This window comes from Barbus barbus (assembly GCF_936440315.1).
Source record: "Barbus barbus genome assembly, chromosome: 44".
In the NCBI taxonomy this organism is placed as follows: Eukaryota; Metazoa; Chordata; class Actinopteri; order Cypriniformes; family Cyprinidae; genus Barbus; species Barbus barbus.
Genome location: NC_136722.1, coordinates 18534002 through 18606090, shown reverse-complemented (window position 1 = coordinate 18606090; position 72089 = coordinate 18534002). Strand labels below are relative to the sequence as shown.

Here is a 72089-nt window from a genome sequence, read left to right as displayed (position 1 = left end):
ACTCATGCAGGAGGATCTACACAAGCAACTGACAGCTCATCAGTCACTAATGTCTAAAAATCAGCTAATAATGTAGTAAAGTATTTAGGTCTTTTAAAACTAGCTATGAAGTTTAAGAGATTTTGCTGTACTGTTTTGGAACTTTTTTGTAAATTATCCACATTTAAATTGAGTATTTAAAATATTATATGTTGTCGTCAAATACATGTAGGACAATTTAACAGTGACATTTCTTAATCTATTCAGAAACTAAATTACAGTGAAACTGTTTTATAACAATTGTGGTTTAAATATTATATTTTATGTTTCACATTGAAATATATTTCACTCAATGTACTAGTAATAGACTTGTATCATTAACTCAAGTGTCAAGAAGGCTGACACAAGTCTCAGTGAATTTTAGACTGATTTGTATGAGAACAAATCTGGATTTTTTTTTTCATTTATTTGCTGATGCAAATGAACAACTGCAATCTGAAACTACAAATAAACTGATCAGCATCTACTGGTTTCGCTTGTGGTTGTTGTTTCCAAATGTGTGCAAGAGGTCCTTCCTCAAACATGAAGACATCTTTTCTCTTTTCATTTTTATTCTTTTCTTTGTGGCTGGTTGCTGGCTATGCACTATTTTTTGTTATTTGTGCTATTGATTTTGTACATTTCCTCCATTGTATTTTTTTTTACGTATAATGAGTAAGTTGGAACAGTATAAACTGTAAAGTGCTGACCTTTTGAATTTAGTTTTTTTTTCCATATATTAATTTAATTAATGTCAATACCACAAAATCATCATAAACCACATTAGATATTAAATACACAATAGTTGAATGTTCCTTCAACTCCAGGCACTTTTATGTCCCAGGTGTTGATTTTTATTCAACAAATTACGTTTTTTATTATTATTATTTCCCTTACAGTATATGAAGGTGACATTAAAACTGTCCGTAAATGTTTAATTATGTACTCATTTATTAATTATCCTTTCTCAAATGTATTTTATGTATGTACAGTGTTAATATGAGGAAATATTCCGTATTGATTTTTCACAGGTGTTTTCCCCACATTTTGAATTACGCATTGCAGAGTGTTGTGTTTTACGGCTAAAGAAAATGTCCATAAACATAAAAAAAATCTTAGATTGTATTTTTACTGTAATATCCTGGACTCAGACTTTCAATCATCAAATATGAAATTCATAAAACATTATGAGTAACATTCAATTGTGTGTATTTTGGATACATAAATTCTAGCTATATGTAACTAAACTTACAAAGACAAAGCAGCTGGCCAATTTATTCCAAAACTGATTCAAATTAAATTTTTACCATCATAATTTATCCCACAGAATGATATTAAACACAATACATAATGAGAAATGTGAAAATAAGAATGTGGTGGAAATGTTTTTCAGAAAAAAAAAAGAATTCACAGAGCCAAAAGTGCTGATAGCTGAAGATGCAACCAGTCAAAATGTAAATATAAAAGCTTTTTTGATTAAAAAAAACAAATATTAAGGTAAAGAACACCCAATTACATCCAAATCAGAAACTCAACACTTCAACTATACTTCAACATAAGTTACGTTTTCAGCTAAACTTGTTTAACCCCTAAACTCATTTCATATATTGTGGCCTGTTTTGGTTTTTCTTACTAGGGGGGATATTAGTTTCTCATAAATTATGCTGATGGGTAAAACTGACTGTTTTGTGGGTGAGAGGTGTGAATGCTATGGTAACTTGCTGCAATGGTTGCAAAAGACTAGTGGTAAGTTTGTGACGCATTACTTCCATCTGACTGCTACTGCACTGTATCTCTTAAAAGACCTCCACATAATAACTCCCCCACTTAATCAACACCGACTAACTGACCAACACCAAATTACCTTTGATCTGGACACCAAGAGCAATGGCCTGGACTTCTAGATTAATCACCATTGCTGTTCTGATCGCTCTCATGGGATGTTTCACTGGTGCACAAGGCAACTGTAAGTAACTAAACATGCAACGCACAATATCTCAATATCAAAGTCAGTGTCACTGTCTCTTCATGTTGCACTGATAATGAGAAACCTTAGGAAGAGCCCTACATCTTCAGGATATAATACTGCTGTGATCATGAAATTGATTTTTGTCACATGGGGCCTGCGGGCTACCTCTTACTGGTTAGAGATGTAAAGGAAGTGAATATCCTGTCTTGAAGAATAGCTTATAAAAAGACAGTCTAGGTAGCATCTTCAAAACAGAAGCTAGCCTGCAAAAATCTTCTTCTTGTGGTTATCTGAATATTTCACACCAACATCATGCAGCTCTGCTGGAAATTAGCTCTGATGATGATGGTTCTTGTGTGTGTTACTGCACAAGCCAACTGTAAGTTTTGGGATTTTTTTATACTACATTTGTATTTCTATAACGCCTTTTGTTTGAATATTATGGATTTTTTTTTTTACATTTATACTCAGATTTTGCATTTTGGATTCATTCAATTCACACCAACTTGTTTTCAGACTAGTAGGCCTATTGATGTTTAAAGGCCTAATCTACCCAAAAATGCAGATTTGGTAATCATTCTGTGGAAGACAAAAGAAGATATTGAAGAATTTTGGTAGCTAAACAGTTTCGGTTCCCATTAACTTCCACTGTATGGACCAAAAATATTATAAAAGTCAATGGGAAACGAAACTGTTTAATTACCAAAATTCTTCAATATCTTCTTTTGTCTTCCACAGAAGAAATAAATGCATACAGGTTTGGAAAGATGTGAGGGTGAGTAAATGATGACAGAATCTCCATTTTTGTGTGGAAGATCCTTTTAATGATGGTGAATCCATTACTATACTGTATATTGCATTTAGCTGTAGCACAGTTTTGTTTTCTTTGAAGGAGCCCTTATCAAGATCACGAACATCTCATTTTCACACATATACAGTATGCACACAATATAAATAGCCTACAGTGGAGATTTCAATTTCAATCTCTCTTTCAGATCGTCGCCCCACTCGTGTTGGAGTGAGCTGCTGTAAAGAGGTGTCAAAAGGAAGAATCCCTGCCTCAGTTAAACTGGTTGGATACAAGCATCAGAATGCCCTGAGTCCATGTGTGGATGCTATAATGTAAGCTCTCTCTACAGTTAATAAGTTAATATGCACGATATTGTGTTCTGTTCATTTCATGTTTATGTATCTCTTGCAGATTCTACACAGAGAAGGGAAAGCTCTGCTCTGATCCAAAAGCGCCCTGGATGGAAAACCGTAAGAAAGGTATAACTCAAATAATAATATGACATGCTAATATGATGCTTATGTACTGATTAAAAGAAAATAAAAAAATCTCATAACATGTTAATCTTTCCTCCAGGTCTGAAGGAGATAGTGGACTGAGCTAATGGAGGCCTAGAGGATGCAGCAAATCTATCTATATATTAATAAATCTATCTATTAAAAGGAGACTATATAATATGCATGTTTATTTAAGCAAAAAAAAAAACTATTTGATCCTCTTTAGCTTAAGAAATTACTTGCTTTGTTTAAACTGCTTTAAATTTAAAATGCCATTTTTGAAAAATAACCATTCAAACTGTGCTTCTTTTCACAAAAACATTCAGACTTTTGGACTGTATTTAATCATATTTAAGCTGAATCATTAAAGAAATATTTCCCCAAGAAAGGGAAATTCTGTCATTATTTACTCATCCTCATGTCATGTCATTCCCAATATGTATGACTTTTTCTCTTGCGCAAGTTATTGTAATGATAATATAATGTTGCTTGTGAGCCCTTTTGAGGCTTTAAAGATTTAATCCACCTGTAACTGAAAGGAAGTCATTAATTTTGGGTGAAATATTACTCTGCCTATTGTGTTACAGTAATGGCATGTACGCTATCTCGTGGAGAACAGCACCTAATGCACAGAGTAGGTCATAACACATTTTATAAATCAAGTAAAGTGTCACCCCTGATTAGTTGACTAACAACTGGACAAATTATAGATTTTATGGGATTCATAAATAGAAATAAACATGAACAAAGTAAAAGCACACCCCAAAACAAAACGTTCAAAAACACCTACACTTATCAAAAAGACTTAATAACATGACACAGTTTCTCAAAATTACCTTTAAAAAAAGTAGCCTGCATAATAAAGTGGTGGTATCAGATGCTAATCACCTGGTACTTTATAATAAATAAATAAATAAGAAACATGTGATTTTGTGTGCTGTCCATGTTTTTTTGTTTTGTTTTGTTTTTAAGGGTGTTTTTGTTGTCTCTTTGAGAATATATTACTCAGTGGGTTCCCTGAATGAGCCTGCATTTGCAACTGAAAAATAGGCTATTTGGGGACGCCCAGTGTCGCTGCCATTCAAAATGTGAATAAATATTTAGTTTTTATTGATGAATGAATCTGCATTTCAGAATAAATCAATTGAGTCAATGATTCAATGACTCAGTCATTAAAGGGGTCACCGGATGCTAAATTCACTTTACAAGTAATTTGAACATAAATGTGTGTTGGAAGTATGTGTACACATCCATCCTATAATGATAAAAATCCCCCCAGTGTTTTTTTAAGTTTTAAAATCCCCTGTCTCAAATCAGGCTGTTCTGAAAGCCCTGCCAGAATGACGTAGTTCTGCACAGACCGCTCCCACGATAGTTGACTGACAGAGCCGTCTTACCTTAGACCCCCCCTGAGTGAGCTGAGAGCTGTCCGCCATAGGCCCTTTTCACAGTGACGTCAGAGAACTTCCGCCTTTCGGCAAAGCAGTGTATACATACTTCCGTTTTACATTGCAGGTGCTGGATATTGCCTGCAAACAACACCTAAGGTAAAATTTTGAATAATGATGCTTACGTACTTGAAGGTTCTTATTTTATTTAATTTTTTATTGAATGCCATAAAGAACATACAAAAAGAATAATAATAATCAATGCCAGGGGTGAGTGCAATTAGAAATGCAATTATTAGTTACAAAATCGTGAAAATATTATGAAAATGACACAATGAGACAGTTTTTAAGAGCTTTGGAATTGTTGGATGTAAGAATAGTGTCCAGGTGAGATTTAAGGTCCTTACAGAAAACAGGAAAGTAAGGTTTAGCACCTTGAAACTTACATTTGTGTAAAAAGAATTTTGCAAGAAAAATGAACAAATTTATCAGATAATATCGTTCCTTGTCTTCTTTAGTAAAGTTATGACAACCAAATAAGACATCCTTATACAGGTGCTGGTCATAAAATTAGAATATCATGAAAAAGTTGATTTATTTCAGTAATACCATTCAAAAAGTGAAACTTGGAGATTAGATTCATTCATTACACACAGACTGATATATTTCAAATGTTTATTTCCTTTCATTTTGATGATAATAACTGACAACTAATGAAAGTCCCAAATTCAGTATCCTTCACCTTATTAGTTATTAAATATTTAGATGGCAAAGTTCTTGAAGGTTCTTATATTTGGATCCTTTTTATAACGTTATTGTTAATTTTAACTTTACTGTTTTTAACGTGTGATTGACTGGATGGGAAATTAGGTTAGCAGTATCTTCAAAACATGCATCTCGGCCTGTGTTGCGGCAAGTTTACTAACTGGTGTTAACTTTATATATTAATGTATAATCACTCACTTCTTCCATGAGTTATATGCTTAGAGTAAGTATCTCAATATAAGATACATATCAGTTAATTTTCATATGCTGGTGTGATAAATCACTAATTTCTGTCTCCATCTTTCCACCAGGATTGAAAGCCACTGCTCTAAATCATCAGCAAATTTCAACTGCAACCTGAAGGCTTGGATATTAACCTTGTCCACTAGATGGAGCTATAATATAAGGAATCGTTTTAGTCTAATATTATTCATTTGTTTTCTATCCCTTTGAATGGAAATAGATACATTGATTTATGTAACTTGTGTATTGACAGTGTAGTTTTATATAGTCTATTTACATGTAAGTTTGTGAAATGTGAATCACTAATATTTGATGGTGGAAAAATAGAGAGTGCTGAAAGGTGTATGTCAGATAAGGGAGAGATACAAAATGTGCAGACTCCAAAACATGAAATGGAACCCCTCCTGCACTACAACACTGGGTGAAAGAAATAACCAAAAAGATCATAATTTGTAAAGACAAGGGGTCTCCGGCCCTGCTCCTGGAGAGTTACTACAGACTTCAGCTCCAACACACCTGTCTGTAATTATCATGCAACCCTGAACACCTTCATAACTGCCTCAACACCTAATTCAAGTATTAATAGTTAATTATCTATTTCATGTTCTGTTTGGCTCAGAACTGTCTAGAAATTGTATTAATGACTGTTTTATTAAAAGCAAATCGTTTTGTTTTACTGTAATGCAATCTCTTGAGTTAGTAAGGATATATTCATTGGCAGGTGAATGTGAAAAGGTAGCCAAAGGAAAGTTTTATATATATAGACATGAAAGTAAATTGGTAAGACTGAGATGAAGTTAATAAAACAATGTGAAAAGTAGATGGCAGAAACAATGGGAGGAAGAAAAAATGGTTTTATAACATCCAAAGAAATGCTGGTAAATAGAGTAACAAGCAGAAATAGAAAGGAAGATTCAATTATTTACTTAGATTTGATTATACATTTAGTACCTTTGGAAAAATTAGAAAACATGAGACAGGAAAATGGGTACACTGTGTTCAAGAAAAAACTGCAGGTTATGATGAAACTTCCATAGGCTAATAGCCAACATTGAATATCAATATCAAAAGGAGAATATCAATTTACAATAAATAAAAAAAAACCGTGGAAAAAACACAATATTTACAGTAAATATTACTGGTGAATGCATGAGAATGCATCAATATATTTATAAATAAATGTTTAAGGTTTCAAAATAAAACTTTAAACTGTTGGCTGTAGTATTTCTATCATAAATAAGTGGCCAAACATTACAGAGTAAATGCAATTAAACATTAGATAAACAATGGTTTGCTCGTGATGTAAAGTTTAACAACAATCGTCAGGCCGCTGACGCCGTCTGCTGGCATTTCTTATAATACATCAAATACGTAAGTTTATTGTTTATACATTTTGATACTTTATTTCAACCAATTATTATTGCCGCTTTATTACATGTATTTAATTGGTACTAAAAGCTATTGTTCACTTATCTTAATTACCAAAAATATATAAATACAATCTTCAGCAGATGATTAACAAAATAATCATTACTGATAGCCCTAGTTAAAACAATTGAAAATGAACCTGCATTGTTTTGAAATTTGTGATTAGAATAGTATTTTTCTGTCATATATTTTGCCATTGTTGATTTCTTGAAAATAATAGGCTATTAAAATGACTTAATCTCCTGAAAAGAATATTGCATATAGCCGTGAGCTAATGTAGGCAATTCACACATTGTATAGTCAGTTGTGTTAATTAAAATTCTTACCACCATCAAAAGTAAAAACTCTAGATTAGAATTATTAATTGTGTTTATATTTGAAGTTGTTGTAAATAGTTGTGAACATAACATAAAATTGCGACTTTGATGGTGTATAATTTGTCATTAATCTCCAAGATTAAAACATGTGGTATGTAAAAAAACATACCACATGAGGGTAAGATACTAATTTATTGTGGTGGCAAAGTACTCCTTCTCTGGCGTTGGTGTCCCGCGTCTGTGTTGTGACGTACTCCTTCTCCGGCGTTGGTGTCACGCGTCTGTGTTGTGACGTACTCCTTCTCTGGCGTTGGTGTCACGCGTCTGTGTTGCGACGTACTCCTTCTCCGGCGTTGGTGTCACGCGTTTGTGTTGCGATGCACTCCTTCTCTGGCGTTGGTGTCACGCGTCTGTGTTGCAACGTACTCCTTCTCACACGTAAAAACTACACGACTGCCTACTTTGGTTGGTAATCCATGGCACGAGGCACCCCTCATACTTTGGTTGGTAATCCATGGCACGATGCACCCCTCATACTCGAGACCGGTGAGTGGTGCAGGTGTCGCTCATTATCATCAACTCCACCGGCCTCGCTCTGTTCCCACGGCTCTCGGCCCCACCCCACTCACTACAAGCATGTTTAGCATTTTTACACAGCTTGCATTAGTCCGTACAAAGTATATTAAATAATCTTGTTGGCTTTAAAATTGTCATTAGGTGTTGTTGCATTTATGATGGTGTGTACATTTTCGGGACCCATGTGGATTACTTTTATAATAAATTTATACACTTTTTTGCTTTAAAATCGGCCTCCCTATTCACCTCCATTAAGAGCCAGGGCATTTTTTAATATAACTCAGATTGTATTAATCTCAAAGAAGAGAGGCATATAATCCTATAGGATGACTTGAGGAAGAGTAAATCATGGGGTACTTTTCAACCTCCACAGATATTACATTGACCACATAATCAACACCGACTAACTGACCAACACCAAATTACCTTTGATCTGGACACCAAGAAGTGAATATCCTGTCTTGAAGAATAGCTTATAAAAAGACAGTCTAGATGGCATCTTCAAAACAGAAGCTAGCCTGCAAACATCTTCTTGTGGTTATCTAAATATTTCACACCAACATCATGCAGCTCTGCTGGAAATTAACTCTGATGATGATGGTTCTTGTGTGTGTTACTGCACAAGCCAACTGTAAATTTGGGGATTTTTTTTATACTAGATTTGTATTTCTATAACGCCTTTTGTTTGATTATTATGGATCCTTCGGTTTGAATTAACGTTTTATTTTACATTTATACTCAGATTTTGCATTTTGGATTCATTCAATTCACACCAACTTGTTTTCAGGCTAGTAGGCCTATTGATGTTTAAAGGCCTAATCTACCCAAAAATGCAGATTTGGTAATCATTCTGTGGAAGACAAAAGAAGATATTGAAGAATTTTGGTAGCTAAACAGTTTCGGTTCCCATTAACTTCCCCTGTATGGACCAAAAGTATTATAAAAGTCAATGGGAAACGAAACTGTTTAAATACCAAAATTCTTCAATATCATCTTTTGTCTTCCACAGAAGAAATAAATGCATACAGGTTTGGAAAGATGTGAGGGTGAGTAAATGATGACAGAATCTCCATTTTTGTGTGGAAGATCCTTTTAATGACGGTGAATCCATTACTATACTGTATATTGCATTTAGCTGTAGCACAGTTTTGTTTTCTTTGAAGGAGCCCTTATCAAGATCACGAACATCTCATTTTCACACATATACAGTATGCACACAATATAAATAGCCTACAGTGGAGATTTCAATTTCAATCTCTCTTTCAGATCGTCGTCCCACTCGTGTTGGAGTGAGCTGCTGTAAAGAGGTGTCAAAAGGAAGAATCCCTGCCTCAGTTAAACTGGTTGGATACAAGCATCAGAATGCCCTGAGTCCATGTGTGGATGCTATAATGTAAGCTCTCTCTACAGTTAATAAGTTAATATGCACGATATTGTGTTCTGTTCATTTCATGTTTATGTATCTCTTGCAGATTCTACACAGAGAAGGGAAAGTTCTGCTCTGATCCAAATGGGCCCTGGATTTTAAAAAAATAACATGTTAATCTTTCCTCCAGGTCTGAAGGAGATAGTGGACTGAGCTAATGGAGGCCTAGAGGATGCAGCAAATCTATCTATATATTAACAAATCTATCTATTAAAAGGAGACTATATAATATGCATGTTTATTTAAGCAAAAAAAAAAAACTATTTGATCCTCTTTAGCTTATGTAAAATTTAAGAAATTAATTGCTTTGTTTAAACTGCTTTAAATTTAAAATGCCATTTTTGAGAAATAACCATTCAAACTGTGCTTCTTTTCACAAAAACATTCAGACTTTTGGACTGTATTTAATCATATTTAAGCTGAATCATTAAAGAAATATTTCCCCAAGAAAGGGAAATTCTGTCATTATTTACTCATCCTCATGTCATGTCATTCCCAATATGTATGACTTTTTCTCTTGCGCAAGATATTATAATGATAATATAATGTTGCTTGTGTGAGCCCTTTTGAGGCTTTAAAGATTTAATCCACCTGTAACTGAAAGGACGTCATTAATTTTGGGTGAAATATTACTCTGCCTATTGTGTTACAGTAATGGCATGTACGCTATCTCGTGGAGAACAGCACCTAATGCACAGAGTAGGTCATAACACATTTTATAAATCAAGTAAAGTGCCACCCCTGATTAGTTGACTAACAACTGGACAAATTATAGATTTTATGGGATTCATAAACAGAAATAAACATGAACAAAGTAAAAGCACACCCCAAAACAAGACGTTCAAAAACAACTACACTTATCAAAAAGACTTAATAACATGACACAGTTTCTCAAAATTACCTTTAAAAAAAGTAGCCTGCATAATAAAGTGGTGGTATCAGATGCTAATCACCTGGTACTTTATAATAAATAAATAAATAAATAAGAAACATGTGATTTTATGTGCTGTCCAGGTTTTTTTGTTTTGTTTAGTTTTTTAAGGGTGTTTTTGTTGTCTCTTTGAGAATATATTACTCAGTGAGTTCCCTGAATGACCCTGCTATTCACTTTACAAGTAATTTGAACATAAATGTGTGTTGGAAGTATGTGTACACATCCATCCTATAATGATAAAAATCCCTCCAGTATTTTTTTAAGTTTTAAAATCCCCTGTCTCAAATCAGGCTGTTCTGAAAGCCCTGCCAGAATGAAGTAGTTCTGCACAGACCGCTCCCACGATAGTTGACTGACAGAGCCGTCTTACCTTAGACCCCTCCCCTGAGTGAGCTGAGAGCTGTCCGCCATAGGCCCTTTTCACAGTGACGTCAGAGAACTTCCGCCTTTCGGCAAAGCAGTGTATACGTACTTCCGTTTTGCATTGCAAGTGCTGGATATTGGCAGGAATATGCCTGCAAACAATACCTAAGGTAAAATTTTGAATAATGATGCTTACGTACTTGAAGGTTCTTATATTTGGATCCTTTTTATAACGTTATTGTTAATTTCAACTGTACTGTTTTTAACGTGTGATTGATGTGTAATCTTTTAACAGTTTAACACCCAACAAGCATTGCACAGTCATCTTGTAGATGCTATTTTAGTGTTCCTTGTTGTGTGGAGGTTGAGGATTGAGCATGTTTAGCATTTTTACACAGCTTGCATTAGTCCGTACAAAGTATATTAAATCATCTTGTTGCTTTAAATTTGCCATTAGGTGTTGTTGCATTTAAAAATAATCTAGGTTCTTTTGCATTGAGCCGATTAACTCCTCATCCCAAAAGATTCTTTCAACTGTGAAGTCAGTGTGCGTATCTGTGATGAAATCGCACCACTGAAGTCCATCTGGTAATAATACTTGTGGCTCTTCTTAAGGCAGGCCTGGCTTCGAACTGTGATCAGGTGTCTCACTTGAGAAACATCTTCAACTTCGCAAGTCTTTACGTCTGCCAAACGAAATGGTGGTGTTTCTCTTGGGTCACCGATTGACTTGCTAACATGGATTGCAGCAGGTCAATCGGTCGTGCCATTAACATCGTCATTACACAATTTCTTAGTAAAACCAAATTTAATTAAACTGCCTTGTGTTTTTTTTTGCCATGGTAGCTATATGATGCTAACTGCAGAATGGATTTCAAGGACTGCGCGCGCAGATCAGCCAATGTTGAATCCAAGGTTTATATTTTTTCTATTATCTATTTCTTTGAGTTAACATGTACTAAACATGAGTGGAATGAATTTGCACCGCAGCGCCCCCACACCTTGATGCTCATGACAAGAATAGCATGTATAGTTATCTTTATTGAAGTGAATTAGGTTTAAATCGCCGTGATGCAGGTACTTGCAATTGCAATTGCGGGCCGTGCCCCACCAATCTAGTTACTGTGCAGTGTGCACCCCACTTTCCATCCTCTCCCCTCCTTGCTTAACATGATCGATTTCGAAAGTGAAAGTGAAACCGATAAAATAGCCCGCATAAGAAAGCGATTGCATGCTTCAGCGAGCGTCAGCAATTGCACACGATCACAGATTGCACGCTAACCCACCCGAACCCCCCCCACACACACACAAACACACACACACCCACACACACATAACGTGATTTGTACCCCCCTAGAAATTCAAATCCCCCTAGAAATTCAGATGGAGGTGCCCTGGCACTGGCCCTGCCGTCATGCATGAATGAATTATAGTTTTGCAATTTTACACATAATAATCCACGATGATCACATTACACAAAACTGAAATTGCACGTCAAAATAACACAGTCAATATTTTTTGAGCCCCCCCCCCGTTTTCAGAGGAGCCCATGTCTTATTAAGGGGAGCCGAGCTCCCCGGTAGTTCGCACCCAGCGTGCATTTATTAACTTGAGTGCGAACCTCCTGTGTTAGGCTAATATCTGATGCGCTGCTCCCAAACTTTGTTATATAGCACAGTGATCCTTAATCCTGGTCCTAGGGACCCCCCACTCTGCACATTTTGGATGTCTCCCTTACTGTCTGTGTGAGTGTCTGTTTGTGTGTGTGTGTGTGTGTGTGTGTGTGTGTGTGTGTGTATCTGTCTGTCTGTCTATCAACTGTCTGTGTGTCTATCTGTCTGCCTGCCTATCTATCTGTTTGTTTGTCTGTCTGTCTATCTGTCTGTCTGTGTGTCTATCTGTCTGCTAGTTCAACATCACTAAATGTATTTATGAATAATAAAGTCTTACCTGTGTCCTAGGCCGGTGCCAGGTCTGCAATGAGCTGGTGCATGATATAGTGGCAAAGGTACCGTCTTGAATCAAATGGTACTGTAGTGAGCACTTTGAAACAGTAATGCCACTAAGTGATTGCAAAGTGCTTTTCCAGCACAGTAGGTAGGTATGGCTGAAGTGAAACTGATGTTTCGACACGGTGTCGAGATCCCGAAGCGCAGATGTTTCGAAACAGTGCTCCAAAGCGTGATTCGAAACACCCATGTCACGTGACTAGGTGATTCGAAGCTCCGGCGCGTGTCACAAGTGTTTCGAGACGTGTCATACCTGCCGATTTGGCGTTTGATTGACAGGGTCGGGAACAAATCACACAATTGCACATCTGTCTCAACCTAACTCCCACAAAGTATAAAAGTGGAGTTAACGCATCTTCACTTCGTGGGTTTTTGTGAGAGGAGAGAGATTTTGCGATATAGTGATATTTATAGTGTAATTTGGTTAATTATATTTAGGCTACATTAAAAGTTATTATTAGGATATTGATAGATAGGCTATAGACATTGACAGATAATTAGGATAGATATACTGATACATTCATATAGGCATACATATACATTCATGTAAGTTAGATAGTGACAAACACATCAAGTTACAGATAGGGTATCATAGGCTAGTTGATAGATAGATTATTTCATATTGAAATTACATAATAATGGAAGCTCCACACAAGAGATGCCGGTCCTCTGTGGTGTGGGAGCATTTCCATTTGGAAACACAAAATAAAGTGAGATGTATGTATTGTGATAGGCAGCTATACTGTAATAATACGTCATCCATGATGCGCCATTTGAGGAGCACTCATCCTGCCCTTTTGGGGGGTGCAGAGGGTGGTAACATTGCTCTTGCACCTAGGCCGCCTATTGGCACCGCTGGGCCATCTAAGCAAGGTATGCATTGTATGAAATCTAAGTCAGATCACAAAGTATTGAGACACTGTTTAGAAAATCCATATTTTTAAAAAGACTTTAAAGGCATGTCAACCTAAGCCCTACAACTTAACATCCCAATCACAATTAACAATCGTGTTAAAAATAGTTTCACTGAGAATATTTAAAAATAGCACCTCACAAACTTAGCCAATGTATTCAATATAGTTCTATATTCATACATATATGTATATGTATATGTATGGATCTATGTATGTATGTGTGTGTATACACACTTCGTTGTTCAGGAAGGTTTCAAACTAATGTACCAACAGATTAGTCTTTATAGCTGTGGACTATTTCAATCTAAATAATTTAAATGTATTTGACTGAAAATAAGTTTTACTCTTCTCTTTTATAAGGCAGACAAAAGGAATTGGATGAGGCTCTTGTAGACATGGTGGTGAAGGATTTGCAGCCCTTCACTATTGTGGAGGATATGGGTTTCAGGGCCTCTGTGATCAAGCTTGATCCAAGCTATGTCCTCCCATCCCGGAAGGCACTTAAAACGATAGTCACTGAAAGGTATAACAGCACCAAGGAGAAGACAATGAGAGACCTACAAAAGGCAGAATTTGTTAGTCTTACGGCTGATATGTGGTCATCCATCAATATGGACGGATATCTTGGTGTAACTTGTCACTACATTACACCAGAAGCAAAGATGGTAACTGTTGTATTGGGTGTAAGGAGGTTTTACCAAACCCACACAGCCCAGCATCTCATGGAGGCTAAAACCTTGCTCATGTCTGAGTGGGGAATTACCTCCAAAGTTCAGTGTATGGTGACTGACAATGCATCCAACATGATCTTAAGTGCCCAGCTACTGAAGCTTTGACATATCCCATGTTTTGCACATAACTTAAATTTGATTGTGAAAAAGGCCCTAGATGAAACCCCACTCATCAATGAAATACGCCAGAAAGCTAGTGGGGTTGTTTAGATCCAGCTGCAAAGCAAAGGACAAACTTGTGGAGATGCAGGGCTTGATGGGCAGACAAAATCTGAAACTGATACAGGAGGTTGAAACGAGATGGAACAGCACTTTTGACATGCTGCAACGCTTATATGATCTACGAGAGCCAGTGGCTGCTGCTATTTCCAATTTAAACTGTGATACTGCTCTGCTGACAAGTTCTGAGTACGACATAATTCAAGAATCACTGTCATTACTGCAACCATTTAAACTTGCTACAACAGAGTTGTCAGAGGAACAGAGAGTATCCGCCTCAAAACTCATACCACTTTACAGGATGTTGCAGCACAAGCTTGTAGAGAAAATAGGCCTTGCAAAGCAGGAATCAACTGTACAATTAGGTAAGCCACAATGACCATACTGCCAATGTTATTGGCCATAAGTGTCATATTGTTGTCATTAATATAATTAATATGGTTTGCTCCTGTTTTGCACAGGCTCACACCTGCAAGAAGGTCTGCAGATGTGGTGGGCATGAGTCATTCAGAGCCTTGGCATTGGCTACACTGCTGACCCAAGATTCAAAATTGTGGCTTTTGGAAATCCTGCCAAAGACCAGGAGGCTGAAAAACACCTCACACTGGAGTGCGCTTCACTGATGCATTCAAACTCACCAACTTATGGTGAGCACTTTCAATCTTCATCTAATTTTATGGAGTTATATCATCTGTATAACTATGCAACTTCATATATGACATGAGTTTAGACTTTGTAACTAATTGCTATTTTCACTTGTTCAATCAGAGTCACAATGGTCAGCATCAGGTCCATCATCATCATCAACAACACCAGCTGAAAGCCAGGACTGTTTATGGGAACTTTTTGATAATCGTGTACGTGAAACCCACACGACATGCAGTGCTACAGCTGATGCCACAGTGGAAGTAAAAAAAGTACCTCACAGATGCATTTCTGCCCAGAATGGAAGATCCCCTAAAGTACTGGAAGGAGAGAGCAGTTATTTTTCCTACTCTGTACGTTCTAGCTAAAAAGTATCTGTGCATGCCAGCGACAAGTGTCCCTTGTGAGAGGATTTTTTTAAAGGCTGGAGAAATTCTATGTAAAAAAAAAAAAAGAAGTAGGCTAAGTTCATCAACAGCAGAACAATTAATATTTTTAAATAAAAATCTCTATATTTAAAAAAAGGAAGACATTGTGGCTTGATGTATTTTATTGTCTATTTGTCATTACCAAAGTAACACTTATTCACAGAGTGTTCATTCAGATGTCAGACCTATGTTTCAAAACTTTACAAGAAGAGAACAATAAAAACACACATTTTAATTGTTTATTATAATTTTGTAAAAGTGACGGCTTCACCCAGGATTCGCACCCACGGAGACATCATTGCAATCGAGCACATTAACCACTCCCTCATATTACTTGGTGGCGTCACTGACACAACATACATTATAATTCGTCAATTTCTTTGTCGACGCTGTTTCAGAGCAATACTTAAAAATGCCCACTAGGTGTCACTGTAGAGACAGGTATCAAAACGTTTCGAAGCTAGTGTTGCCAGATTGGGCGGGTTGCCGCCCAATTGGGCTTGTTTTGATCGGCTTGGACCGGAGAATAACGCATTGGGCGGGTTGACAAAATTTGGGCTGCTTTTAAAAAAATTTAAACCCGCCCAAGCTGCTTTTTTCTTCGCTTTTATCTTTAATCATATTATTTTAATATGTTCAAACTCAAAGTATCACAGTAAAATAATGTGTAGCGCAGTCATCAACTCATTTTTCCATAGCCTAACGCAACCCTAATTGGTTCAGTTTAACAGAGACTTGTCAATCAATTTACCATCTTTTATGTTGGTGAGATGTGATGAATCTTGAGTGAAGGGGTTTTGGCGCTATAAAGGGCAAGATTTAAATGTGCAGCTATATTCACTCATTCATTTTATTTAAGGGATTGCGATGGCAAAGTGGCCTAAATATACACGATAAAGAGTCTAAGAGTGCCTCAAATCTGAATGAATAGAAAACTTCTAAATGTAATTGTAACTGAAATAAGAAAACAGTTGAATGATTTAATAAAAATCAAAACTGAATATGGGACTATACGATGCTGTTCTGCTTCAGAACATCTTTTAAACCGTCCAGACTCTGATCTGGTATGCATTGACAGCTGCTGGACTTGAACAGACAAGTAAGGTAAGCGCATTATTGTTGTTGATTGTTATTATTATTATTATTTATTTTTGCTGTCAGATTATCATACAGTATGTATCAATGAATAACACATTTAAAGGTTCTGTTTCCTTAAACTAGTTTGTCATGCATTTCTTTATTTCATCACATTTACAGGTAAATCCTAGTATTTTACATTTGCTATTAATCGTGATTAATCACAGTCCAAAAAAAAGCTTTCTGAAAACAGAGCTGATTTTGACATGGTAAAAAAGGTGTCATTGAGAAATTTTAACCAAAGTATGTTATAGACGTTTCGTTAAGACCCTAAAGAGTCATATCAACTTGTGGAAAATGGGCATCCGATGACACCTTTAAAGGTTTTTTCTTCAGTAGAGTACAGTTATATTTTTGGTGAAACCATGGTCCTAGGCTATGGATTACAGGCAATAAAGTTTATAATAATATTCATGTTTAAAAATAAGGTCCAGTTTCTAGCACATTCCTTCTTCATTCCTGAATGAATCAGCCATTTGCACAGATTGATTGAATGAATAATTCAATGAAAAGACAGGGCCTTGTCACACCTGGTGATTTTAGTTTAATTTTATAGTTTAATTTGACAAAGATTCAATTTTTATTAATAATGATTTCATCTGATTGGAAACTTATTCTTCCTGATGTTAATCGATCTTCTTTTAATTTAAAAATAGAAAAAAGGTTCTACGCAATTTCCTGCGAAAATCATCCTGCTAGGTCTAAAACATAAAACAAAAACTCACAGTAGACTTACCATAGTGAATCAGGGACAAAAACACATTCTGGAAGAAGGATTGATGACGTATAAACTCGTTATTTAAATTTTGTTAATTTTGAACAAAAAAGTTACATAGTGTAAATTCAGCAATTGAGACCTTATTGTAAAGTGTTGCCCATATTTTAATATATTAATTTAGTTTTTATACACTGTTTTTTGAAATCAGCCTTCCAGTTGTGGATGTTTTCCATTGACCGTGTTCCAATCTGTCAGTAAAGGATGCCATCATGATGACAAACTCAAACAGTGTCTTGCATTTCAGAAGAATCTGACAGTAAGAGCGTCTAAGTGTGGCAATATTGTGAAATGGAAAAACTTGACCTGCATGCCATCCCACCTGCTGCAAAACTCCCCAACAAACCTCAATCAGCTCTTCCTTCCTATTTTGCTTCATTTGAAAATTGGCCGGCCTTACAAGATATAATATATATATTTTTAAAAACACTGTTGATTCGCTGAATTGTCCTATTGGCATATAAAAAATAAAATGCTTTTTCAGCATACGCTGAATTTATATCAGTTAAATGACTGACAGCAAGGTTAGAAATTAAATATCATGCAAGAAGAATTCCCCATCAAACAGAGATTCCCCCATCGACATTTACATATATTAATTTAGCACTTGACATTTACACCTACTATTACAAATGAAATCACTCCCAATATAAATTACATGGAAAGCCAGATATAAGTAGTGTTAAAACAGAAAAATTATGAAATCATCTACAAAAATAGATATGGCCGCAATGGACAGGATGCAGCCCATGCAGTTTAAGTTCCGCCTTATTGACTATTTAAGGTAACTAGTAAGTGTCTTGATTTTATTCTCTCCGAGACCAGAAGTGAGCGTTAAAGATCGACTGTCTGTGACAATGGAGACACGAAGGATCCTCATGAAGAGTTTGGCTGTTGCGGTGGTCATTGCATCTGTGATCTGGACTACATCAGCAGGTAAAGTACTTTAACTGTTTATACATTATTAAATCTGATGGAATGATGCAGAATATTGAGGTTTATTTGGTTCTTCTATCTTAGCGCAAGACAAGGAAAAATCATGCTGTACTGAAGTCTCAGCTGCAGTGGTGACTGATCCCATCATCGGTGTCAGGTTGCAACCTAAGAGTCTTCCATGTGTTTTGGCCGTCATGTAAGAATCACAATTCCTCTCTAAAAAAAACATGTCATGATTAGACATCAACAGCATCTGATGTTATATTTCTGTGTTTTCAATGTTTTCCTTCTCTTCGACAGCTTTGAGACGGCGCAGGGAGAGTTCTGCAGTGATCCTAAACCACGATGGGTGAAGGAGAAAGTTAAGCAGTTTTTGTAAGTTAAAGTCATCAAGTATGCTGAAACATAGCAACATAAAAAGCTTAAAGTGTTTTATGGTGCATTTAGTATAGTATTCTTGTATTCATGCTGTTTTATTTTGTTTGTTGTTTTTACAGCAATCTCAAAAAAAAAAACACCACCCCACCAACATCATCTATTAGTGCCTGAGCTCGTGTGGGAGAATCTACACAAGCACCTGTCAGCTTATTAGGAATCATGAACGGCTAAAATTAATGAGAACACATCTCTAAGAAGTTACACATTTTACAACTATTTTTAAAAATTTTAATATGAGAAAAATGACATTTAGCTGTTGTATTTGGAAAATGTTTGTAACTTATACATATTTCAATTGAATATTTAAAATATTGTGTATGTTGTCAAATACATGTAGTGCAATTTGACAGTGACAGTTCAGAAACTTATTCAGAAACTGAATTACAGTGAAACTGTTTCAAAAGTGGTTTAAATAAAATATCAGTATATATTATATTTCACAATGAAATATATTTCACTCAATGTGGTGATGGACTTGTGTCATTAACTCAAGTGTCAAGAAGGCTGACACAAGTCTGAGTGAATTTTAGACTGATTTGTTTGAGAACATATCTGGAATTTTTGTCATTTGATGAAGCAAATGAACAACTGCAATCTGGAACAACAAATAAACTGATCAGCATCTACTGGTTTCGCTTGTGGTTGATGTTTCTGAATGTGTTCAAGAGATCCATCCTCAAACATGAAGGCATCTTTTCTCTTTAGCATCTTTATTCTTTTCTTCACGGCTGGTTGCAGGTTATGTACTATTTATTGCTGTATTGTACCTTGTACTACTGATTATGTGTATTTCATCCATCATCAAATGTTAAAGTGCATGAGTAAGTTGGCAGAGTATGAACCTGAGTGATGACAATGAGAGTCTTTTCTCTTGTGTCTTTTTTCCACATATTCATGTATGTTTGACTTCTCTGCTTAATTTACATCAATACCAAAATATCATCAAGCCACATTATATACAAGACACAATGGGCCTTTATCACACTTCCGCGTTCGAAATGCAGAAGATTCGAATAGTAGCGTAAAAGAACTTCCGCTGCAGCCTCTATCAACGGCTGGGCCCATAGCACGGCATTGTTGTGGATTATTTGTGTAGAATTCAGCACATATACGTCTTCTAAAGACACCAGTCTCAGTTTACAACAATTATTATGAAATGAAGGAGTATGTTGTCACGATATCCTGATGCGTATTTCGTGACTTAAACAGGAGCGCTCGAGCCATACTGTATGTGTATAGGCAATTCTTCACTGTCTGAACAGAAAGGTGTCATTACAGAAAGACGATAGATTAAATTAAATAAGTCTTTTTTACAGTCTATGGTCTGTTATTGTATTTTCTTTCAAGGGGGATATTAGTTTAATAAATTAAGTTGATGGATAAACTAAATTGTGGGTGAGAGGTGTGAAGGCTTTGATGATCATTCGTAATGGTTCAAAACGGTGGTGGTAAGTTTGACACATTATTTCCATCTGACTGCTACTATACATGTCTTAAAAGACCTCCTCCATATGAACACCATCACCATCATCTCTAGTGTTCCACTATCTGCTGCACAGACTCCAGATAATACCTTTGAAAATGCTTTAATTTAAATTTGGGTTTTGATTACCTCAAGTCATGTGTTCCTATTATTCAGATGTCTATCTGTCCTGTCCATATGCATCCGTTATTGCCACACAATAACCAAATTTGGCTTGAGTGTTGGGGACATTCAGTAGTCAAAATGTAGTATCCTGGAATAACCATTAGGTGTCGTTTTTGTATTGCAAGTGTTGTTCTTACTTGGTAAATTAGTTAAAGATTATGTTCCTTGCAGGAGACATGCAGTCTTCGTGTCTGTTGCTGTGATTGCTGCAAACAGAAATATAAAGCGTTTACTTAAAATCAATAGAGCAACATGATTTTTATTGAACACACAAAAGCACAAAAGCATATAAATGTTAAGCCTGCAAGAAAAATAAATGTTAGTTATAATTAATTACAAACTTCTTTAAAAAGAAAAAATATATAAGAAGTCTATTCATGTGCTGCTGATAATGAGTAACCTTAGGAAGAGCCCCAAATTTGCAGGATCTCATACTGCTGTGATCATGAATTTGATTTTTGTGACATGGGGTCTGCAGGCTACCCCTCTTACTGGTTAGAGATGTAAAGGAAGTGAATATCCTGTCTTGAAAAACATCATATAAAAATATCTAGACTAGATAGCACTTACAAAATAGAAGCTATAGCCTCCAGACATCTTCCTCTTGCGGTTATCTGAATATTTTACACCAACATCATGCAGCTCTGCTGGAAATGAGCTCTGATGATGATGATAGTTCTTGTGTTGTGTTACTGCACAGCAAGACAGCTGTAAGTTTTGGTATTTTTTTATTGCTGAATTTGTATTTTATAATGCCCTTTGTTGTGATTATAATGGATTTATACTTATTTTCCATTTATAATTAATTGAATTCATGCATACATTTATAATCCAGTAGCCTAGTGTTGAAAGGAATAATCTACCAAAATAAACCAATTCTGTCATCATTTACGCATCCTCTTGTTGTTCCTCACCTGTATGCCTTTATTTCTTCTGTGGGAGACAAAAGAAAATATTTTGAATTAGAATTTTTGGGTGAACTATCTATATATATTGCATTTAACTGTAGTGCTGTTATGTTTTCTTTGAGCCCTTATCAAGATCACAACCGTTTAGTTTTCACACATATACAGTCTACACACAGTATGAGTATGATGGAGATTTAATCTCTGTCACTCTTTCAGATCGTCGTCCCATACGAGTTGGAGTGAGCTGTTGTAAGGATGTGATGAAAGCAAGACTACCTTCTACAATTAAACTGATTGGATTCAAGCGTCAGAATGTCCATGTGTGGATGCTATAATGTAAGCTCTCTCTACACGGTGTTGTTTCACAGAAGTTAATTTGCATGATACTGTGTTTATATCATTTAATGTGTCCTGCAGATTCTACACACAGAAGAAAAAGTTCTGCTCTGATCCAAAAGCGCGCTGGATTCAAGACCGTCTGATACCTATATTAACCCTATATTATCAACCCTATATTAATATGACATATTAATATGATAATTATATACTGATAAAAAAACAAAAACAAACTCATAACACGAATATATTTTCCCCAGGTCTGGACGAGATCGTGGACTGAGCCAATGGAGGCCTAGAAGATGCTGCAGATCTACCTATATATCAATACATCTATCTATAAAAAGAAGAATGTATTACTGTATGTATGTTTGTTTATTTACCATTAGATGCTCTATACCTTATGTGAATGTTAAAAGATGTTTCACTTAATTACTTTATTTTATCTGCTTTAAAATAACAATTCAAACTGTTTAGTCTGACATAAACATCCAGCCTTTTCTCTGTAACAGTTTGGACTGTATTTAATTATATTTAAGCTAAACCATTAAAGAAAAATGGAAATTGTCATTATTTACTCATCATTCTCTATCTATGACTATATGAAGAGTTTGGAACTTTCACATAGCATCTTTAGGTTATAACATTCAAAATTCAAATCTAGATTTTGATTTTCAAAGATTTTTTTAAAAAACTGCTAATTTTTTCCCCAAAATGCAATAAATCCATGTTTTTTTTTTTTTTTCAAAATGCAATAAATGCAATAAAAACGCTGTATTAACAAAAATATTAATGGCATTAATAAAAACACACTTACAAGGTACGCAATATCGAGTTCATAATCGAATGCAATTCATCTGCGATTATGAACAAGATATTGTGTAGCTTACAAGTATCTAAGACTTACTAAAATGGCACAGTTTCTCAAAATTACCTTTAAAAATAGTAGCCTGGCAGCATCATAATACAGTGTTTTACAACTCTTTGTGGTCAGAAAATGTATTTACCTGCAGAGACTTGCAGACCTGCAGAGTATTTTAAATTTGCAATTAATCGTGATTAATCACAGTCAATGACTGTGTTTAACGCGATTAAATTTGTTAATCGATTGACAGCACTAATTTAAAGCAACATGGACTAAAAAACAGCTTGCTGAAAACAGAGCTGATTTTGACATGGTAAAAAAGGTCATTGAGAAATTTTAACCAAAGTATGTTATAGACGTTTCATTAAGACCCTAAAGAATCATATCAACTTGTGGAAAATGGGCATCTGATGACCCCTTTAAAGGGATAGTGTAAAAATTTGCCAATAAATTTACTCACTCTCAGGCCATCCAAGATGTAGGTTTTTTCTTCAGTAGAGTAGTTATATTTTAGATGAAACCATGGTCCTAGGCTATGGATTACAGGCAATAAACGTTATAATAATGTTCATGTTTAAAAATAAGGTTCACTTTCTTGCACAAACCAATTGTTTCGCTTCATAAGACTTCAATATATTGTCAGAAGCCACGGTATTAATATTGTTTTCCTTGATATGCTTTTAATTATTCTCAAAAACAGGCAGCTGCTGACTAGCATTTTATGAATCACCAAGACTATGGTTTCAGCTAAAGTCTTTACTGTTCTACTCAAGAAAAAAAGTCAACTATAACATGTGTCATGTGTGACATGTGTTTCCCTCTTGTGTCCATATTTGGTTTGTTTCCTGTCCTTGTTTAATGTGATTATTAGTTAATTCTTGTACAGCTGTTTTTTGTAATTCTCCGGTGTATTTAAGTCCTGTCTGTTCAGTTAGTTTTCGTCTGGTCTACTCGTTACTCCTGGTGTTTCTGTGTGTCAGCCCTGCCTTGTCTTGCCTTGTTGGATTTCATTAAAGACTGTTTATTTGAGTTACATCCTCGTCTCCGTGTTCCTCGTTCCTTCCCGTTGTGTGCACCGTGACACCCCCTTAGTGCTCTTGTCTTGTTTTATTTTCCTTTTCCATCTCTAAAACTATTCTGCTCGCAGGTGATCAGAGGATAGTGAGGGACTGTGCCCTCCTGCTTTGTTGCAATTTGATGATTTTAGTAAAATAACTGTTTTTGCTCTTCAAACTCCAAGTAGTTTCAGTTTACTATGTTGCGGGCTCATTTGTTGATAATAAACAATCCTCTGTTTGACGTGTTGTGTTTTTTTAACCGTTGATTCCACGGAGGTTTGAGTCTTCAAGATTTTGTGTGCTCCATGTCAACCTTTCTTGCTTTTTGTAACAGCTAACTTAGCCTCTCCAACACCATACAGGCCAAAGCAGCCGACCAGCTTCTTCTTCTTCTTCTTCTTCTTCTTCTTCTTCTTCAAAGGCCGTTCACCTCTTTAGGAGTATTACTGCCACCTACTGTATAGCTTACCCACTTACATGGGTGATGAATATGTATTGCTGGTTTTTTTTGTTTGTTTTGTTTTTTTATGAAGGCAATGACCCACCCACCTAGAGGATCAGATGGAGCCCATGCTTCAGCTCCTCCAGCTTCCACATTGGTCTCCTCAGCCTCCGAGATGGGCAGAAGCATCATGATCCTCAGATGCTAGGTCTAAAAAGATCTATTCCTGTAAACTCTAAAATGGTTAAAACTGGCATATATATCTGATTATCTCTCAAATCCTTTCCCAAAAGGTCCATGACACTCACTGGTCTATTCTTTATATTGCTAAAAAAAAAAAAAAAAAACGCTGATCATCATATTTACCACATTTAAAAAGCATGTGCTCTACTGTTCCTAAAACATCACATTCATCACACATAGCATTTTCATGTTTCCCCATTAATGCAAGTGTTGAATTTAGTCCTGTGTGTCCCAGCCTTAACCTAGAAATCATTACTTCTTCCTTTCTGCCTTCTATAAAACTGTTCTTTTTTCCCTGCTGATTTTACAGTGTTATAATACCACCTACCTGTGCTGCTATTTTCCCAACTTTGTGGCCATAGTTTCAATATTTTTCCTATTAATCACTGATTGTATCTCATTCCTTCCCAGAGGTACCTTATTATCCACCAAATGTTGCTTCTTTTACTAACTTTTCAGCTTTTTCATTCCCTATTATCCCAGTATGTGCCGGTATACCAAAAGTATGCTAAAAGTATACCAAACGTATACTCTGCTTTCAATCTGTACTACAATGCATAAATTTCCACTAGCAGGTTTTCTTTATCAGTTTTGTGGACATTATACTTTGAGGGCTGATGAGGAACCTGAGCAAACTAAAATCCTATTTGGCTTAATCTGTTCGTCCCATTGCAGTCCTACTCAGCAGTTAATTTTGTTGCATATACAGACAATTTGTCAATTAATCTTAAACTTATTTTTGTCTTAAATCTTGGAATGTACACTCCTATACCTACTTGATTGATTGGATCTTTAGATCCATCTGTATAAATCTGTATAAAAGAATTAACTTTTTTTTAAACTATTACTATATCCTTATTCGGCTTTTTCCTGGGCCTCCAAAAATCTCACTTCAACAATAGGTTCAGGAATATTCCATACTGGCACACCATTTAATGGCATGTTAGGACAGATTACTTCATTCTCCAGATCACTGTAGCATTTGGACCAGTCAGACACACAATCTTGCATTTGATTTAACAATTCAATTAGTTATTAGATTAACAAATAGTCACAGACCCCCCACCCAATACACATACTGGGTGCAAGTCTGTCTGTCAATGACTACAGGCCTCTGGTTCCATGGCAACCCATCTGATAACACTTGTGTTATTGCTCAATGCAATGCGGGTAGAGCAAGACTTCCTCTTAGGAAAGACACATTACATCATAAAATGGAATCTTCTCTAATTAATTCATAGAAAAACCTTTCTTTGAATGAACACACATATCTTCAGGTCATTGTGTATATTATTACTGTTCTTGTATATGTTTTTGTGTATTGTACACCATTTTATGCATGCTTATGATAGATCACTAGTTAATATCACTCTAGCTGTATCATGTTTAGTCTCTATCAATTAGTCTTCAGATGATCTAATTGAGAGTGAATATTACATGTTGATGCCTATGCAACATATTAGTGTCTTAAGAATCTTTAGAAGTTTGTGCATTAACCCAGCTGAATTACCTGTGCAAATTACCATGTTCAGAGACAAAGAATCGTAAAACTTTCTCTCCAAAAATTCAGGACTCCGTTGGCTCTTTGATACCCCAGAGGTGTGACCTGTATAGCAGATAAAGCTCTCACGTAAGTGACGCCCCTGCAGTCTGCGGTTCTGTTAGATCCTAAGAGGATGAGGAAGATGTGAGCTAAAACTCTTCCGAACACCTTAAGTTTTGTGCCAGGCCTTGCGGCCTTGTCTTTCCATTCAACCAAGCTCCTTGGACCTCAGCAGATCTCTTTCTTAGCTCTTTTTCCACTCACTACTTGGAAGAACATTTCTACCTCAGAACATCTTTGGAATTCATCACTCTTCAACCCGGAAGAATGTGATTGGGAGTCCAAAACTTTGAAACCATTAAGATTTTCATCTGAGACTGCATTCCGGACACTCGACCTGACCAAAGGCAGTGCAAGTATAACATTTAACTAAACGAAACAGAGGTTTAGTATAAGTTATAGACCCCATTATAAATGGTGCTGATGGTTTTACTCAGCTGGTTAAATGACTTTCTCCATAACTGCATTCTCTGGTTTTCCTGATGGTTTCATTCATCAACTCTCATTAGCCCTTTCCCCATGTATGAGTGATTGTATGTTTGTTTGTTAGTTTGTTTGTTAGACTAGTCTGCATTAGTGTTTAGTTAATAAAAGTTGTGCACAAATTACATGAGTTTCTGATTCTGCCTTGCATATTAATGTCCCTTTACAATTTTGACCCTTGCTACATGCTCTAATGCATTAATAGGAAAGTATTTCTTTCTTAGCGCTGATACAAACTTACACTGAATGTTCGCTGGATGGACAGATCAGTTGATGGCATTTTAATTCTGCGAGTTATTACTGTCAGCCGATATAAATAATTGTAATTAATCATGATTAATTGTAATTATTTATATACAATTCCCTTTTAAGCTAAATTTTCTACATCACAATCCTTGACCAACTGTTCATATTTCCATCCAAAACTATTTCCCCCATTCTTTTTATATTCCCAACAATCATTCAAAACTGTGCATGTACGATGTGTCTTATCACTACCCTGAACGTTAACCCAGCCGGACCAACTTTTCTCTATTTACTTATATATTTTCAAAACGTTAGTTGCTACAAAAGAAATTTACACCTGCTCCCTACCACATGTAAATGGAGCGTAAAACGTTCTGTGTTCTTTTTGGCAAACTGATGACACTGAATTTTGATGCACTTCCATTATATCTTACAAGATATTATCCGTTTGCTCTTTTTTTTTTTTTTTGTAGCTGAGAGTTGATAATTATCGTTGCTGGGGACTTCAATCACTGCACTTTTAGATCTGTTCTCCCTAAATTTCATCAAAATGTCTCCTGCACTACAAGGGGACATAAAACATTGGACCACGTTTACACTAATGTGAGTGATGCCTACAAAGTCACACCCCTCCCCCACCTGGGTCAGTCTGATCACCTCTCTTTGTTCCTGCTCCCCAAGTATACCCCAGTCATCAAACGCGTGAAACCTACAATAAGGACTGTTAAAATCTGGCTGGAAGGTGCTGACTCCACTCTTCAACATCAATTCCAGCACACAGACTGGAGTGAGTTTGCTGTCCAGGCCACCACAAACTCTCAGATTAACATGGACATTTATACCAACTCTGTCATGGAGCACATCAACAGCTGTGTGAGCAGAGTGACCACACACAAAAAAATAAAAATTTTCCCCAATCAGAAGCCCTGGATGAACAGAGATGTTCGCCTCCTGCTCAAAGCAAGAGATGCAGCCTTCAGGTCTGGAGACCAGGAGGCTTACAGCTCAGCCAGAGCCAACCTGAGGAAGGGTATCCGCCAGGCCAAACTCACACACAAACAGAAGATTGAAGAACACTTCAATTCTTCAGACCCCCGACGTATGTGGCAAGGCATACAATCTATCACAGATTACAAACCACCTAACTCTGTGCCCCCCTCCAGCTCTGCCTCCCTCCCAGACGAGCTCAATCACTTTTATGCTCGTTTTGATCAAAATAATAAGGAGATCTCACTCAAAGCTGAGCATCAACCCAGTGAACTGCCTCTCACTCTCTCCACATCAGATGTTTACTCCACTCTGTGCAAGGTGAATGCACGGAAGGCAGCTGGCCCTGACGGAATACCTGGTCGTGTGCTTAAAGCCTGTGCGGAGCAGCTAGCTGAGGTCTTCACGGACATTTTCAATCTGTCCCTGGCCCAAACAACTGTCCCCACTATCTTCAAAACCTCCACCATCGTACCAGTACCGAAACATTCCACTGCCTCGGTCCCTAACGACTTCCGTCCTGTTGCACTCACCCCCATCATTGCCAAGTGTTTTGAGAAACTGGTTGCATCCCACTTAAAATCCGGTCTCCCTGCTACACTGGACCCATTCCAATTTGCCTATCGCCACAATAGGTCAACAGAGGACGCCATCTCAACAGCGCTTCACTCTGCCCTCACCCACCTGGACAGTCAAAACACACATGTGAGAATGCTGTTCATAGACTTCAGTTCTGCATTTAATACAATAATCCCCTCCAAGCTGATCTCCAAGCTCAGCCATCTTGGAATCAGCACACCCATCTGCAATTGGATTCTAGATTTTCTGACTAACAGACCTCAGTCCGTTAAGTTAGATAACCTCTCCTCCTCCATCATCACCCTGAACACCGGCGTGCCACAGGGCTGCGTACTGAGCCCTCTCCTGTACTCCCTCTTCACCCATGACTGTGTTCCTGTTTATGGCTCCAACACCATAATTAAATTTGCAGATGACACCACGGTGGTAGGTCTGATCAAGGATGACGATGAATCAGCCTACAGGGATGAGGTGCAGCACCTGGCTGTGTGGTGTGCCACCAATAATCTACAACTAAACACCCAGAAGACAAAGGAGATCATTGTGGACTTCAGGCGGACTAGGAGTCATGCACACACACCCATCTACATCAACGGAGCTGTAGTGGAGCGTGTGTCGAGTTTCAAGTTCCTTGGCATCCACATCTCTGATGACCTCACCTGGTCCCATAACACCTCCACTCTAGTCAAAAAGGCACAGCAGCGCCTTTACTTCTTAAGGAGCCTTAAGAAAGTTCACCTGAATCCCAGGATCCTTGTGGAATTCTACCGCTGTACCATTGAGAGCATACTCACGAACTGCATCTCAGTATGGTACAGCAATTGCTCCGCATCTGACCGCAAAGCACTCCAGCGGGTGGTGAAAACTGCTCAACGGATCACCGGCACCCAGTTAACTTCCATTGAGAACATTTATCATAAGCGCTGTCTGGGCAGGGCAAGAAACATCATCAAGGATGCCTCTCACCCTAACCATGGACTTTTCACCCTCCTTCCATCCGGCAGGCGTTACAGGTGCCTAAGCTCTCGCACTAGTAGGCTCAGGAAGAGCTTCTTCCCCGAGGCTGTGACACTTCTGAACGCCACACCACCAATCTAACCTGCACCTGCTTATTACTGCACTGGTCACAGTACTTTACACACATGCATTTGCACTACTCTTATTTTGCACAGACTGCACAAGTTATTACACTATAAACTGTATAAAGTTGTTACTACACAAAGCACAGTAAACTATTTCTATAAAATATTGCACTACTGCTATCTTGCATAGAATACATTGTTCTATCAATATTTTGCACACTCATCCAGCTGTATTTATTTATTACCACTGTTCTCACGTTTCTGCTGTTCATAATGTATATAATCCTACATTGCTCTGTTCATAATGTACATACAATCCCTACATTGCATTCCTATTTATATTCTGTATATACTCTGCTCAATACTGCTCAATACTGTATATAGCAATTCCACTGTACATTCTGTAAATCATATCTTCATTTACTCTGCACTTATATGTATATAAAACACTATATTCTTGCACTTCTGGTTAGATGCTAACTGCATTTCATTAGCTCTGTACTTGTACTCTGCATAAATGACAATAAAGTTCAATCTAATCTAATCTAATAAACTGTTTTGCTCTGGTTTAGCTTTGGGCAGAGCCAGTTGAGAAACAGAGTTGCGACAAAGGAAGTTCAAAACGCTCGCTCATCACATGATTCACTAGCCCTCAAACAGTTCCAGGAAGTTCATAGCCGGCGATTGGAATGCATTGAGTTAGAGCAGGGGTCGGCAACCTTTTCGGCATGATGTGCCATTTTTCATTTTTCTGGTTAACCACTGTGCCAATACACCCCCACCCCTGTCGCTGCAGGATAAATACAGATTAATACAGATTATGCACAGTACATAATGTACAGTACATTTTTAAATGATACGATAAAAATATATATCTATATCTATATTTGATTTTCAATATTTGAGGATTAATTTGGTCAGTTATCCTTACCAGTGTTCTTACAACTTGTATGTTGTAGTCAAGCGAAATCACATCTAAATTTTCATTGTCGTATTACTAATCTCATGGTAAATATTAAGTTTGTTCTTAGAAAATGCATTCCCAATAAGTGAAGATATTTTAAGATTAAGTGAAAATGAATCTTGTTTAATGTTTTTTATTCTTGTGCACCCGTTATTAATATATAAAAATATATTTGTAGTATATTCAAATTTAAAACAACAAAATTTTTACAAATTTAATCATATATTTTATGCATGTTGACTTTTGTTATGCTCTTAGTTACAGCAATCTATTTATACATTTACAATAAACTATACATATAATTAAATAAATAAATAATTCACATTTATTTGTATAGCACTTTTTATTATACACATAGTTTCAAAGCAGCTTTACAGAAAATTAATGTTTCTATATTACAAATAAGAGGTCTGTTAACAGGTGTAACGTGTCAAAATAATGTTCCTATGCTATACAAATCATGCAGTTAATAACGTCATTCAGAAACAATTAAACATACAGAAACAATGAACAAATTAAAGCAATAGTTACATGATGTGATCATTACAATGCAATGAAAATTTTGCAGTTTTGTATGTTTATTCAGAGTCAGCTTTATCTGAAGTCCTCCCAAGGGTTGGCGTCATCTCTTCACAAGTGTTGGGTCATCTGAAGATTCATGAGAGGCTGGATATAGTCAGCAGGAGCAATCAGCAACAAAATGTGATGGAATCACTTGGGAACTGGCACTTTTTCACAAAGAACAGGGAGAGACTCACCTAACCCAGTGAAGAGACTCATAGTGAGGGTAATGTTTCATTACAGGGAGTCTTCAGGTGGTTCTTGTTCTGAAAGCAAGATAGAGAAGGAGAAAAACACAGGAGAAATGGTTAAGTGATGCTCTCCATCATATTTCAGTCCTATGGCATCACTGCTCCTTCAACACAGTACTTCTATAGTTGCTAAGATGTTTAAGTATAAAATACGGTAATAATGTACAGGTTTACTGTGATTACTTCTATAAAATAGTAGTGGTATATAATACGTTTTTAAAAATTTAGTCTAGCATAATTCTGAAATGAAAAATTCTCACCTATTTTAAACTTTTCATTCGCACTTAGGTCCATCAATAAATCCAAGTCTATTAAATAACTCCCCACCAGCAATAATCACGTTTAAAAACCTTAATTACACAACGATGTATGAAACTGCATGTAGAGAATGAATATCATCCCCTAAATCTACTAATTAAGTGAGGAATAATCTAATAATGATCAGTTTTAATGCACAAGGCAATTAGCTGTGCTGATAATCTACAATTTGTTTCTATAAATGTCTTACCTTTTAAAAGTTCATCACAGCGGTCTCTTCTGCTGCATCTCTATGGGGCTGATAGTATTAGCGCGAACTTCCGGGAAGTATTGAGCGGCTCCACGATCCGACACTGCTGTATGGAGCTCTCTCCCTCTCTCTCTCTCTCTCTCTCTCTCTCTCTCTATGGCTCTGGCTTTGGGTACAACGCAGCGCTTGTTACTTTTCACCCAGCCCAAAAAAACTGGTCTATATGCAACGCAGTAACCTAATTCACGTGAGAGGAGGCAACATAGAAATATATGTCTGTGGGAGGCACTGCCTCCATCGCGATATGATTGGATAAGATCGGTTATGCTTGGATGTGATTGGCTCATGCGATAAATCCCGCCTCTTGTTTCCTGCGAGCTCTTGGCCTGAATGAAGAACATAGTGGCGTTATTGACGATTTATAAAGTAAGTAAACTCACCCGCTTAAATATCACTGCTATGAATCACATCAAAATAAAAACCTGAAATGGCTTGAAAACGTGATGAAATAAAGTATCTTCATGTCAGTGTTTACAGGGCTTTTATGTCTATGACTCGAATAAGTTAACTATTAAAAAGAATATCTGAACATCAGCTCAATATTAAAAGACGGAGTGTCTTTTACACTAATAGTGCAAATAGTTAGTAGAAGCTATGTACACTAACTCCATGTAAGGTTACTACAAAACACGCAGAGTAATGAACAAGTCCAGTGTCGTAGAGATTAAAGTGCGTGTTAAGGTAATTTTTGATGCGATAGACCCGGGTTTACCAAACGTTTTGTTCTTTCTCTATTTTCAGATCTCATATCACATGAGGTAGGTGTAGAGAGGGCTTATATTGCCTCAATACGATGGCATCCATTTAATCATTTCAATTTACTCTCAATATGTTATTATTGCATTTTATAATGTTCTACAATACTAATGTGTGCATGGATAGTTGCCAATATTTGATAAAAGTAGTATAAATATCAGAAAATCCTGGTATTTTAACATACTGTAAATAGAATCTATAGTTTTTTGCACTTAGTCTAAATACCATATTGCAAAGAAAATACTGCTATTTTCATTTAGTGTAAATAGCATCTAACTAAGATTAATAAATGCTGTAGAAATATTGTTCATTCTTAGTTCATGTTAACTAATGTTAGCCTAACTAATGAAGTCTTTCCAAAATATTGTTCAAATTGTTACTGCCTTTATTATTTTGGGAAAAAAAATTAAAATTGCATAGAAACACTATGAAATGTATAATTATTATTTAAAATAATAAATAAAATAAAAAACAAAAAAATCTGTAACAGGGACATGAATTATATATATATATATATATATACATAAATACTGTATACCTGCCTCCTCATTTTAAAACACCACCGCACGCCACTGGTGCTATTATAGTCAGTAGCCTACACTTTAATGCTCAAAAAATGAACCAACCTTGTTTGGACTTGGCTGAGAAACCGAGGAATGCCTTTGTTTGTTTGTTTTTTCTAGATTAAATATAGGCTACTCTTTATTTTAGTTGCAGCCATAAAATGACTGGTTTCTTGAAATATTGTAATTGTAAATTCTTGAAAAGATGTAATTATTCATTGTTATCATTGTGTAATGTAGAAGAATGCAGATGTGCAAGAAAGAATTCTCTCTGCTTTTATTATTTTTCCATACAGTGTATGCCATTTATACCGTAAACAATGTAAATGTTCATGTCAAGTATGTTAGATACTTAAACATGTTGAAACAGACATGTTTACCTTCCTCAGTATTGTTGCACTGTATAGTGGTTTAAGCAACAGAAGTTTGTACAGTGCCTTAATTGTGAAGTTTGTACACTTCTTGCTAGTGTTGTCACGATACTGGAATTTCTAACTTCGATACGATACCTTGAAAAATATCGATACTCGATACCATTTTCGATATCACGGTGAAAAACACTGCCACAATATTAAGGGGGTAATTTTTTTTATTTAAAGATAAATGTAACAAGTCGAGAACATGTGGTATATTTTACATGAACAAAAAAAATGTCTTGAGGTACTGCATTTGTTGATTTATTTATTAATCTTTTATTAATCTTAGTTAAATGTTAATTGAAACTAACGTTTACTAATACATGTACTAATTAAAATCCAAAGTTCTATTGTTGATATTCTCATTTGCTTCATAACCAAAATATTTCCAGATATAGGGCCCTATGAAGTCCGTTTTATTTTTCCCCAAATTCCGTTTTATTTTTTTCTACATTCAATTTTTTCCGTTTGAATTTTTCTGGACTCTTTTTTTTTTAATGGTCAAATTAAATACTATTAATCTAAAAACATGTCTAATTCATTAAAATCATGAAACTTATACAATTTAACATTTAATTTATTAAAAGTGTAACAAAAATGACACGTTTAGGGCCGTGTGAAATGTTTTATTTTTTTCTCACCTTATGTTTTATTGTTACCAAATTATGTGTTTTAGCATGTCTATTAGGCTATTTGAATGCATACAAACAATTTTTATTTATTCTCACAGTAGCCTTATGAAATGTGTTTTCCCCCTCAGAAATTCTGTGTTGTGTATTTAAATTTTACTGGATATCAGATGAAGGCATAAAACAATTTTAATTCATTTATATTTGAATTAATGAAAATTAAACATTTACATTTTTGGCAAATGAAGGAGATTTACTATTAAAATTAAAATATTTTGTGATTATTTCTTTAAAAAAAATTAACAGTAGTAGTAAGTAGTAGTATTATGTACATTCTACTAAATAATAGTAATATAGCCTATTTCTGGCACACGGTCTTTAATAGGCTGTTAAACCGAACTTTTATTTTGACGGGTTGCCGTGAATACTTCTAAAGTTCTGTGTGTGTATGATATGATGCTATTTTTACTCAAATTAAATGGTAAAATGCTCATAAAGTGCCTTTCAGGTCAGTTCTGGAGATGTTGATGTATTTATGTCCTCATTGAGACGGCAGACGCTGAAATCACCGCGAGCGCCACATTAGTAAACACAGCCGCACGTGCAGCACATTCACACAGAGACGCGCAGAACATGCAGGATTCATATTTAAATCCACTTTTGCAGCTTAATATTTACATACTAGTCCATATCGCGATTTGATTTAAGTGTAATGACCTACTTTTGATTAATTCATCCAAACTTTGACAAATTCAGTGACATTCCGCGTTAAACTGTAAATTCCGTGTTTATGACTGGATTCCGTGGCGTTCTCTGCATCGCGGAGATCATAGATCCCTACAGATAGCGCTCCTGCTGTGTTCTTTAACAACCAGAGCAGTCATCTTTCTATTCACTTCACTTTTGCTATTTAACCAGAGCGAAGGAGACGAGTGCGGTCACGTGTGGTGCTTGTCCACGCGCCTTTGGAGGGAAGTGAAAGTGACAGCTCGCCTAGTATCGGTGTATCGATACTTCGGGAAATTAATATTGGTACCGTTCAGATATTTCAGTATCGATATTTATCGAAATATCGATATTTTTGACAACACTACTTCTTGCACACAGCAGACTTTCAAGAAAAAAGTGATAAAAAAAGTAATGGGGGCCTGTGCCCCAGTAAGCTTTAGGTCTAGCAACGCCCCTGACACAAACCAGATATAAGCAGTGATAAAACAAAAAAATGATGAAGTCAGATACAAAAATAAATGTGGCCGCAATGGACGTGATGCAGCCCATGCAGTTTAAAGGGATACTCCACCCCAAAATGCAATTTTCGTCATTAATCACTTACCCCCATGTCGTTCCAAACCCGTAAAAGCTTCGTTTGTCCTCGGAACACAATTTAAGATATTAAACTGCCAAGTAAATAACACTGTCAAGGTCCATAAACGTATAAAAAAAAATCGTCAAAATAGTCCATCTGCCATCAGTGGTTCAATCTGAATTTTATGAAGCGACGAGAATACTTTTTGTACGCAAAGAAAATAAAAATAACGACTTTTATTCAACAATTCGTGTCCTCTCTGGCTGTGTTCGAAATGCCATACTATCATACTACTCTTACTATTTCTGCAGCATCCAGTATGTATGCTGCTCATAGTATGCACATTTGCTGTATGCATGAAATACCCGGATGACCTACTATATTTGCCAGAATCTGCTAAATATAACTCAAGTACACTGAAATCAGTACAGAAGCTGTGTTCTGAATGGCATACTATCATACAACTCCTACTATACTGCAGTATGCTGTGAATACTGTGAATAGTATGTGAATTTTTTGTATGCATGGAATGCCAGGATTACCTGCTACATTTGCTGAAATTTAATGTATGCATCTGAAGACGCTGCGTGGGGTACTGTTTCCCAGAATGCAACGCACTCCATGTGACCTTTCATCTTCAAATGCGTGAGTGAACTGGAGGCGGGGAATAATAATTATAAATGTTACACTTGTACATGCACGTTTATACATATACATGTAATCTACAAACTATCGCTGTGGATTTAAAAACAATATCATTTAATTGTACTTTAATCTCTACGGCACTTTTCCGATCAAGTCAAATGACGTCACCTTTATCTCTATAGCGCTTTATACATTGTTTCAAAGATATTACATAATAATATTAATATTGCAGTAATATAATATATGAATAAATTATATATATAACTAGAATTAATATTTCAATTAAGCAAACAGAATTAAATTCCGATGCAAACCGCTCTAAAATAAATGGAGTGTATTTACTCTAAGGACAAATAGACCAATTTGTTGTCAGAGGCTATTTACATTAACTCCGCCCACCAATGCCTGGCTGTGATAAACAGCTCTGCTGAAGACACGTGTATTTCTGTAGAATCAGTGGCGGAGAGAGTAAAAGATACGAGCTGCTGTTGATACGAGTTCGATTTCGGCTTTTGTCAAACTCGTGCAACTCCTTTTCCCATCACATACCAGATCAGAAAGGCATTTATTTTCAATAAAAAATTAAGTAAATATTTGAAAAGTGGAGATTAAACACCTCATTAATAATACAGTGTGCTTAGCTGTTAGTAGGTTTTTGTCCCAATAAAGTGGCGTTCATCAAATAAAATGTATGATAATTTACACTAAAATGTTGTTGTCTAATATGTTATTGCATACTGTTTTATAATGTACTACAGTATAAATATCTGCCACCTAACTACTATTTACACACCTGTTGCTGAAGAAAATGCTGCTATTTTATTGTAAACATAATTTATCATTATTTGCACTTAGTGTAAGTAGATTATATCACTTTTTCCACTTAGTGTAACTGCCAAAAATATTGTTCAGTTAAAGACAGCTCATTCAGTTCAGTCTATAGCCTATGTAAAGTTATTCAATTATGAAATGAGTTCAATTGGCCAAAATTGTTTACTAGTATGAAGCCTTAATAACAAGCCTTTGTAAAAAGAATAGTTAGCACATTTGCTTGTAATGTAACAACCTTCACAGCTGGGCTGAATTAATGTTTGTGTTTGTCATGTGACAATTAAGCATACTACTCTGAAATATTTGTTGCTTATTGTATACTGTTTCACACACTATTCTTTAAAAAATAGTATACACTGTGTACTGGGCAGTAAGTAGTATGCAGTAAGCAAGTATGCCATTTCGAACACAGCCTCTGTCTCTGTGTCAGCGTAGCGCCATTTTGGAGAGCATCCGATGGACGCAAAGTGCGTACGCTGTTCTCTATCATCAGTAACGCATGGATACGCTGTTTCCGTTCAAATCAGCGTAAATAAACGTACAATACGTGCGTTAGTAAGTGATTAATGACAAAAATAGCATTTTGGGGTGGAGTATCCCTTTAAGTTCCGCCTTATTGACTATTTAAGGCAACTAGTAAGTGTCTTGATTTTATTCTCTCTGATACAAGAAGTGAGCATTGAAGATCGACTGTCTGTGACAATGGAGACACGAAGGATCCTCATGAGGAGTTTGGCTGTTGCGGTGGTCATTGCATCTGTGATCTGGACTACATCAGGTAAAGTACTTTAACTGTTTTTTACATTATTAAATCTGATGGAATGATGCAGAATATTGAGGTTTATTTGGTTCTTCTATCTTAGGGGAAGACAAGGAGAAATCATGCTGTACTAAAGTCTCAACTGCAGTGGTGACTGATCCCATCATCGGTATCAGGTTACAACAGAAAGATCTTCCATGTGTGTGGGCCGTCATGTAAGAATCACAGTTCCTCTCTAAAGAAAACATGTCATGATTAGACATCAACAGCATCTGATGTTATATTTCTGTGTTTTCAATGTTTTCCTTCTCTTCGACAGCTTTGAGACGGCGCAGGGAGAGTTCTGCCATGATCCTAGACCACGATGGGTGAAGGAGAAAATTAAGCAGTTTTTGTAAGTTAAAGTCATCAAGTATGCTGAAACATAGCAACATAAAAAGCTTAAAGTGTTTTGTGGTGCATTTAGTATAGTATTCTTGTATTCATGCTGTTTTATTTTGTTTGTTGTTTTTACAGCAATCTCAAATAAACAAACACCACCCCACCAACATCATCTATTAGTGCCTGAGCTCGTGTGGGAGAATCTACACAAGCACCTGTCAGCTTATTAGGAATCATGAACGGCTAAAATTAATGAGAACACATCTCTAAGAAGTTACACATTTTACAACTATTTTTAAAAATTTAAATATGAGAAAAATTACATTTAGCTGTTATATTTGGAAAATGTTTGTAACTTATAAATATTTCAATTGAATATTTAAAATATTGTGTATGTTGTCAAATACATGTAGTGCAATTTGACAGTGACAGTTCAGAAACTTATTCAGAAACTGAATTACAGTGAAACTGTTTCAAAAGTGGTTTAAATAAAATATCAGTATATATTATATTTCACAATGAAATATATTTCACTCAATGTGGTGATGGACTTGTGTCATTAACTCAAGTGTCAAGAAGGCTGAGACAAGTCTGAGTGAATTTTAGACTGATTTGTTTGAGAACATATCTGGAATTTTTGTCATTTGATGAAGCAAATAAACAACTGCAATCTGGAACAACAAATAAACTGATCAGCATCTACTGGTTTTGCTTGTGGTTGATGTTTCTGAATGTATTCAAGAGGTCCTTCCTCAAACATGAAGACATCTTTTCTCTTTAGCATCTTTATTCTTTTGTTCACGGCTGGTTGCAGGTTATGTACTATTTATTGCTGTATTGTACCTTGTACTACTGATTATGTGTATTTCATCCATCATCAAATGTTAAAGTGCATGAGTAAGTTGGCAGAGTATGAACCTGAGTGATGACAATGAGAGTCTTTTCTCTTGTCTTTTTTTCCACATATTCATGTATGTTTGACTTCTCTGCTTAATTTACATCAATACCAAAATATCATCAAGCCAAATTATATTAAAGACATAATAGTTGGACTTGTACATTCCTTGAACTTGCATTTTTATATTCCAGGGGTTCATTTTTACTCAACAGACTTGCTTTTATTCCCTGTCATATGAAGGTAAAGTCTGTAAAACATAGTGTCCAGTGTACTGTTATTCTGAAGAAATGTTCTGTAAAGAATTTTCTCTCAAGTTGTATGTTTTACTGTAATAATCTTTAACTATTCAAATATGAAAATTAATTAAAAATATGAATAATATTATTTTATTCCATTTTCACCACCCTAATTTCTTCCACAGAATGATATTAAAAACAATACATAATGTGAGATGTGGTGGAAATGGGAATGTGGTTGAAATGTTTTTCTGAAAAAAAAAAAATCAGAACCAAAAGTCCTTATACTGTAGTTGAAGAAACACCCAGTTTCTCCAATTCAATCTAATTGCACATCAAAGATTGAACATTTCAACTTCAAGATGTGCATTTTTGCCTAAAATTATTAAAAGAGCTGTTAGTATTTGTGGTCTGTTATTGTATTTTCTTTCAAGGGGGACATTAGTTTGTCATAAATTAAGTTGATGGATAAACTGACTGTATTGTGGGTGAGAGGTGTGAAGGCTTTGATGATCACTTGTAATGGTTCAAAACGGTGGTGGTAAGTTTGACACATTATTTCCATCTGACTGCTACTATTCATGTCTTAAAAGACCTCCTCCATATGAACACCATCACCATCATCTCTAGTGTTCCACTATCTGCTGCACAGACTCCAGACAATACCTTTGAAAATGCTTTAATTTAAATTAGATTTTTGATTACCTCAAGTCATGTGTTCTTATTATTCAGATGTCTATCTGTCCTGTCCATATGCATCCGTTATTGCCACACAATAACCAAATTTGGCTTGAGTGTTGGGGACATTCAGAAGTCACAATGTAGTATCCTGGAATAACCATTAGGTGTCGTTTTTGTATTGCAAGTGTTGTTCTTACTTGGTAAATTAGTTAAAGATTATGTTCCTTGCAGGAGACATGCAGTCTTCGTGTCTGTTGCTGTGATTGCTGCAAACAGAAAGTAAAGTGTTTACTTAAAATCAATAGAGCAACATGATTTTTATTGAAGGTTATACACAAAAGCATATAAATGTTAAGCCTGCAAGAAAAATAAATGTTAGTTATAATTAATTACCAACTTCTTTAAAAAAAAAAAAAAAACTTTTTAACCTTTTTTTTTTTTCTATTCATGTGCTGCTGATAATGAGAATCCTTTCAAAGTGTACAACATGTGCTTTTGTGAACTTGACTATTAACTTTAACTATATTTTATTTTGGACAAAGCCCTTTTTTTATATTTCTCTTATAAAAAAATATATTTTTTCTTAATTGACATGTGGTCACCCTCCAAAATTAGGATATTCTTGGTCATCAGAATGACAAATATAATAATATTTTAAAATTAAATATAATAAATATATTTAATATAATATAAATATAATAAAATTAATTTCATTTTTTCAAGTACACAACAAACAAATCCTTTAGAATACGCCAATGTTTCTGTAATGCGTCCCATGGGCCAAGAATTTCTAGGTGCCAATTCATCAACTACAAGTATTAGAACTCCGATGCTAAAGTTTCGGCATGGTTTATTCCAGGGGTCTTCAACTAAAATGGCTTGAGGTCCAGTAATGAACCCTCCTCACCAGCCGAGGTCCGGACAATTCTAAAAAACAATTGATGGTTTTTGCCAGGCCAGGGTATATGCTAGATATTTAAGCTTAATTTCAAGACATTTAAAGACCTTTTTTAAGACCTGCACAAAAATAAAATAAATAAATGAATTAAATAAAATTACTGTAAAAAGCATGATTTACAGTTCAGATGCAGGCTTTCACAAAAAACATCAAGTATTATATTAATTAAATAACATATATAAATATATTTTGCTGCCTTAATTGTTTACATTTTACAACACATTATCTTCTTGTTGATCCACCAGTTCACATTTACAACTCTGCATGTTTGCTGCTTAAAATCATGGGTTGTTTTCACATTGGTCTTTGACAACAGCAGACATACAGGCTGATTGAAAATGGAAAATCATCCTCTTCCAGCGGAACGGCAGTACACAAGCCCAAGAGACAGACTCCACAAAGCAGCGCAGCAGCTGAATCTGAAACGTGCAGCGCTCATATTTATTGAATAAATAGCCTTTTTAAGTTTTAAGTTTAAACTTAACTTGTCTCTCAGTCCCCACATTTAAGACCTTCTGAAATCATAATTAAGGCTTTCTTGTACCATTTAAGACTTTTTAAGTACCCGTCAACTTTCCTAATTTTTGAAAATGCCATAATTTTTTCACTCACTGAGAGTTTCATCTGTCTGCGCGCATGCAGCGCACCGCTCTTTGCTCTCATCACTGCATGCACGACTGCACCCAAATGGCTCTAGAGCTGACCTTGATGTGCTTAATATAAATTTTATTTATTAAATTCGCGTTTGGTATTTATTTATTCATTTCATTATGTCAAAAGCCTTCACGAATTCGGACTGGAGTCTGCCAGTTGGCGAACTACCGTAAAGACTTCAAAAGTTGCGCCCGCTGAAATAGAAGCGCCCCGTCACGTTTAAATCTTAACCTTCTGTTTTGGCTGTAGACGGGTCCGTATGGGACGGCTTTTGGGTCCGGATCAGGACCGCGGTCCGCCTGTTAGTGACCTATGGTTTATTCCATTTCTGGCATTGCTGCATTATAGTAAGTTATTTCTTCACCCACCATTTCCAAAACAAGTCTGCTAAGTATTGAACTTGTCTCCAGTTTTTTTTTTTTTTTTCTTCGAATAGACAAGCCTTCTTTTTTAAACAGACCAGATGATTAGACTTTGAGCTATATGATGTGATTGAGTGTTAATGTCAAAGCATTAGGCCTTTTGGATCATCAGAAGATGGAGTGATTCGGACAATCATTCAGTATAAATATAATACCTACATATAAATACGTAACACCATACCTTTTAACAGTGTTCCCAGGTTTTCAAAAAAGTACACTTCCATAATGTACTTAAAGTGCTCTATTTTTACGCACTAATTTTGTACATAATATACTAAAAGTTATTCTTTAGTACTTCTTAAGATAAACTTAAGATCGTATAAGTGATCTCAACAGTGCTATATTGGGACACCATGAATATGAACTAATATGCGCTTTTACTATCTCTGTATTTAAAAATGTATTTAGACACCACTTGTTCAAATGTACTACAAGTTTTTACATTTTTAAAATACAGAGATAGCATGTTAAAAGTGCATTTTATTTCATATTCATGGTGTCCCAAAATAGCACAGTGGAGTAGTTGAACTGAAGTTTATCTTTACTAAAGAATCATTTTTAGCATATTAGGTACAAAATTAGTGCTCAAAAATAGAGCACTTTAAGTACATTATGTAGTTATGTACATTATGTATAAAGTGTATTTATACTGCACTTTTTTCACCTGGGTAGCCTCAATTGGACCAACGTAATTCATTACAACCTATGTAAATGGAGGATGGTCTACAGAAACTGTCAGCAGACAAGTATGACATTTTTTGTTCACCTGGTTTGTGGCTTTTTCCTTGGCAAATTATTCATGCCCTGTTTTAAAACAGATATTTCTTCACTGTAATTTTCTCTTTATACAAAAGATATGATCAAATCCTGAACTAAATCGCTGTACTCAAATCCTCAAAACAAAGTGTTGAACTCCGATTCTTAGGGTTCTGGGGTTTCGTTTCCTGCTTAAAAATGCTGTTCACTGGGTTTGTTCTGCATTTTCTCTTCTTTCACTTGCCATTTCAGAACTTCCAGAAATTTGTGAATCCATGCTACTGCTCTTTTTAGAGTCAAATTGTTGGAGATTCCTTTTCATCAATCACAACAGATCTTTCCTCTCACTTCTTTCTTTGCTTCAGGCCATTGAGATGGTTAAGGCATAAGGCAAAGTCAGTTCCACCAATCCAAGTTTAAGATCAGAGGAATTCTTCAGTTTTCATGCCTCTTAAGGCTGCATCTGCATGATTTACAGTAGCTTAGAACTGACGTACTTCCACTATGAGGCTTTAGAATGGGTGTGAATAATAGAGATTCTGGTTGCTACACAAGTTTTGAAACTTAGCTATGTATTTCAATACTGTTGTACTGTCAGACCAGAAGGAAGATTCATCCTTGTGAAAGTACAACTCAACATCCTGTCCAAGAGTACAGTAGTGCTGTCAAACAATTCATCGCAGTTAATCGCATCCAGAATAAAAGGTTTTGTTAACATAATATGTGTGTGTACTGCTTTATATTTATTATGTAAATACACACTCGTGCATGTATATATTTAAGAAGCATATACTATATTTACATATAAAATTTATATTTATATAAAATATAAATTATATATGAATATAAATGTATACATACATGTAAATATTAAAAAAATGAATACAGTTGGGTCCTTCCTTATATATTTGGACAGTGACACAATTTTCATAATTTCGGCTCTGCAAGCCATCAGAATAGATGAAATAAAATCAAGATGAAATTGAAGTGCAGACTTTAAGCTTTAATTCAAGGGGTTGAACAAAATATAACATACAATTCTTAGGAATTACAACCATTTTATATACAGTCCCCCCATTTTCAGGGGCTCAAATGTAAATGGACAAATAAATATAATTTTAGGTCATTCTTTTTAGAAATATTTTGTTGAGAATCCTTTTGCAGGCAATGACTGCCTTAAGCCTGGAACTCAAGGACATCACCAAAGACTGGGTTTCCTCCTTTATGATGAAGCGCTGTTCAATAAACTTTACTTAATTTTACTGAATCTGGGCAAATAGTATATCCCTGGCCTGTGCACTTCAGAATTCTTCCGCTGCTTCTGTCTTCTGTTACGTCTTCAATAAACACTAGTAACCCAGTACCACTGGAAGCCATGCATGCTCATGCCATCACACTGCTCCACCATGTTTCACAGATGATTGATGTTGTATGCTTTGAAAATCCAAATGAACATGAATTTCACCAGCTGGAGAGGAGAGTAAAGGCAGAAACTCCCCAAAACAAGCAACAATTGGAATTGGCTGCATTAAAGGCTGGGAAAAGCATTTCAAAGGATGAGACCAAGAGTCTGGTGATGTCTATGGGTCACAGACTCACTGCTGTGATTGTGCACAAGGGATCTGCAACTAAATAATAGCTTTTAATCTTTTATATCTGCCTTATGTTGAACTGTCCCAATACTTATGCTCACATCAATGAGTGGGATGAACTCTAAAAGTGCTGTTCTTTTTATTTGGTAAAACATATATGTGTTGAAACGGCTAATAATAAAATGTGACATTCTGTAGTTTTGTCTTATATTCATCTTTTAATCATATTTGCAAATGACTCCACAGCCAACAGAGCAATTTTGTCTTTACTGTTCCAATACTTCTGGAGGGCACTGTAGATTCATTACACATAGAGTGAAATATTTCAAGCCTTTATTTCTTGAAATTTTTATGATTATGGCTTACAGATAATGAAAACCCAAAATTCAGTGTCTCAGAAAATTAGAATATTACATAAAATCAATAAACAAAAAGGATATTTTAAACAGAAATTTCAGGCTTCTGAAAAGTATGTTAATTTCTATGCACTCAGTACTTGGTTGGGCCTCCTTTTGCATGAATTACTGCATCAATGCGGCGTGGCATGGAGGCAATCAGCCTGTGGCACTGCTCAGGTGTAATGGAAGCCCAGGTTGCTTTGATAGCGGCCTTCAGGTCATCTGCATTGTTGGGTCTGGTGTCTCTCATCTTCCTCTTTACAATAGATTCTCTATGGGGTTCAGGTCAGGCAAGTTTGCTGGCCAATCAAGCACAGTAACACCATGGTCATTGAACCAGCTTTTGGTACCTTTGGCAGTGTAGGCAGGTGCCAAGTACTGCTGGAAAATAAAATCAGCATCTCCATAAAGCTTGTCAGCAGAACGAAGCATGAAGTGCTCTAAAATTTCCTGGTAGATGGCTGCATTGACTGTGGACTTCAGAAAGCACAATGGACCAACACCAGCAGATGACATGGCAGCCCAAATCATCACTGACTGTGGAAACTTCACAATGGACTTCAAGCAACATGGATTCTGTGCCTCTCCACTCTCCCTCCAGAATGGGACCTTGATTTCCAAATGAAATGCAAAATTTACTTTCATCTGAAAAGAGGACTTTGGACCACTGAGCAACAGTCCAGTTCTTTTTCTCCACAGCCCAGGTAAGACGCTTCTGACCTTGTCTCTGGTTCAGAAGTGGCTTGATAGCCCTTTTCCTGAAGACGTCTGAGCGTGGTGACTCTTGATGCACTGACTCCAGCTTCAGTCCACTCCTTGTGAAACTCTCACAAGTGTTTGAATCAGCTTTGCTTGACAGTATTCTCAACCTTGCGGTCATCCCTGTTGATTGTGCACCTTTTCCTACCCAAATTCTTCCTTCCTTCTTCCTTCCAGTCAACTTTGCATTTAATATGCTTTGATGCAGCACTCTGTAAACAGCCACACCTTTCAGTAATGACCCTCTGTGACTTACCCTCTTTGTGGAGGGCGTCAATGTTCGTCTTCTGGATCATTTCCAAGTCAGCAGTCTTCCCCATTATTGTGGTTTCAAAGAACAAGAGATACCCAGAATTTATACTGTAGAGATGGTCATTAACTGAAACTCAAATGTAAATATTCTAATATTTTGAGATACTGATTTTTGATTTTCATGAGCTGTAAACTCTAATCATCAAAATTAAAACAGAAAAAACTTTTGAAATGTTTTACTTTACATGTAATGAATCTAAAATATATGAAAGTTACAAGAATTTGTTTTTTTAGATGTACCTGTATAACTGTAATTTGAAAATGTTTTGGTCAGCAGCTAAAATAAAAATATATAAAATAATATATTTGCCTGTGTGCAAATATATATGGACCTAACTGTACATGTATGTATTTATGTAAGTGATATGTGATATTATGTAAAAAAAAAAAAATTTTTTTGAACCTTTTCAATAAATGCTGCACTCATTGATCACTGTCTCCTCTCCACCAGTAAGCTTGTGTGTGGTGGGCGTTCTGGCGCACTATGGCTGCCGTCGCATCATCCAGGTGGATGCTGCAGACTGGTGGTGGACGTGGAGATACCCCCCTTACTATGTAAAGCACTTTGAGTGCCTAGAAAAGCGCTATATAAATGTAACAAATTATTATTATTATTATTATTGATGTGTCATATTATTATTTTTTTTATATTTTTTTTTCATAATTCTCAGATTTTGCTTTTGAGAACAAAGACATAAAGAATGAAATGCATACAAGTTTGGAACAACATACACCTGTGAGTAAATTATAAATTTGCATTTTTGTGTGGACTATCACTTTAGTGATGGTGCAGCCATTACTGCATTATTGCCATATGCCATCATTGCATTTAGCTGATTTTGTTTAGCTGACTTTTTCCATTTAGCTGACCTTTTTAACTTTTGTTGGATACAAGCATCAGAATAATCTTTTAAAAAGAGAATATATAATGTTAATTTAAGCAAAAAAAGTCACAAGCCTTTTAGCTCATGTGGCTGTTAAGAGATGTTTCACTTAATCGCTTTGTTTTATACACTTTAATATTAAAATTAAATAAATAAAAAATAAACATTCAAGCGGCTTACTTACAAACATCCAGCCTTTCCTCTATAATAGTTTTGATTGTATTTAATGAAATTTAAGCTGAATCATTAAAGAAATAGTTAACAATTATTTGCAGGTGCAGACAGGTTTTTTTTAGGGAAATAGGGATCTGTTGGAAGACATATTTTCAAACTTTGAAGTGTTGCTTATACAACAAGAGAAAATCTTAATGTATTGTGCAATGTTATTTTAGAATCTTTAAGATACTATTATAATTTTTATTAATAATTTGAATTCATTTTTACATATAATAATAAAATTAATAAATAATTATTTAATTATGTAACATGTGCACACACCAGCAAATAAGAGCAAAATCATTAAAATACAAAAAGTAAAAGCCCGTCTGTACTACATTATATAGCCCAGGGATAGGTAACGCCGGTCGGTCCTGGAGTGCCGATGACCTGCAGAGTTTAGTTCCAACCCTGAAAAAACCTCACCTGTCTGCAGCCCTAGTGATCCTGAAGACCTTGATTAGCTTGTTCAGGTGTGTTTGATTAGGCTTGGAGCTAAACTCTACAGGATATCAGCACTCCAGGACCGACATTGCCTATCCCTGATATAGCCTAAGTAACCCAGATCATTTTCAATCATAGGTCTACTGCAGGGGTGTCAAACTCAATTTCTAGAGGGCCGCAGCCCTGCAGAGTTTAGCTTCAACCCTAATTAAACACACCTGATCCAATTAATCAGGTCCTTCAGACTCATTTGAAAACTACATGGTTTGTGTGTTGGAGCAAGGTTGGAACTAAACTCTGCAGGGCTGTGGCCCTCCAGGAGGCGTTTGACACCACTGGTCTATTGGGCCACGAGTGCACCCTTCTAAAAGGGAAACTGGGAAACAAACTGCTCAAAATATTTATTTTATTCAAACATTTTCTCAAAATTATGTTTTAAAAAATAACCTACCTCCTGTTGCAGTGCAGCGATGGCATCTGAAAGTGGCGCGTGCGGACAACCAAACGGACACCTTTGGTTTTTGTCAGTTGACCGCAAGCAAATATTCAATCCACTACTCGTCTTGTTTTCTGTGTTACGTATCGAGTTACAGAGGTAGATACTGCTTCAAATCGAGCTCAGCGCATGCATGATTTGTTTGATTTGGACAGAATCGAGAAAAATCAGTAGAAAAGAACCAGAAATCAGTGGAAATTTTAGTCATTCATTTTGGAATCTGAAAATGTAGAGTGCAATTCCCCCACTAGGTGTCAAAAAGTTTCTTAATTAGATAGGCCTATTATACCTGACCAGAAATAGTTAAAGTGAAATGTTCAGACTGAACCGCAAGCAATCCATCACTCAAAAGATTGATTGAATCTGGTTTGTCTGGTCAGAGGAGAACTGGTCCCCAAAATGAACTTTCTGGGGACACATGATATTTGGCGATATTATTGATTATTATTGACTGTATGGATATTATTGAACGAGAACTGAACTGAGCTGGATGATGACATTGTTTCATGTTTTTAAAATTAACACGTTTGTTTTTTAGAACTAATTAAATGTTTATTCATAATGAAAACGTAATGAATTAAATTTATATAAGCAGTCCATTTGCATTCTCAGTGCTGTGACCATCTTTCCATTTGTTGCTCTAGATCACACGATCACAAGCTCTCTGGACCTGCTGTGGCCTGTAGCACAGAAGTTTAAAAGTCTGAAAGAGGTTCTTTATGATGTCATATAATCACAACAATATAATATCAGAGCTACAAGACAACAGTACAGGTGATGCTAAGCAATACATATGCTTACATTAAAGAGTATTTTACACATAGCTGAAGAAAAGTTCATTAATAGCTTTGTTTTTAATTTTAACATTCAATGTGATACAATTCAATAAAAGCAATATAATGTGTATGAACACTAAAAATGATGTTAGGTATTTAAAGGAAATTTGAAATTATTATTCAAAAAATATTATTTAGCGGTGTATAAATAACTTCAGCCAGTGTCCAATCATCTTGACTCATCCAAATATGGCCCAACTTTACATTACCCTGGAAAGAAAGAAAAAAGAGAATGTGAATGTGTGGTAAATGCAATCTTATAGCAGACTAATGAGAGCTTCTGACCTGAACACTATTGTGAATCCAGTCCTGGTGCAGGTCATTAGTTCTTGCAAAACCTTTAATTGAGAGCACAATTACACAGAAAATGTAAATTCATGTAAATTAATGGTATTTTAATGCCATCTAAACTTAAATGGAAATCACCTTTCCACAGTCCTGTTCCTCTCCAACACACATAGACACTTAACAGCAGTAACAGTAGCAGAAGCACAGAGATGACAGGCAGCCATGGGATGATATCAGTGATCGCTGATTCATGACTGATAGTAACTGTATCCTGCTGATCAGTATCTTCAGTGCTCATTTCACACACAACACAGAAACATTGATTTCTAATTTAGTATAAGTTTTGATTCATAGGAAGCAAAATTAAGTCAGTGGTCACTTTTTTATTCTTTTATTTTAGGCCAACGTTAAATTAAAAATAGCAATTAAATAGCAATTTGTGTTAAATAGAAAAATATGAAGAAAAAAATCCTACCTTCATAGTCCAGTTTTGTGCAGTTAGTTTGCGCATTCTTATAGTCAGTGCAGCAGTAGAGCATGAGATCAGTGTCAGTGATGTTCATCAGAAGCAGAGAGTGAGTGTTTGTGGATGAACTGAGAGCTCTTATCCGACCTGCATAACTGGGGTGAATATTGGAGGGCTCTGCTTTAGTTGCTGGACCATAACCATATTCTAGTCTCAGTATTCTGACAAATGTTTGGTTTCCATCTGTAAGGATCCAGGTAATCTCTCTATCATCTTTAATGCTACAGGGAAGTGTTGTGTTTCCTCCTGGATCAACTTTCACAGATGATCCTTCAGTGACAATCATTAAGACAATGAAACCTGAAGATGAAATGATCAAATTATTTGATTGATATGGAAAATGTGAATCCAAGAAAAACTTACTTGACAGTGATCACTTGATAGTCTGGATCATTGTGATTATTGACATTTAATCATGTAGCAGAAGTATTTATCAAATACAATTTACAAACAAGGAAAATCACAAGCAATTTATCAAAAACATTTCTATAGCATCACTGAAAATAGAGCATTTGAGAACTTCACATACTCACATATTATCTGTATAAGGATCATTTTCTCTCTCTCTCTCTTTGTGGTTTGTTGCCAGTTTGTAACTTTTGTCAACTGCTAAAAGGATGTGTCAAAGGTACAAAGCCCTCCTTGACTGTTTCACACATGCTGCGTTTGCAGTGTGTATGCAGTCCGTGTGCTTTGCGTATAGTGCAGAAGCAGCATGGACTCATTGTGCTTTCACACAGAACGCTCCTGGGGGCGTATGACAGAAAGATCCTAACTTTAAAATCTTATCTTATCTGTTTGGTAACCATGGTCATTTCAGTTAGGACCACATTTAGGGTAAAAGCTATTACAGAACAGCATTTCCTAAGTGCGTTATCTTATCTTAACTACAGATAAGAAAGGGGTATTTCAGAAACCTCCTAACTTGACAAAAAACCCTAAAAAACCCCACAGCTGTCCTAACTTCAAATTTATTTGAAAGCTAACGGAAAAACCCTTACAACTGTGCTGTTCGACAATGGTATTAAATTCATTAATAGTTAAAAAATGAAGAACGAAGATGTTTAATGGTAGAAAGTCTCTTGGAGGACCCTGAAGATGTGTTATGATGACAAAACACTTATAAGTAATTACAGACTGCCACACAACATATTACAGTTAGCACAGGAACTGCAACCAGCATTATAGAGACCAACAAAAGTGTCACGGAGCATTACTGGTTGTAGTGCAAGTCGTTTTTTTTTTTTGCAAGTCAAGTAGCTTTTATTTACCTCATCAGCAGTGTTTGTTATTTGGTAACAGACCTGACAGTGGATTGTCGAGCTTGATTATGCCATTTAAGATTTCCTAACTAGAGATAAGATACTATTTTGTAAGATAGGATAAGAATCCCAAATCAAGTTAAGATTTGCTTCTGTAATACGAATTTGCGAAAAATCCTACTTTAACATATCATATCTTAAGTTAAGACCTAAGATAAGAAACTTTCTGTAATACGCCCCCAGATCCGCAGCTGTTTATCACAAACACAACATTTATACATTATTTTGATTTCAAATCCAAATGTTGTTAGCCTATACGGAAAGTGTTTTTTCAGCATTGTGATCCTCTTTTATCACAGTACAGTTACACAGTCTTTCATAGACATATTCACATTTAAACAATTAATATGAACATTAAAATGCATTTGGCTATAGATTTGTATATTATTGTTGCTCAAGCAAGTGGAAACACATTTAAACACAGCATATATCCTTCCTGTGTTAGGCTTTCACAAATATTTTAAATTAAAACTTACCACAGACAGGAACAGTCAGCTTCCTATGAATCAAAACTTATACTAAATTAGAAATCTATTTTTCTGTGTTGTGTGTGAAATGAGCACTGAAGATGCTGATCAGCAGGATACTGTTACTAACACAAGTGCATATATTGCCTTGTTTATATAAAAGTGCACTTTTCTTAGTTTTAACCCAAATAGACTCGGTGCGGAAGCGATCGCTGCACTGCTGCAGACGCACCGCTCCTGGAACGCACTGCTGGACCACAACCGCCTGCAGTGTGAACATATTACGAGGTGGTCTCACTCGTATAAATTCATACGATTTTTACTAAATCGTACGTATTTTACGAGTTGCCAATTCGTATGAATTTGTGCGAATGACCTACACCTATAATAAACTGGAGTTTAGACGAATCATACTAAATCAATCCATACGAATTAGCCACCTCTTAAAATACGTATGAATTGCCGTGAGATAGCGTTGTTTGATCCGTTAACATGGGTGCGGAAAAAAATACGCACCGCAAATGGAGTATGCGTGATGAAACAGAAGACCACATCCATTTGTGATGCTATAATATAAGCTCTCTGTCTAATCTCAAAGACGTTTATATCCATGACATTACTGTGTTCATTTCATTATTTTAAAAAACCTAGATGTTTCTTTAGCTTATGAGAATGTTGGTCAGTATGTTTCACATACCTGCTTTCTTTTATCTGCTTTAAATTTTGAGGGGAAAAAACATTGAAACTATGTCCAGTCTTTGATCATATTTAAGACTATTCATTGAAGGAATCCATATAAATTTCTTTAAACCATTGTGAACATTTGATCAGGCTACAATACAAAGCATACTTTGCCATCCATAACATCATTTTTGCCATTAGCAAAGTCTACTGATGTCCACACCCACTGTTTGTGTGTATGCCAAAATTTCTAGCTAATTCTAAATAAAATATCCGAAATTACAGCAAGGTTATAAAATAAATGTCATCCAGGTGTTCCTAAAACAGAGATTTTAGGATTGTATTTATTTATTATCACTAAGGGTTTAATTCAAACTTGTAGTTACACTGTTAACCTTACCCCTAACCTAACCCAACCCTTACCCCAAAACTCTAACCTCAAACCTGACACTACTCACTATTCACAGTCTAGCAACCATTTAGAGGACCCTAGTAACTGCATAAGTAGTAAAGGGGGAAAAACTGATGATTGTGGATATTGTGGTGACATACCTTTTTTTGTTTTGTTTTTTTGCAGCAGAGCTCAAAGAAATCAACCAGCTGAAACCCATGTGGAGTAGCTCCTGACTTCCATGCTCCTGCTAACATAACCCATTAGTGACTACTGTCTAATAAAGTACTCCTGGAAAGTGTGATGAAAGTGACTGCATAAATAAGCATTGCAAAAAAAAGAAAAATGATCAAAGTAACAATATATCCCCAAACAATAACAAAGATGTTCAAAAACAAAAATTTAACATTTTCTAAAGGACTATATAGCCTACTTTATATTTGTTACACATATACAAGGTTTTTCTGTCTGCAAAAAAACCACACACCTTCTTCATCACTTCAAACTAGGGGTGGCACGGTTCGCGGAAAAAAACCGAACCGCACGGTTCTCCACACACGGTTCGGCACGCGCTAGGACCGCGGTTCAACTGAATTCTGACAACGCATGTGGTTTGTTATAAATAACACGTAAAACAAATAGGGTTCGGCTAATGTATGTTTCTGTTAATGGATGCGCATTCTGGCTTCCCAGTACATTATAACAACAGCGATGAGAAAGAAAAAAAAAATAATAAGTGGACAAATCATTCACTCTTGTTCAATGCGAGTGCGTATGCTGGAATATGAGCATTTATTCCGTCATCACCCGGGTGCTGATAGCGCGCGCACAGGTGAGACCTGAACAGCACACGTTGATATCGGTGTTTAGACTAAAGTCATGTAAGCTTTGCCAGCTCAAATATTTAAGAGCCAGAGGACGCGAGCTCGCGCGCGCAGTGAGAAGATTTGTGCGTGCGCTCATCAGAAGCGCACAAACCTGCGCCTCAGAACGCGCGCAAATATGAAGCTCTCTCTGAAGTATTGTGTTTTAATGGATAAATTCACACAAAATTCTGTCAAAATGCCCGTCTTGGTAAGTATCCTATAGCAGACATAGCCGGCTGGGCGTACAGTATCAGTGCTTTCTCTTAAAGTGACAGTTAATATTAAATAAACAGCAACAACAAAGAAATCACTCACTGCTCTTGATTGAATCGCTTTTGTAACTTTAATAAAGAGTAATCTTTAATTTATACAGTCAAATATGCAATGCTGTTTTACCTTTGATTACTTTAATCGTACTTCAATTTTTGTACCTAAAAAAACCCCTGAAAATCACTGATTATTTTATTTGTATCTTTACTCTATTGTATTTTTATTTGTGCTGTTGCTTGTAGTTAAAGGTCTGCTTTTATTTGTGTACACTCACAATGAAAACAAAACAGATTTTATATATATAACATGTAATAATATTTAGCATTTTCACATCAAAATAAAAGAAACTGAGCAAAGTAGATGTCTTTTTTTTCCCTGTTGTACCGAAATTGTATCGAACCATGACCCCCGAACCGAGGTACGTACCGAACCGTGACATCTGTGTACCGTGCCACCCCTACTTCAAACTGATGCTTTTTTCAATTGACTGTAGGCAAATATTCAGTTTATCCAGAAGTAGATTAATAGATCAGAGGTAGACAACTTCAAACGAGTTCTACGCCTGATCCACATCCATAATAAAGCATAATAGAGCTGACTCTAAATGAATTTATGAATCTGAAAATGTAGAGAGCAATTCCGCCGCTAAGTGTCGGAAATAGGCCTGCAGAGAGCTACAGTATCTGTTCACATTAATCTCAATAGCAGGTAGTGGATAGATGCTTTCTCCAGGTATTATACAGAAAAAATATTTTTTTTTTAAATGCTGTTTATTATATCTATTTTGTCTGCAAAAATCAGGCACTGGAGAATTTTGCTATAAAATACATATTATTTAACAAACTTATGGATACCATTTTTTTATTCACCCCTGTTTTAATTTTTATTAGAACAAATTATATGTTAATTAATCAATCTACAATAATGACCTTTAAAACAAACATTATGCAATATATCAAAGACTACTAAGCAAATATAAACCTCATTTACATTCTGAGTGGTGTGACCACCTTTCCATCCGTTGTTCTCTGAAACGATCACAGCCTCTCTGTTGAGATACCACAGCACATTTCTCTCAGTGGTTCATTGTGGTAAAGTGCTTTATGTGGTCATAAACAACCATCATCAATAATAGCAGTGAAAAACAGGATGTAGTTTACAGCCACTGAACAGAAGGTCTCACATAAAAAGTTTAGGACATGTCCAACATGTCATTGCTTCAGACACCCACAGAAAAATGCATCCAAAAGAGCTTCTTAATTCTCTATATCAGTTCTGCTTGCATAACTTTATTGGAAGTATTTCTCTAAATAGAGTGTCTGTCTGTTCAATGTGTGTATAAGACGACTTTCTTTTCAACTGCTGGCACAAGAGCTACATTTAGTCAACAATCACACACAGGAAACATTGTTAAAAAAGTTGTTGTGAGAGAGGAGCTTTTTGATATAATCACAATAAAATACAACAGTATAGGCCATTGCAAGTATTGTCATTATTCATGTGCATAATTTAGATATTTAAAGTGGCAGAAAATATCATAAAGCATTGACATAAACAGTTATAACAATCTGCACCTGCACATTGAAGCACATCTGAAACAATGGGTTATAAAACTACTCTGATTAACAACGAGACACTGATGCTTTCAAATTGTATTGAGGATAAGTGTATAAAAGAATTTTGAAATAATGAATTAAGGTATCAGTGTATACAAAACTTCAGCCAGTGTCCAATCATCTTGTCCTGTTTTACCCTGGAAAGCAAGAGAAAAAGAGAATGTGATATTCTTATGTGGTTATTACAAACTACTAGCTAACTGAGAGATTCAGACCTGAACACTATTGTGAATCCAGTCCTGGTTCAGGTTATTAGTTCTTCCACAACCTTTAAATGAGAAAATAATTATACCAAAACATTATTTTAAAAAAATAAATAAAACTTTGGTATTCGTGAAAAAATCATGTTCAAGTAAAATCCACCTTTCCACAGTCCTGTTCCTCTCCAACACAAATGTGACACCAGTAACAGTAGCAGAAGCACACAGACGACAGGCAGCCATAAGACAATGTCGCTGATCACTGGATCATGACTGAAATCTGTATCCTGATCAATATCTTCAGTGCTCACATCTACATCACCTAACAAAAGGCTGAGTATAATATTCTTTGTTCTCCTGTGTTATGTTTCCAAGGAAACTGATATTAAAATTGATGCTGAATTGAAAGCATTGATTGCTCACATGATCATTCATTTTAAATAAATATATTTTAAGGTACATAAAAATTGTCTGAAACATATACCTTGATAGTCCCGCTTTGTGCAGTGAGATTGTTCAAGTGTGAAGTCCATGCAACATTCCTCCTAGATGAACTTTCACTGCTTCGGTGACGATCATTAAGAGACTGAAACCTGAAGATGAAACATTATAAAAATCCTGATGATTATGGATATTTAATCACTTAACAGATGCTTTTATCCAAAGCAACTTACAAGTGAACAACATCACAAGCATTTTATCATACAAGAGTCAATAATATTCACAGAATTGGTCAAATAATTGCTCAAAGGCATTTACATTTCTATATTGGATTATTAAATTGGATTATTAATTTTTTTGTTGTGTTTAGTTTCTCTTTCCCTATATTTGATCATATATAGTAAACACTTTAAAGAGTTCATTGTGGTAAAGCTCTGTATGACACTGCTAAGACTTTGTAAGGCAAACAGTACCTCTTACGGAAGTCTCAGTTATGTCAGTGTTTTCATGTTAAGCACATGAATTTCCTGATGCAGTAACTCAGGGGCTTCAACATGTTTCTTAACAGCCAGACCACAGCTCCTCCAAATATGTTTTTGTTAAGATGCCTTATTAACTTATAAAAAGAATTTCAAATTATGTGAGTATCTTGAGAAAAGACTGCAATGTGGCTGGGCTATCATTTCATTTATTGTTAATATTTAATATTCTTGAAAAACAAATCACAAAAACATATCTTTCCACAGAGATGCAGCTATGTGTCAAGTGTTTGTCATGCTTGCCGACACAGCAGAGGGGACATAGCTAATGGAGGCAAGAAAAGTAAGTGTATGTTTGAAACATAAATCAATTCATAATAAAGCCTCATCGATGATCAAATCCTTAGTGGTGCTTTATTAGTATTGTGATTGAAATTCTTTTGGATCAATTAACTTTTTAACTGAAACATTTTGTGTATCGTGCAAGCATTCAGTTGAACTATTATTCAACCTTTATTTTTTGTTCTCTGCGGTCATTGATATTTTTTGTGAGAGCTTCACCACAACAACCACTTTATAAGATATCTATTTTTGCTTTGAAAATGAACATTTTCAGGGTGTTATAAATTAAGAACCTCAGAATAACATGATGACATAAGCAAAGTCATTATTGATTGTTCAACAGCTCTTGCACACATAGTTTATATATGTTTATTTCAAAGGAAGGATCATACTCTAAATGATACTTTATTACCCTACATTTGTGTCATTTTACATTAAGTTGATATTAAAGACCCTGGAATTTGTTACGCTTTTAAAATACTCAACTATATGACAACTTGGATAATTAAAAGGACAGCTCATCCAAAACTAAAAATTGTCATCGTTAACTCACCCCACTTTCCCCTCAAGTAACGTAAACCTGGCAAGTGAGATACTGATTCATACCTTTGGGTTGCCTCAACATTAATTTGCATCTCTCTGTGTATGTCTTTTCCTATCACGGGGCCATTGCCTATTGGTAAGTCAAGGGCATCTATGATGTCATAAAATAAAAGGAGAAAACACCACGAGTGGCTTTCATTCTTTCAACTACAGAGAGAGAAGCCCAGAGACAATGATGCTGAGAGGATTGATAAGTAAGCATGCCAAAGGCTTTATGTGTACTCCTTTTGCTTATCCTATGTGTTTACTCATATGACTGCATGATTTAGCAATGTATGTTCTTCTGTGCATTATGAACTGCAATTAGCAATGCACAAAAACTAGCATTACTTTTTTTCTGACCTCTTCTTCCAATGCGTTAGAAGAGAGATTGCCTGAATTTGCAATATTATTATGTGACATCAAGAAACTTTCTTGGAATAAACTTTGGATTGATAGTAATGGATTTTTAGATTTTCTGTCTGGCTGGCTGTATATCGTTGGGTTATCGCACTGAACACATACAAGTTCACAGTAAGAGGTGATAATACTTCTTAAGAATATATAGCAATAGAAAATAATCTTTTCTTGATTTGAGTCTAATTGTGACTGCGTTCTCTTGGTAAGCTTGAGGCCACTGTGGACATATAGTAATGCGTTGGACTTACTACAAAATAAAATGGTGATGCATGTGATCTTTTCTGAAACCAGTTTCTGGACCACTGAGAAATGAAAATGAAAACTTAATTTCATAACGTTTGTTCAAAAGGATGTTAGTGTGGACACTAAACAATCTGTCAGTTCTAAATCTGTTGTACATAAATGTGAAGAGTTCATATAGGGTTCATTATAGTAAAGACCTAAGCACTGCTATGGTCACTGCAACAGGAAGTGGTTCTAAATAGAACAATACAGGTAATTTTTTTATTTGTTTGTTAAAATTATTTTATAGTTTTTATAGAATTTTTATAGAACTAGTTTTATAATCCAGAATTAAAATATATTAAAAAATGTGATGTGAAATCATTTTTCAAAAAAGATTTCAAATAAAGAAATAATAAATTTGAGTAAATCTAAAGTTATGGTACATTCCATTTTCATTAATTTGTGTATTTAACTATTGACACGTTTAGCAAGGAAAAAAGCAATAATCAGAGTAAGCTTTATTGGCCAGGTATGTTTACACATACAAGGAATTTGTTATAGTGAAAGAAGCTCTACAGTGCAACAGAAAGTCAGCAACACAGGACACAGATAATAAAAGAATAATATACAAATAGGCAATGTACAAAACAGCAAAAACACAATATACTGTATAATAGACACAGACAAATATGTGTGTACAGGTCTGATATGTGCAAATTTGAAATGAAAAAATAAGTATGTGTGGTGAATAAATAATGTATAATAGAGTTGTGTGTTCCACATTTAGTGTCAAGTGTTCATGAGATGGATTGCCTGAGGGAAGATCCTCACATAAGTCCCTGGTCTGTCCAGATGCTGCAGGATGAAGTGCAGTCCCATGTTGACTGCATCATCCACAGACCTGTTTGCTCTGTAGGCAAACTGTTTGCTCTGTAGGCAAACTGCAGGGGGTCCAGTAAGGGTCCAGTGGAGGCCTTCAGATAAGCCAAAACCAGTCTTTCAAATGATTTCATGGCCACAGACGTTAGAGCCACAGGTCTGTGGTCATTAAGTCCAGTAATTTTGGGTTTCTCTGGGACGGGGATGATGGTGGAGCGTTTGAAGCATGAGGGGACTTCACACAGCTCCAGTGATCTGTTGAAGATCTGTGTGAAGATGGGGGCCATCTGGTCAGCACAGGTTTTTAGGCAGGCTGGTGACACACCGTCTGGGCCTGGTACTTTTCTTTTGTTCTTTCTGAAGACCTGGCGCACGTCATCTTCGTTGATCTGAATTGTAGGTGTGGGGGAGAGGGGGGTTGCTGGAGGTGTGAATGGTTGTGTGGAGAGGTGTTCAGGGCAGGTGTGGGGTGTTTTTTCAAACCTGCAGTAGAACTCATTCAGATCGTCTACCAGTTGTTGATTCTCCAGAGTGCTGGGGGATGGTGACTTGTAACTGCTGATATCCTGCATTCTTATCCACACTGAAGCAGGATCACTGGAAGAGAATTTTTTCCTGAGCTTGTCAGAATAATTCCTCTTTGCCACTCTGATCTCCTTTTCCAGTGTGTATTTGGCCTGTTTATACAAGACTTTATCCCCCTTTCTGTAAGCATCTTCTTTGGTCTGACGGAGTTGTCTGAGTTTTGCAGTAAACCATGGTTTGTCGTTGTTGTAAGTTAGATGAGTCTTGGTAAAAATGCACATATCCTCACAGAAACTGATATAAGATGTTACAGTCTCTGTGAGCTCGTCCAGATCGTTTGCAGCAGCTTTGAAAACAGTCCAATCAGTGAGAGAGAAACAGGCTTGTAAATCCCGCTCTGTTTCTTAGTCCATCTTTTAACAGATCTTAATACAGGTTTTGCAGATTTTCATTTCTGCCTGTAGGTCGGTATGAGATGAACCAAACAGTGATCAGAGAGTCCCAAAGCTGCTCGTGGGATTTTTATTTTTTAAGGTGACCTTTCATTTGTAGGAAGAGAAACTGGGGGAGTGACTTTTTTGTGTCAGACATGTGTCACTTTGCTCACATCTGACTGGTCCAATTTCAGTTTGAGATCTCGAACCCAGAACATAACCTACCCTGGAGCAGGTTAGCTGTGCAGTGTAAGTTACTATGGCAATGAACGCAGCTAAAAGCCAAGCCACTTTCATGGTACCTAAAACCCAGGATTGGTGCAAACTAAACTGAAACTTACCTGGCTAGCCAGCTAAACCGGCTTCATGGTAGAGGCCCCTGGAGAAAGTAATTCATGCCTTTATCTTACTTTATTTATGCCTTTATGATATGTTTACCAATATCTATCTGTCTCCCTCTGTACACGTTTAAAACCCGTCTTAAGACATATTTGTTTTATGAGGCCTTTGCTGCTTCGTGAGGACTATTTGTTCGGATTAGATGCAATTATGTTTGTTTATTTTTATTTCATTTTATTTTAGCAAATAATTTTGTATTTTATTGTGTTTTATCTAATTGTACAGCATTTTGGTACACATTTTGGTGTTTTTTAAGGTGCTTTATAAATACATTTTTGATTTGATGTGTATACAAACAAAACTACTTACTATGATAATCTAAAGATGTTTAGATTATTTCTTTATCGATAGACTTATGTTGCTTATTCTCAATTGTACATTTAAATTAACATTATTTTAGATATTAATGTTTAAAGAACATTTGCATCAATTACAAAAGTCAAAAGTAAAGCAAAGAAAGTGTCATATCAGTTCGGTTCAGTTCAGTTAATGTCATAATACTCTCTTTTGTTTCATCTCCAGGTTTCATTGTCTTAATGATTGTCACTGAAGGATCATCTGTGAAAGTTGATCCAGGAGGAAACACAACACTTCCCTGTAGCATTAAAGATGATAGAGAGATTACCTGGATCCTTACAGATGGAAACCAAACATTTGTCAGAATACGAGACTAGAATATGGTTATGGTCCAGAAACTAAAGCAGAGCCCTCCAATATTCACCCCAGTTATGCAGGTCGGATAAGAGCTCTCAGTTCATCCACAAAGACTCACTCTCTGCTTCTGATGAACATCACTGACACTGATCTCATGCTCTACTGCTGCACTGACTATAAGAATGAGCAAACTAACTGCACAAAACTGGACTATGAAGGTATACATGCATTTCAGACAGTCCTATGAATAATAATATTATAATAGGCCTATTCATTTAAAATATTTGACCAAAGGTGAACAATGAAAAACATGAAAAGAAAATATGACTGCAGCCTTGAAAAAGAAAAGTTAATGTCTTTAGACAAAGCCATTTAAAATTTCTATACAATATTGTATCGTATATGGTATTTTATGCGTTCAAACTAAACTGCCAATTCAGATCCTAAAATCCTGCCATATTCTCCTTATCCTGATGTAGAGCAGCAGAATACAGAAGAGACAGAGGATAAAAAAGCTGGTATTGGTAATTATATCAGTACCCCAATATGGCTGCCTGTGATCTGTGTGCTTCTATTACTCTCACTCTTGTCAAATGTGTGTATGTGCTGGAGAATAAAAAGACTAAAAAAAGGTTAGAAGCACATAGTACAATTCATGTACATTCCTTAATTTGTTTTAACTATTCAACTGTACAAATTACACATTCATTTTATTTTCCATTCTTTCTATTTTTTTTCCAGAAAATTTAAAGGAATCAAAGACATTATGTAAAAGAACACTGGACGTGCAGGTATTCAGCTTTTAGACTTCTTAAGAAGTTAAATTCTATATATGTGTGTGTGTGTGTACATATACACACACATACATTTTTATATTAATTTTTGGTTAGAAAATATAAATGTACATTTACCTTTACTGTTTCAGGGGAATGAAGCTGATGACATTTCATATGCATCTGTACATATAAATAAAACACAAAGAAACAGAGGACAACATCATCTCACACAGGACACAGTATATGCATGCATAAAATAAACAGAAATGCATTTCCAGAATCTGCAATATCTGCTTTAATTTTGTACAAAATAAATAAAAACTGCATAACAAATGCTGGATAGAACATGTTTTATTTTCTGGTACTTCAGTATACACATGACAGAGGAACAATAATTTTCAAAAAAGAAATATTTCTGCTGCTGTCATTTTGTCAACAAATTTGATAATATCAAATAGAATGTTCATTTTTTGTGCAACCACAACAAACACATTTAACACTAATCTAGTGTTCAAAGTGTGTCATGCCATTACGGAATAAAGAAGTATAAAGAAAATCCATTTGGAAGGATTTTTAATAAATTTCATGTTTAAAGTTGCAGTAATATTTAGTTTAAATCACACAAACTATTATTTAATTTAGGCTATAGGTGAAGGCTCATCAAACTTCATTGTGTTGGATTACAGCACCAACAGAGAGAAATGAAGAACTACACTGATGCTAAACATGAAGCATCTTCGAATTACATTGCATTCAACAACCTCTCTTGTGCAAATCAGATTTGTCTGACCAACAATGATGTCATAATGCTTAATACATAATACTTAATGTTTTTAATCATGTCATGCAAGATAAAACAAAAAGAATTGTCGAAAATTAAAGGAAGCATCAAAATTAAATTAGCGGAAAGGCATTTGCATTTGGTGTTGTAAAAACCTGTTAACATAGGATTCAGCATTAACCTTTTCATTATTCATCGATTCATTCATTCACTTTTTATATTTTCATGGCGATCTCAGTATAAATTATATAAGGTATACAAGTTATAAAAGACATTTCAAATCTACATTAGACAAAATTCTAAAATACATTCAGGTGATACATTTTTAAATAAATCAGTTAAACACACCTCTGAATAAAACCGTTGTCTATTTCAATTAAAAACAGTACAATCTAATAAAATATGCTTCACAAGTAAGGAATGGTGATGATTCTTCACCTTTTCATTAACCTTTTCAAGGCACAAAATTGGATGAGTAATGCTCATGGTCAGTAATCACATCCTTTCCTCAGACCTGGACATGTGCTTTTATAGGCTACCAAGTGACTCTTATTGTAATGGAAGTTTATACCCACATATGCCTTTGTTGTCAATTTTGGATAAACAATTCAAAGCATATGAAAACTATGGAAAAGAGTAGAAAGCGAGATGTGTGCCAAAAAGAGATTAAATTAGTCTTTTCCTTGTCCAATAAAGACTAAATAAGTGAATGAATAAATAAATACACAAACAAACCACAAAACAGTCTAAACAACAGTGGTTATTGTTTGATCAAAATCATTTAAGTAGTCATTGGCTATTAGTAGATGTACTGGTATTGTGCTATTCTTTGTTTTTAATTGGTTCTGTACTATTTTCACAAGCAACTGTTAAATTTTCAAAACTCTTAGTACTAATATCACAACAGATCATCAAAAGTGCACCTTTTTTTAAATTTCAACTTTTTCAATTGTCTTAGTATACACACACAACTTTTCACTACACAAAATAAGTGTTTCATCTATATAAATGTTTCATTCATAGTAACTTCCTTTCATAAAGCTCTTACTGTCTAACTTTTTATTTGCATGTCTTCTCATTCAGTTAAATACATTTGTCTATTATTTAATCAAACTTTTTTCTTTTTACACTATAAGGGATTTATGTTAGATAACCACTATTTTGTCAGTGTGAGTGATTCAGGTAAACCCTATGTTATGGGGACAAAATGTCCCCACAAAAACTGCAATACCTGAAATCCTTGTGGGGATATTTTTCATTTTTCTATGGTAAAAAAAACAAAAACAAACCAACAAAAAAAAATTTCCGTAAAGGTAGGTTTAGGAATATAGGGTTAGTGTAAGGAGATCCAATATACCGTTTGTAAAGTTTAAAACCTGTGTCTGTGTCTCTGTCTGTCTGTGTCTGTGTCTGTGTGTGTGTGTGTGTGTGTGTCTGTGTCTGTGTGTGTCTGTGTGTGTCTGTGTGTGTGTGTCTGTGTGTGTGTGTGTGTGTGTGTGTGTGTCTGTGTCTGTGTGTGTGTGTGTGTGTGTGTGTGTGTGTGTCTGTGTGTGTGTGTGTGTGTGTGTGTCTGTGTGTGTGTGTGTGTGTGTCTGTGTCTACTTACTGTAACCATATATTGGGGACAAATTTGTACCCAGAAGTGAGCAAAACCTGACAAAATCCTGATGTCCTCATTTGTAAAAAGGTGCATTTTGCAGTTTGTGAACATACAGCAGGATACACGCGAGAGGAACTGATCCGAGATTATTCAAAGATGTATCAGAAGAAGAGAGACAGCATCAAATACAGCATTTTAGAATACATTGTGCCATGTGATACTGTATATGGAGGCATATAGAGACTGCACATTACTATAATTCAGCTTTCATCTGAAAAGTTCACCTAAAGATTCAGTCATATGGCACGGGGACTGGACTTTTTCTGCTGTGACCGTAAACTGTTCTTGCAAGAAACCTTATGGCCATGTCATACCTTCATCACATATTTTGATAACACATTAAGGATTTTATGTGAGATATGCAAATGTATTTTCTAACATGACAGTTATTGCCTGTATTACTGTAATTATTTCAGCAATAAAGGTGATTTGAAACATGAATCTTGCATTATTTGCTCTTGAATGAACTGATAGTTAAAAATACTAAGTTGAAAAAAGATCTTACTGCTGTCTTTTGGTGATTAAACCAAATGTTCTCAATACATATCACAACGATCTTGTGTTCTGAAACAATGATTATGTGGAATAAAAATATTTGCAACAATGAAATCATGAGATCAGGTTTTGAAATAATGACCAGTGGTGTTACAACTGTGATCAGTTTAAAGTTTTGTAATAAGTTTTGAAAATGTACACCTTACTTATGAAAATAGGCTACCAAACCAGTTAAAAAAAAAAAAAAAAACTGTACCCATGGACTGTAAAAGTATATACTGCAGCCAACCACCAGATGACGATCGAAATGGCTGCATGAACAGTTTTTCCAAGGTGAGATTTTCATTTCACCATGTCCCTTCCATAATGAATAGCTTATTATTATTTTATGATTGTTAAACTTAACATACATCATTGCAAACATTACCCTGTGCTCTAAACATAGGCATTTTATAACATTGTGCCATGCAAGGTCTTTTCATAATCTAGAGAAACGTGCGAGCATGTCAGTGGGGTACGGTTGAGACACAGTGTATCAACTGTACCCGGATTAGTCTCCTATTGCTTCACATGATGTTTAGTTGAACAGCGTTATGATAACAGGATAAAAGTGACATTTACATATGCTACGCAAATTCAGTTAAAAAAAATATATATATTTGTGATATTTCAACTTTACACCCTTTAGGTTGCTGTATACAGTAACCGTCCAATCATAGAAAATAAAATGCATACAGAGGCTGTGTGTGTTTGTGTACGGTTATTACCTACATTATAGGGACCAAATGTCCCCACACATATAGTAATACCAGTAAATTCACCTTATGGGAATATTTTCCCCTGCGATTCTTATAAATCATACAGAATGATTGAAAATGTAAAAATGCAGAAAGATTTGAGTGATGTTTAGGTTTAGGGGTAGGGTTATAGAACATACGGGTATGTATGTTGTTATTTTTACTGTTATGTTTACATTTGTACTGTTTGCCATATTTTTTTGTTATGTTAAATATTTGTTCCGGTTTTATTTAACTGAATTTGAATTAAATAAAGCAAATAAATATATATATTTTTTAAACTGTAATTATTTAAAACTGTAATTTTGTAATTTATTACATTTGCCATAAATGGTTAGCCAGCTTTAGAGCATTAAGAATGGGTGTCTCAACTGTACCATCGGTTTCTTTCTTATTCCAAGGTCACCGTAGCCACCCATATCCAGACTGTATCCAGATCAGATGGTGGATCAGCACCTAGAGATGACCTCTACAGCCAGGACACCTAGATGAGCCCCAGAAACTGATCCCCAGTGAAGACCCTGTCTCCAAGATAGCCATCGGAACAAGATGACAGGAACCAGATGAGTCCTTTGCACAAACTGATTCTGCTTTAGCCTAGATTTAAACTGCTGATTTTGTCTGGCCAGAGGAGAAAGACACTATTTCGACAAACTTCCCCGTCTAAATACTGTAAAGCTGATATAAAGCCACCCAGCTTTATATCAAGCTGATGTAAAGCTGCTTTGACACAATTTGCATTGTTAAAAGAGCTATACAAATAATAGTGACTTGACCATGCTACTGTTTCAACTGTACACTATATGAGTACAGTTGAGACAAAAATGCACCTCATGTTTATGAGCTAACTGTGGAAAATATGAAATACCTAATACCTAATATTCACAAGCAAAAGAAATATCATGTGAAATCACTTCATTTCAGCATCTGGTTTTTGTGTAGTGATGAAAAAAGCAGAAAGTGTCTCTACTGCAGGGGCGTTTCCTCCGAGGAGGCAAGGGAGGTGTCTCCTCCCTTCAAAATTGGATGAGAAAATAGATTTTACAAAAATAAAACAGCGCAAATATGACTAAATATGATAATAAAAGTCAATCGTTTTTATAAAGTAACACTGTTCAACAGCGACACCCGCAGGTAAAGTTACAGCGGAGGCTTGCCTCCCTTCGGCCCATAGACTTTCTACAGAGACCCCAAAGCATGTGGTGACTTTTCTGGAGGCTCATTGAAATGAATGGGGAAAAATATCACGTGAGAGGAGGCAATGCCTCCATCGCGCTATGATTGGATATGATCGGTTATGATTGGATGTGATTGGTTCTTGCGATAAATCCCACCTCTTGTTTTCGTGCGAGCTCTCGGCCTTGAATGAAGAAAATAATGGCGTAATTGACTAATTATAAAGTACCTTAGATATCACTGCTTTGTCTCACGTCAAAATGAAACGGCTTGAAAACATAATGACTGTCAGTTTTTAGTGAGCATTCAGCTTGATGAAATGATAGATGTATCTTCGTGGCTGTGACAATGTTTGTGACAGGGCTTTTATGACGATGACCCGAAAATAAGGGGAAAGGGAAGTGGTGTGTGTCCAAGTATGGTGACCCATACTTGGAATTTGTGCTCTGCATTTAACCCATTGAAGCATTTCCTGCCATAACCGATATGCGATCTCCTGATCAATCCCCAGTCTAGAGCAGTAAAAAACGGTCAGATAACATAGAAGTTGATTTTAATGATCTTTTAGCACAGGGACTTCAACGTCTTCAGGATAAGAATGTCAAAGAGACAGAAGAAGGAGGAACGGCGGAAGCGGGCCTAAAAGGGGACCGGAGGACCAAAAGATCTTCTTCAAAATGAGAGCAATTCTGAAGTTAATGAGGAAACAAGAATTTGTGAATAAAAGAATAATGAAGTTAATGAGGGAAATATTTAAGTTGTATGATTTTTCAGCTGAACTACAAATGGTGACATATGAATTAGAAGCAATAGAACTTCAAACTCCCATCATGGTCATGTGAATGCTAGATGCTGTACCGAAAAGTATGTGCTGTATATTTAAGAGCACGTGTATTGATTGCTTTGTGGCTATTTTGTTCGTTTTGTGAGAGAGAGGTCGAAACTAGGAGATGCATTTTGCAACCTGTTTGCAAAGTGGAATTTCTAGCTGAGCCCGAGATTTAAAGTGTTACTCACACCCGAGTATTATCATAATATAAGTAAGTGTTATCAGGGGCATGATATAGTGGTTCAGACAAGTGTATACAAGATTTGTATACAAACCCGATTCCAAAAAAGTTGGGACACTGTACAAATTACGAATAAAAAAGGAATGCAATAATTTACAAATCTCATAAACTTATATTTTATTCACAATAGAATATAGATAACATATCAAATGTTGAAAGTGAGACACTTTGAAATGTCATGCCAAATATTGGCTCATTTTGGATTTCATGAGAGCTACACATTCCCAAAAAGTTGGGACAGGTAGCAATAAGAGGCCGGAAAAGTTAAATGTACATATAAGGAACAGCTGGAGGACCTTATTTGCAACTTATTAGGTCAATTGGCAACATGATTGGGTATAAAAAGAGCCTCTCAGAGTGGCAGTGTCTCTCAGAAGTCAAGATGGCAAGAGGATCACCAATTCCCCCAATGCTGCCGCGAAAAATAGTGGAGCAATATCATAAAGGAGTTTCTCAGAGAAAAATTGCAAAGAGTTTGAAGTTATCATCATCTACAGGGCATAATATCATCCAAAGATTCAGAGAATCTGGAACAATCTCTGTGCGTAAGGGTCAAGGCCGGAAAACCATATTGGATGCCCGTGATCTTCGGGCCCTTAGACGGCACTGCATCACATACAGGAATGCTATAGGTCAAAAAAGAAGCCATATCTAAACATGATCCAGAAGCGCAGGCGTTTTCTCTGGGCCAAGGCTTATTTAAAATGGACTGTGGCAAAGTGGAAAACTGTTCTGTGGTCAGACGAATCAAAATTTGAAGAAAACTGGGACGCCATGTCATCCGGACTAAAGTGGACAAGGACAACCCAAGTTGTTATCAGCGCTCAGTTCAGAAGCCTGCATCTCTCATGGTATGGGGTTGCATGAGTGCGCGTGGCATGGGCAGCTTACACATCTGGAAAGGCACCATCAATGCTGAAAGGTATATCCAAGTTCTAGAACAACATATCAATGGCGCCACCAGGGGGTGGCCGGCCACCCCTGGCCGACTCCTGGCCACCACACTGGCCACCCCACTGGCCAGTATAAATTTTAGTAGCATCAGTTATGCATTTCATCCCTAATGCACAGTCAGGCAGGCATGAAAACGCGCGTTCTTAGCGCGCGCTTTGGGATTATGGCGAACGCGCGTCGGAAACGCACGGTTTTGTGTATCAAAACGCGCGTCTTCGACGTGTGATTTCCTATGAAACGCGCGTTCTTGACGCGCGCTTTGGAGTCACCAAAAACGCGCGTTTTTGACGTGCGTTTATCATAACAGGAAATGGGCGTCGAATGCGTGCGTTTGGAGTCGGACAAAACGCACGTTCTGAATGTGTTACAGGTAAACCACACAGGCAGAGCAAACGTCTTTTGAAGTATCCACACAGGCGAAAATAACGTGCTCTTTCTGTAGTGTTCTCAAAATGGCACGCGTCAAAAGCGTGTGCTGACTTCATTGCCCGATTCTGTCATGTGCCCGCTATATCCTCCTGAGACCCCCCCAAAAAACCTTTTTTTCATGTCATTACATTGTTTAGAGCATTAGAAAAAAATAGAAAATTAAAATTTTTGAAAAAATATATTTTATTCATATTTTTTTCCTAAAAAAATAAAATGGCATGAATAGACATCAAAAAGGCAAAAACAATGGGATTTTTTTTTTTAAATCACCAATACATTTTTAGGGTTTATAGTTTTGGTGTGCCACCCCAAGATTTTAAGTGGCCCCATCTGGCCACCCCAATGAAAAATTTCTGGAGGCGCCACTGCAACATATGCTCCCATTCAGACGTTGTCTCTTTCAGGGAAGACCTTGCATTTTCCAACATGACAATGCCAGACCACATACTGCATCAATTACAACATCATGGCTGCGTAGAAGGAGGATCCGGTTACTGAAATGGCCAGCCTGCAGTCCAGATCTTTCACCCATAGAAAACATTTGGAGCATCATAAAGAGGAAGATGCGACAAAGACAGTTGAGCAACTAGAAGCCTGTATTAGACAAGAATGGGACAACATTCCTATTCCTAAACTTGAGCAACTTGTCTCCTCAGTCCCCAGACATTTGCAGACGGTTATAAAAAGAAGAGGGGATGCCACACAGTGGTAAACATGGCCTTGTCCAAACTTTTTTGAGATGTGTTGATGCCAAATCAACTTATTTTTCCCTTAAAATTATACATTTTCTAAGTTTAAACATTTGATATGTCATCTATGTTGTATTCTGAATAAAATATTGAAATTTGAAACTTCCACATCATTGCATTCTGTTATTATTCACAATTTGTACAGTGTCCCAACTTTTTTGGAATCGGGTTTGTATGTTTTCTAAGGTGTTGCTGCTTTCCTTATAGTTTAAAACTGCAATCTGCATGCTTGAAGGTGACACCTTGTCTGAAGGTGTTATAATTTGTTCTGTTGAACGTCTAACCCTGTCTTGTGCAGCTTCTGTAGCAAAGGATACATTTACATACATACATACACCTGGATACATACATACACCTGCACGAGCAGCGGAGGCGAACACAGGCAGAGGGAGAAGAGGGGAAATTGATGGGAGGTTTTTATTATGTGATTAATGCAAATGATATGCAAGGCTATAAAATGCTGGAATAATGAATGTACGAGGCCGACATTCGTGGTGAAGATTTTTACTCGTTACTTTTGTTATTTGCTTATGAGTTACTGTTTTTAATGAAACAAAACCATTGTGTTGGTGATTTGTTAACCATTTTAAACAAGTCTCTGAGTGATTAATAAATAATAACTAGTTATCAGAACCTGAATAAAATCCTTATTACGAGTCCCAAGAGGCCCGAACTTGACTGAACCAGGACGGACACCGGAGGAAAGGAAGGGAGACTTCTGCCAATATCAACTCAGATGAAAGGTGATTATATATCTGTTGATGATGATCCATTTATGAGGATGGTAGATGAGAATCAGAGGTTTTAGCCCTTTAATCCGGTTTATCAAATATAACACCATCCAAGTGTACATACACAGTAGTGAACATACACCCGGAGCAGTGGGCAGACAATGCTGCGGCGCCCGGGGAGCAGTTGGGGTTCGGTGCCTTGCTCAAGGGTCTCACCTCAGTCGTGGTATTGAGGGTGGAGAGAGTGTTGGTTATTCACTCCCACCACCTACAATCTCTGCCGGACCTGAGACTCGAACCCACGACCTTCGGGTTACAAGTCTATGTCAAGCCGTTTTAACATTTAATCTATAAGCCGCACTAGTATCTAATTTAATATTACTGGTACTTATTTTTTAAATACTAGTATCTTTTCCATGAAGTACTAGTACTTATTCATTAACTACTAGTGCTTATTCTTTAGGAACTAGTGCTTATTCTTTAGGTACTAGTGTCTTTTGTAAAGTTACTAGTACGTATTCATTGGGTACTAGTACGTATTCATTGGCTACTAGAACTTATTCATTGGCTACTAGTACTACTTATTCATTGGCTATTAGTACTACTTATTCATTGGCTACTAGTACTACTTATTCATTGGCTACTAGTACTACTTATTCATTGGCTACTAGTACTTATTCATTGGCTACTAGTACTTATTTCAATAGTGACTAGTAACTATTATATTGCTACTAGTAACAAATTTTACATTTTTGCCATTGACTTCTATGGGGATCCATCATTGAGATATCAACTATTCAGTTTTGACTAGTAAGTATTCCACTAGTGACTAGTACTTAATTTTTATATACTAGTAGTTATCCATTAGATACTAGTACTTATTCGAAATGTTACTAGTAAAAAAACAAATATTTTACTAGTAAATTTTTTAATTGAACTCTACTGTAGCCATTTGGACTAGTCATAACATAAGACGAGTAAAAAAGCAGATCTTACTCGTAAGATAAGAATTGTTACTAGTAGTAATCACAAAAGATACTATTGTCTAATAAATAAGTACTAGTACCAAATGAATAACTACTAGTATCTATTAAATAGGTAGTATCTAATGAATAAGTACCAGTATCTAAAACATAAGTACTAGTATCTAATGAATGCTTACTGGTAATATTTAAATAGATACTAGTCACTATTGCAATAATACTAGTCAGAAATTAAAAGATGATATCACAAACAGAATAACTACCACTACCTGTTCATTTGGAGATATCTTCAACCTCATAAAGAACTAGTAAGAATGTATTTGGAGATATCTTAATTCAAACAAATCATTACATAAACATGAGTACCTCTCAACCGTCCAATCAGAGTCCACATGGCATACATTAATATGCTGATTTAATTTGATTGTCAAGTAGGGCTAACTGGCTTTGTATGTTAGCCTACCTTGCTAATTGGTTACCATAAAAACACAAAGAAACGATTACAAACCTGTTGTCCGACAAAAGTATATTGAATGAATGAATGATGGATTTATATAGCGCTTTTATTGTGTATTCCCGTACACCCAAAGCGCTTTACAATCATGTGGAGGTCTCTCCTCAACCCCCACCAGTCTGCAGCATCCACTTGGATGATGCAACGGCAGCCACAGTACAACGGCGCCAGTGCGCTCACCACACACCAGCTACTGGTGGAGAGGAGAGAATGATAGAGCCAATCAAGTGGATGGGGCAAGTGGATGGGGATTACTAGGAGGCCATGATTGATAAGGACCAGTGGAGGGAATTTGGCCAAGACACCGGGGTTACACCCCTACTCTTTACGAGTCAGGACCTTGGTTTAACATCTCACCCGAAAGACGG

The 72089-nt window shown here is 36.0% G+C and overlaps 3 protein-coding genes across 4 annotated transcripts in view; 2 read left to right on the top strand and 1 right to left on the bottom strand.

Annotated features, from left to right (window-relative positions):
- The window catches only part of LOC306863097 (uncharacterized protein), a 1224-nt gene extending 720 nt beyond the window's left edge, over positions 1-504 (top strand). For both annotated transcript variants that reach the window (XM_079406274.1, XM_079406275.1), the window contains exon 4: positions 1-504. This exon is cut by the window's left edge and continues 100 nt beyond it. In XM_079406274.1, coding sequence (XP_079262400.1) covers positions 1-57 — 57 coding nt within the window. In that variant the 3' untranslated portion in view covers positions 58-504.
- A 17882-nt stretch (positions 505-18386) lies between these two features.
- Positions 18387-19571, top strand: LOC306863240 (uncharacterized protein). The gene is made up of 4 exons (XM_079406484.1): positions 18387-18508; positions 18593-18704; positions 18809-18883; positions 19006-19571. The coding sequence occupies exons 1-4, from the start codon at positions 18430-18432 to the stop codon at positions 19055-19057; spliced, it is 318 nt and encodes a 105-aa protein (XP_079262610.1). The 5' UTR covers positions 18387-18429; the 3' UTR covers positions 19058-19571.
- A 28889-nt stretch (positions 19572-48460) lies between these two features.
- On the bottom strand, positions 48461-50119 carry LOC306863138 (uncharacterized protein). Its single transcript, XM_079406340.1, has 5 exons — positions 49947-50119; positions 49363-49713; positions 49026-49172; positions 48885-48937; positions 48461-48809 (listed from the first exon to the last, which is right to left on the bottom strand). The coding sequence occupies exons 1-5, from the start codon at positions 49966-49968 to the stop codon at positions 48720-48722; spliced, it is 663 nt and encodes a 220-aa protein (XP_079262466.1). The 5' UTR covers positions 49969-50119; the 3' UTR covers positions 48461-48719.
- Between the last annotated feature and the right edge of the window lie 21970 nt (positions 50120-72089).

Excerpts from the sequence above, each read along its gene's own strand:
- LOC306863240 (XM_079406484.1), top strand. The coding sequence starts at position 18,430 with ATGGAGACACGAAGGATCCTCATGAAGAGTTTGGCTGTTGCGGTGGTC. Across the intron at positions 18,509-18,592 it reads GATCTGGACTACATCAGCAG|CGCAAGACAAGGAAAAATCA; the intron begins GTAAAGTACTTT and ends CTTCTATCTTAG. Across the intron at positions 18,884-19,005 it reads GAGAAAGTTAAGCAGTTTTT|CAATCTCAAAAAAAAAAACA; the intron begins GTAAGTTAAAGT and ends TTGTTTTTACAG.
- LOC306863138 (XM_079406340.1), bottom strand. The coding sequence starts at position 49,968 with ATGATCCTTATACAGATAATAT. Across the intron at positions 49,173-49,362 it reads CACAAAACTGGACTATGAAG|ATACTGATCAGCAGGATACA; the intron begins GTAGGATTTTTT and ends TGAGCACTGAAG. Across the intron at positions 48,810-48,884 it reads GGATTCACAATAGTGTTCAG|GGTAATGTAAAGTTGGGCCA; the intron begins GTCAGAAGCTCT and ends CTTTCTTTCCAG.